Genomic DNA, 61,129 nt, shown 5'->3' with positions numbered 1-61,129 from the left:
TCGAGTGTTTTGACTACATTCACCAAAATTAGTTCAGATCCGTTTAATGATTCAGTGACCGTTTCTGGTGATGCCAGAAGGTGTCTTGGGTGAAATGAGTTAGTCACTGTATCAACAATCAAACAATCAAAAGAAAATTTTAATCTTTAAAATTTGTATGTCTACAGACCTACAAAGAGACTTTAGTAGAGGTTTTAAGCATTATACGAACAAAGAAAATCTATAATTTCCCTACAGTTTGTGAGCTGCTAAGCATGACTTTTATCAAAAGACAACAATAATAGTCTTATAATAATAATGAGTTTTAATAACATCCGTATGTTTTCATGTATAAAACAAGAGTGTCTACATATCTGTTCACTTCAGTAAAATGCCTAAGTGTTCTAAGAACACAGCAGATCTTTATTTTTTCTTACAGATTGTGGACTGTACACCGACATAGAGGTAAAAAACAGGAGCTGATATTAAAAATTGCTTTACATATTTAACACAGATCTAGTAATCTGCTTTAATTGGCAAAAACAACTGATCAAACTATTACCTCACAACACAAAGTAAAAAGCATAACTTAATAAGGAGTCATGCACTGATATAAACTCCACTCAATGCAGATAAAAAACATGGATAAGTGAGCATTGTTGAAAGCAACTTTGTAGAAATGAATGGAGCCACATTGATTAGACTGTCTGTCTGATGGCCTATTACATAAGGGTTGTTTCAGCTCATCAAACTCACCTGTGATTGGCTGGATGGTCGCTCAATCTGCCGAAAGTAACAAAATGCAAAGAATACTGTATTCAAATCCACCATTTGGACTCAGTATGGGTTTAGCTTGGAAAAGTGCGGGGGACAAAAATCACCTTTTAAAGAGTGTGTGTCCCTCCACGTCCCCTGCAGCTGCTACACCCCTGTATGAGTACCATAGTATGTTTGATGGTGTTCGAAGTACTATGGTTGTACTATGGTTCAGAGAAAGTATCAGACAGTAATACCACCTTTATATACAGTATATATACAGTATATATACTGATATATACACATACAATATACAGGTATACCGTATTTACATACACCACTGTACTTAAATTAATGTATTCACTTCCTAGAATACCATAGTACTACAATGTTACAAATAAAAAATAAATAAATAAAAACACATGTTAGTACTATGGTACATGTTGTGTCACATACCCTGACATGGAATTCTTAATTATCCAAGGGTTATTGATATGGTCCATGGCAATAATCTTATAGGTACAGTAATTCTGTGTTGCCAGTGATTAAGGTAGCATTACTTAATATACATAAATGTCAGAGAAATTACTCTGTGCATTTGAATATACTGACCATTTTAGGTTTCATTCTACAAGCTTTTCAGAGAGGTAAAAGTGTCAGAGGTCATGGGAGCAGGCTGCAGCAGCAGGCGGTTTCTGGGTGGGGGTCAGAAAGGGTGTCAGTCCTATGATCTCTGTTTAACTAAGCATATGCAGTGTGTTTATGTTTATCTACTTTTTTTTTTTTTTTTTACAGTTTTCATTTATGTGTGGCAGTGGGAAGAAAAACAAATGCAATAAAAATAAGAGAAAGCAAAAAATGATTGTGTCAATGGAAAGGAGTGGAATGTATAATTAGAAATGTAGTAAATGGGAAGAAACAAAAAAAAAAAAAAAAATGAGAATATTATGTTTGTCATATTTTTTTTTTTTAATTCTGATATGTTTCTAAATAGTTGTGTGCTCTTTTTAAGGAATATCTCTGTGACTAAATACAACATGCGTGAGTGTGACCGCTGGTGTTATTTAGCAGACGGTAATTGTGTTTGTGTCTGTCTCTGTCTGTCTTTGAGTTTGTGTCACGTGGCAAGATGTTTGTGCTCTGGTTGACCACTCACATTATATGCTTTATAAAGACTCTGTAGGGGATTTAATGTCCCACGCACACACTCTTCTATTATTCTGCTCACTCTGATTCTCTGCACAAGCCTTCAGGGTTTCTGATTCTCTCTACATGGAAAGAGGAAAGTGAAGAGACACTGAAGGGAGAGAGAGAGAGATCTAGTATTTGGGTGTCTGTTTAACTCTGTTGCCAGAGTTCAGGCTGCAAATACAGCACAAATTTAAAGGGATAGTTCACCCAGAAATGTAAATTCTGTCATCATTTGCTTCATGTGAACCTGCAAGACATTATTTCTTCATGCTAGGCAGAATGTTTGCTTCAGTCACAATGAATTTTCATTGTATATAAAAAGATGCAATGAAAGTGAATAGTGCAGACTAACATTCTGCCAATTCCACGGAGGTTAAAATGTCATACAGGTTTGGAATGACATTGAGTAAATCATGACAGAATTTTCATTTTTGGGTGAACTATCATTTTCAGTTTCACGTCACATCCTTTGCCTCTCTTCCACCTCCTCTCTCATTCTTTTGGGTCTGTGAATAAACATGTTTGTCTTTTATGCATGCCATGCCAACAGCAGTGATTTGGGAAAGTCTGTGGCCTAATTCATTAGTTCTCTTGTTAGAATCTCATTGTCTTTCCTAATTATGGGTTCTCTTTTTCAATCTGTCTGTCTCCTTCCCTCCCTTTCTCCTTCTCTCCCTCCCTCCCTCCCTCTTCACATCAGACAGAACTTTATTCTCTGCAAATTACTGTTATTCTCTATGAGTCTATGAGTGCTTAACAATGTCGTGTCTGCTGGTAATAATGGTTCATTCAGGGCATAACAATCAGGTAGGTACATTTCAACAACACATTGTAGTCCTATTTCAATCTATCTCCAAGGATACTGAGCAGTGAGGTTCTAATTCTGCATAGACTGTCTAAGTGACAGCATAACTGTCCTGCTCTATCTGGCTCTACAGTGAGAGTGAGTGTGGAATGGGGGGTCGCTGAGATTTTGGGAATGAGTGTCATTGCAATGCAGTGACAGCCCAGGCTAAAAATATCTATTGACACATATACTCCAACAAACATGGTGAGACGCAAACAGTCACACCACCCAAAACACATATGCAAGTGCGGCCACACACACACACACACACACACACACACACAATGTTGACATTATTAGATTAAAACATGATATGTCCAATTATTGAGCCTTTCAAAAAGTAAGGTGCACTACAAATGTTCTCAAAATTCAGTTTTCCATTTGTCACCATAATCATTTCACCATGTTTGTTCGAATCTATAGCCGCATCTACTAGATGAACACTTCAAAATCTCGGGGTATGTATAGGTCATTTTTCGCCTACTTTTTTATGAATACTCAGAATTCGGACATACTACTCAATTGACATACTGCTTTTGGAATACTATTTAGTTGGGAAGTAGGCATATTTAGACACAGAGTATGTGTCAACATTTCACCCTCACAAGTATAGCTTGTACTATAACATTTACACACACACACACACACACACACACACACACACACACACACACATGTTGGTATTTGTGGTTTATGAGGTCTCTCCATACACATAATGATTTTTATTCTGTACGAACTACAGATCCAATCCCCTAACCCTACCCCTAAACCTAACCCTCACAAAAAACTTTCTGCATTCTTACATTTTCAATAAAACATCGTTTAGTATGTTTTATAAGTTATTTAAATTATGGGGACACTAGAAATGTCCTCATAAAGCACATTTATAGCATAATACCCTTGTAATTACCAGTTTGTAATGTAAAAAAATGTCCTCGTAAACCACTTAAACCTGTTTGGGATCCCTGACTTGCTGTAGAGAAAACAGAGATTAGATTCGGGTGGAAAACAGGACACCTAAACACTCTATTGCCATATCCAGCACCCAACTAAAACAAAACAAAAAAATCTGAACATTTGCTGATACAGTTAAAAAAAAAAAATGGTCACCTGCAATTGTTAAGTCAAGGATCTAATTATTTCAATTTGATCTAACCTATAAAAATGACTTTTGTTGGTGTAACCTAATTTTGTCAGATCAATTTAGTCATTAAACAACATTAGTTGAATAAAATCAGATGTTACCACATAAAACATTTTAAGACCCCTGACTAAACATTTTTAAAGTGTAGTTTTCCATAATCATCTCAATTACAAATATCAATTAAAATAATTAAACATATTGTGAAAAATCTATGGAATCATAAATATTATGAAGCTAAAAGACCAGTGGCATTCCTCAGATCTTCAGTGCCCGTATTAACACCCAGCATTCCTCCAGACCAGACTTTCTTCTGCATACCTAAGCAAGGTGATTCAGAGCCTGTGAGGTCAAGACAAAATACCACCTCTGCACTTCCTCCAAATGCAGAAGCAAACTAGTCCATACTTCTACATTCACTTTTGTTGCATCTTTTAGCCATATCATGAAAGGTAATGGTGACTGAGACTGTCCCTAACATTCTACCAAACAGATGCTTTTGTGTTCCATGGAAAAATGAATGTCATATGGGTTTTGAACGACATAGTGGTAAGTAAATGATGACAGAACTATCCCTTTAAGTGGCATTTTAACCTCGTGGCATTTTACTGGGAGTGATATGTAATCAACTAGGCAAGTTATCCCTTCAAGTGACTGAGAGAAGATCAAGTGTTTGTCAGTATTATGAGAGTCACTTCATGTTGTCTTTAGGTGGTGTGAGTGGTAGGCTCCCAGAGTCTGCCAGTATCACCAGATGTCCACACATGCAAATGTGACTGGTTCTTACCAGCAGAAAAGAGATTTGTGTCTGGTTTCTGATTAAACTTTACATGATCTGTGGTGTGTTTACTGTCACAGTGACTCACACTGATAAGAACTCAGACTTTGTCTTATACACAGACAGTAGAAGATCTGTGATTCATGACTTTTTTCAAAGCCACACTGGTTCATTAGGACTAATTCATTTACTGTTTGTTGGTTAATGGCTTGAAGGGTGTTGCAGAATTGTTATGTACGTCATGTGAAAGGCAGGCTGCTCTACACTAATGCAACACATATGGGCAGCACAAGCATGACCAATGACTCCTGTTAGAGACCACAGAATTTCATTTTGATAATTTATGAGGTCACGGTTGAGTGAAATATGAGAGTAGCGTGGAGTTGACGGCAGTTTTAAACCGGCAAATAGTTTTACACAAACTCCACAAATTAATTAGTTATGTTTCTCTGTTTTGCAGAGGGGAGCAATCATTGTGTTGGTTATTATGAGCAGATTATGAATGCGAGACATTGTTGCTCTTAAAGTAACACCCGAAACCACATGACTGCTTCAATAGTTTTCCTAGTCTATTTAGAAATAGATTATAATGTAATCCACATGCAGGACCTTACACGCACTTGACTTGTTTTTGATTGTGGCAAAACAGTCAAATTAGATAGGATAATGGTGCTGTGTTTTCATCTGAGAAACAATGATTAACAATGTATTAGTTGATCTAATGAAGTGTGTTGAGACCTCATGATCATCTCAAAAGTCATTTCGCCTGTGATTGTCAAACGTTTTTCAGAAGCATGTTTTTTTTTTTTTTTTTTGCTTTTAGTATTTTTTGTTATGAACAGTTTTTATTGATTCCATGCGGCAAATCAAATAGACAGAAAATGCAGAATCAAACCACATGAAATCACAACATTTCCCCCCGAACATTAACCCCCCCACCACCACTCGACACAAACGAGCACCCCTGTGGTCAAAAGCCAACTGACAATGACACACATATAGACAATAAAACAGCAGAAAATGTTTAGAAACACAAAAACACTAGTCTCTCTCCACTACCCCTCCCCAAGAGCCTTCCAAAAAGGCTAAATAGCTGCCCCATTTCCTGATGTACAAATCCAGGTTGCCTAGCCTTCTACATGCCATCTCCTCAAATGTTGCTACCCTGCCCATCTCGGTAGACCACTCATGAAATGAGGGCGCATCAGTTGACTTCCATCCCCTGAGAATTACCTGGCTGCCAATCATCACGCTGGTTAGGACCCAGCTTTTTATATATTTATCATCTATATTCAGGACCGCCCCATCACCCAGAATACACTGTCTGAGGCAAAATGAAAATTGAGTGTCCACTACATCACACACAAAGCTCTGAACCCTCAACCAAAACTCCTGGATCCCAACACATGGGTTGTGTCCCCGTCTTCTGATTGGCATCGCCAGCAGGTGGGAGTGTCTTTAAGACCAAGCCTATACAATCTAGAGGGGGTCCAATAAAATCGATGCAAACTCTTAAATTGCATCAGACACACCCTTGCATCTCTAGATGCAGACTTGACATTTTTTAGGATCCTAGCCCACACCCCTCCCCCAATGTCAAGTTTAGATCTTTCTCCCATAATCTTTTGAGAGAATTCAAAGTTCCGTCCCCCAGACACTGAATTAGCAGGGAGTAATACACTGATGCCTCATGACCCTTCCCAAAAGCAGCAATCACCACTCCCAGAGTATCCGCCACTTTAGGGGTGTGCGTGCCACTCCCAAAAACAGTGCACAGTAGGTGGCAAAGCTGTAAATACTTATAAAACTGAGATCTTGGAATGCCAAAATGTTGAACCAAATTTTCAAAAGGTCTCAATACTCCACCCTCATATAGGTCACCGAGTGCATTAACCCCCCTCACAATCCAATCTGACCAACAGAAAGGGGACTTATTAATACATAGTTTAGGGTTCAGCCATATGCTCGAGGCTACATTTAAATAAATATCTGAATTAAACACTCTGGACACTTTTGTCCATATCGAGTGCAAATGCAAAATAACGGGGTGCGACTTAACTTCTCCGGCTAGATTGATCGAAAGGCTTTGCAGTGGCGAGATAGGGGCAAGAACTTCCTTTTCAATACAAAACCAGGGAGGGCTCTCTCAGGTGGAAGTGACCAATGAGCCAAATGTCTAAGACCAAATGCATAATAATAAAACAAAATCTTGGGTAGGCCTAACCCACCATTGTCAATCGGCCTATGTAACTTACTGAAATTTAACCTGGGACGCTTACAATTCTAAATAAAGGACTTCGCTATGCTATCAAATTGCTTGAAATAAGGGAGGGGGACATCTACAGGTAGAGACTGTAGCAAGTAGTTGAATTTTGGAATACAATTCATTTTAATAACATTAACCTTCCCAATCATCGATAAATGTAATAAAGCCCACCTGTCCACATCATTCGAAAACCTCTTTATTAAGGGATCAAAATTAACTCTGACTAAATCACACAAATTTGCTGGGAATAAAATTCCCAAATACTTAATTCCCTGTTTGGGCCAATGGAAGGCGTCCGGCTGAAAAGCCGTTACTGGACAGTATGCTGTCAAAGCCAAAGCTTCAGCTTTAGACCAATTGACTTTGTATCCTGAGAACTTGGAAAAAGAATTAATAATTCTGTGGAGGCAAGGCATAGATTTAGTAGGGTCGGAGACGAATAATAAAATATAATTTGCGTAAAGCAGAAGTTTATGCGCCACAGCTCCCGCAATCACCCCTGGAAAATCATCGTCCTTTCTTATCGTGGCTGCTAATGGTTCCAGGGCAAGACAGAACAATAATGGGGAAAGAGGGCAACCCTGCCGGGTGCCCCCATCCAGAGTAAAAAAATCTGAAATTAATCTGTTTGTTTGTACTGCCGCTACAGGGTGTCTATAAAGTAGCTTAATCCAACCAATAAAAGTATTCCCAAACCCATACATTTCCAAAATCTTAAAAAGATAACTTTACTTAATCGATTAGCCAGAATTTTTGACAAAATTTTTACGTCTAACTGGATCAGGGAAATTGGACGGTAACTTTTACACTCACTTGGATCTTTGTCCTTTTTAAGAATCAGACTGATCCATGCTTGTGTCATGGTTGGCGGAAGCTTTCCGTTCTTTAATGATTCTGGATAAACTTCTAACAAATGTGGAGCCAGTTCTGTAGCATAAGATTTGAAAAACTCAGTGGCAAAGCCGTCAGGCCCCGGAGCCTTGCCTGTAGGCAGGGCCTTAATTACCTCATCATGCTCCTCCAAGTTTATCTCAGAATCAAGAGAACTCCTTTGCTCAGTCGTCAGTTTAGGAATATCTAATGGTTCCACAAAGTTCCTAATATCCTCATCAGTAGATGAAGACATGGAACTATAGAGATCAAAGTAGAATTCTTTAAAAGCATTACTAATATCAATGGCCGAGGTAAATATTTCACCACCAGCAGATTTCAATGAGGGAATGGCAGAAAAAGACTCTGTCTGCTTTATATATCTAGCCAAAAGTTTTCCTGCTTTGTCACCCAACACAAAGTATGACTGTCTTGCCCTGAATAACCAAAACTCCACTTTCCGTGACAAAATAGTATTATATCTATATTTCAATCGGGTCAATTCTCTGAGGCCATCAGATGACATATGGCGCTTCAGCTCTGCCTCGGCACTTTTAATATTTCCTTCCAACTCTACAAGTTTTTGTGCTTTGGATTTTTTGGTGAATGAGGCATACTGTATGATCCGACCCCTAAGAACCGCCTTAAGTGCCTCCCAAGCCATGCCAACAGAGGATACTGAGGACCAGTTGGTCTCCATATAGACACTGATTTCAGCCTTTAGCATTTGTTGGAAATCAGAATTTTGCACAAGGGACACATTAAGGCGCCAACTGCATGATTTATTTTTCTCTATATGTGGCAACATCTCTAAACTCACCAGGGCATGATCTGAGACTAAGATATTTCCAATTGAGCAATCAACGACAGATGAAATGAGGGATTTGGATAACAAAAAAAACACAAACAAAAAACAAAAAAAAATTATATTCTAAAATAAATCTTATGGACTGATGAAAAAAATGTATAGTCCCTACCAGATGGGTTCAAAAGTCTCCAAATATCTGTAAGACCAAGATTTTTACACATCCTGTGAAGCGTCAATGTTGCTCTAGGGGGTTTACACACTTTTGCTTCACTATGATCAAGGACTGAGTCCATCAAAAGATTAAAGTCTCCTCCCAAAATTATATCATGAGGGGTGCCAGCGGCTTGCAACATCCCTTCAAGATCTATAAAAAAAGCCCTGAACATCAGCGTTAGGTGCGTAAATATTAGCCAAAATCAACACTTGCCCCTGAATTTCAGCTAAAACAATAATGACTCTCCCTAATTTATCTTTAGTCTGTCTGAGACATTTGAATTGTAGATGTTTACTTATCAGTGTAATGATTCCTTTGCTCTTACTTGAGCCAGCACTAAAGAAAACATGTCCACCCCATATCTTCCCACATTTTTCAGCTTCCTGCGGGGAAAGATGTGTTTCTTGAAGAAACAGTATATCATATTTCTTACGTTTAAGAAAAGTAATAACCTTCCTTCTTTTTATGGGGTGCCCCAACCCATTCACATTCCATGTGGAGAGAGATAGTACAATCATATTAACATTTGACAATTTGATATAGTAGAAAAAATAAATTGTGTGTCAAAAACAAAATTATACAGACCACATTCCCCATTACTGCAACAATCAAACCCCAAACAAAACAAACAGAAAAAAGAAAAACATGTACATTAACCCCGCGCATGACAGTGCCAACCGGCGACAATCCCTCTAAACTCAAAAGGTCTATGAACGCCCACGAGCCCCCACGACAACTTTGCCCATCGAATTGCTCAATTTTGCCTCACAAATTTGTGACTTGTGAGGCAAAATTACATAACAGAAAATACTTTGTAAAATAAACCCCAGCCAATAGGAAGAATGAACACAATGAACATGTAGATTCATTCACAGAACTGTCTCAAAGGCGTGATCTTCCACAAAACAAATTCCAGCTGATACAACCGTTCAGTTTCCTCGGACAGACAAACAAATGTTCAGTGAGTTGGCTGTTATGAGTTCAACGGATGACGTAATCATTCTAATGTCCCATAAAAATACTCAACAAAACAAACTCCAGCCAGCAGGAGGAATAAGCACGAAGAACAAACAGATTAATCCATAGCTGTTCCAAAGGAGTGTTATTCAATAGAACAAGCTCCAGCCGCTAGGCGGAACCAATACAAAAAGAAACAAAACCGGCATCCCGGTTCCCCGGATGGTCAAGAGTCAATTCACTCAGAGGCCGCATAAAAGTATATACCATGACTTACATAATCCGTCAACTTTATAATAGACATCCTTTATGTGAGCACATAGATATTTTGCGGTCATCCGTAGTGTCCACTCTCAAACTGGCTGGGAACTTCAATGCAAAAGTAATCTTCCATCAATGCAAAAGTTTCTTTAAGGAAAAGTGTTATTCACAAAACAAACTCCAGCCGCTCGGCGGAGCCAACGCAAAAAAGAAAAAAGAAACCAAAATGACACCCAGCTTCCTCAAAATCCAGAGTAAGTACAGCGAGTCGACCCACTCACATGAGAAACACCCAATGGTTTACTCACCCATGATTCTATAAAAGACATTGCCTGATTGGGACATGTAAATACTCTGCGACCATCCTTCGTTTCTATTCTCAGTTTGGCCGGAAACATCAGAGCAAAAGTGATCTTTCGCTGATGTAAGAGTTTCTTACATTCCTTGAACCGATCATGTTTCTCTTGTCGAACTCGCAAAGTCCGGGAACAAGAAAATATTATGGTTCTTCCAAGAAAGCTTCCCTTTGATCCTCGCCTGACGCAACACACAATCTTTATTGGATGATCTCAGAAATTTTGCCAGAATCGATCGGGGCCTGTCTCCCTCAGCAGATCTGCAAGATGGGACTCTGTGAGCTCGCTCGATTTCCAGCTTGTGGCCTGTTATGTCAAGCAGACTCGGGAAAAGCTTGTCTAGGAATTTCACCATATCTCTGCCCTCCTCATGCTCAGGAATTCCAACAATTCGAATGTTATTCCTGCGGCTTCTATTCTCAAGATCTTCAAGCTTTTCAAGGAGATGTTCCAAATCAACTTTGGTCACGGGCGGATTAGCGGTTAATTCCCTCTCCGAAGACTCCAGACAATCGATTCGTCTCTCAACATCAGTCACTGTTGTAACTAACTCAGAGAATTTTATTTCCATCTCCGTAATCGATCGACGTATTACAGCGAGATCCTCCAAGTCAGCAAGAATCTTCGTCAATATCACCGACATGTTGGACAACTGACACTGGATCTCCTCTTCCGCCACGCCATCCAAATCAAGTCCCCGGTCTGTAGGCCTGTTGGGGCTTTCATCCTGAACACGTCTTTTAATGTCTCCAGAGCCTGAGGATTTTTACTTCTTTGCCATGTTTTGCCTCAAAGAGCAAATGTGTAACTGGGTGTATCAAATTTCACCAGATTACAACATGAAAATAATAAAAAATTTAGCAAGGTGCGCAGAGCTCGTCGCTCACACGTCTGCTTCTTGCATGGCGTCATGTTACCTCCTCTTTCAGAAGCATGTTATTGTAAAGCTCATTCATAGCACCAGTTCAAAGTTTGGAAACACCAACTCTTTTTTAGAATTACCATTGTCCACATTTTAGATTAGAATTATCAAACTATGAGTTATCAAAACTATGAAATAACACAAATGGAAATGTGGGAATCATGCAGTCTCTCTAACATTTCACATTTTTCAGATTTGCCACGATAGCAGCTTTAACACTCCTGACATTCTTTCAATCACAACTTTATGAGGCATGCTTTTCAAATAGTCTTACAGTCTTGAAGGAGCTCCCATATGAGCTCCATTGAGATTTTCACACACAACAGTCTCTGTAATTTACTCCGAATGGTGCCAAATACAAAAAAAACATCCAGGGAGTGGCAATTCTGCAGACGGAAATTTCTTGTGGATGAGAGAGGTCAACGGAGAATGGCCAGATTGGTTCGAGCTGACAGAAAGGCTACGGTGACTCACATAACCACTCTGTACAAATGTAGTGAGAAGAATAGCATCTCAGAATGCACAACACATCAAACTTTGAGGTGGATGGGCTACAACAGCAAAAGACCATGTTGGGCACTTCATTAGGACCATAGTGTTCCTAATAAAGTGCTTATATATATATATATATATATTTATATATATATATATATATAGTATATATATTTACAAACATTATGTCTTCACACAGACTCATGAGTGTCTAAAGTGGTCTTCTCTGTTTTATGGTTTTCTTGTCACATGAAAACAGAATAGCCACAACCTCAATATTTGGACTTTGATTTGGTGGCCATAAGTTTTTCAAATATTAATATTTTAAAAACACATTTGATCTACTGCTAATTTTTAAGAAATACTATTTAAAGATAATTTTATGCCAACATTTGTTTGTTCAAGAATTTCAACTTTTAATTTTTTTATTTATTTTTTTACTGTCTCTGGATGGTTACTTCACTTAGACATGTTAGGCTTTTACTACAGAAAGAATATCAAAGTGACTTTGAAGTCAGAAAATAAAACCATGTTCATGTTTTCATCACTAGAGGTGTATTCAAGTAAGCAACTGTTTTTTGTAAATTGCATTTTAAATGTATTTCTTAAAAACTAAATAATTCTGGACCACAACATGAGCATCATAAGGCTTTAGCTCAAAGTGTCTAAGATCATGAGAAACATACAGTCAAGCCTTTCTTAATGTTAGATTAATACTCTGTGCTCTTAGAGGTTCATTTCTATTATGCAAACACTATCATCAGTTTACTTTGCCTACATTGTGCTATGTAAAGATGTTGGTAGCGGTGTACTCGTGTACATTTATAACAGCAACAAGTCAGGGGTATAGGGTCATCAGGGTTACATTTTATTGCAGAGGCTTCTGTCAAGTTTAATAACTTCTCAATAAAGAAAGAATGATGATTCACACACTATTACACCCACACAAACAAAAACACACCCACAAGAAATTCCCAAGCTGGGGCATGTAGGACAAGAGGCTAAAAAAACCAAAAGCCTGCAGCCTTGTATTGGTATGTCTGCACACATCATCACCTTTACCCGAGTCCACAAACTATGGTCAAACTCTGTCTTCAATACCGATCTTCCAGCTTCGGTTTCGCTCGATTGAGTAGCGTGTTAGTGTGTGTGTGTGTATATATATATAAAAATGTGTTCTACAATCTCATTTGTCTTATAAATAAAACAAACATATAAGGCTTTCTGATATCTCTTTAAACTATGCAGCCTAGAACATTTTGTGGCACAAAATCACTCCCACTGTAACCCTGAATGACAACCTCACTTCAATACCCACATAGTAAAAGTATACAGTGGCCCTAAAAAGGATTAGGACACTTCAGCCACACTTACTGTATGAATGTCATTATATAATAAAATCTAAATCAAACCAAGTAACATTTATTTTAAAGAAATAAAGCACAAGGATACTCTTCAAGCAAAACAATTAACAAAAACAAGTTTGTTAGGTTTCAAATTAATTTAAGTATTTGTACACTTTCTGGTTGTGAAACTTTGTGGAACATGTCCATAGTAAATGATGAACTACACCTGGCGTTACTCTGGAAGAACATCTGTGTAAACTTAAATGGAGCTGGCTTCACACATAAAAAAAGAACAAGTTAGATCTGAGAAAAGCTAGATCATCATTTGCTTGATAATGCCACTTGGTTTGATATTTTGTATCTAATGCATTGACCTTCAGACATTTTTAAGTGTGACTTAAGTGTCCAGATATGTTTGGGGGTCACTGCATCATCTCAGAAATTAAAGTTTTCAAAAGCAAAAGAGTGCTGGATATCTTTTGCTTAAAAAGTGCTATAAATGTCCATAACTTCTTTTTGATCTCAATAATTCTCTCTGTATTCAACAGTCTGTGTCTGGCTGCTTTACTGCCATTCAATGATCAGCCTCAGGAAGCTGGTTCTGCCCAGCATGCAGAGGTTTGAAATACTCAGATAAAATAGATTCACACATGGGCAACTATGGCAATGTCTTCTTCAACTCACAGTCAGAGGTCAAACTGGTCCTTTGCCCTTTGACCTCACCTGACCTTTGGCATCACTGCTTTGAGATGATAATAAATCAGATTAATAATAAATAAGTGATTGTAATGGATCAATGCCTGCTTAGTTACACTGATTGTACAATCACTGGTTGAACGGACAATCCCTCTGCCCTCTCAGAAAGAAAAATCGGCTGCATGCAGGAGAGAAAAAAAGCATTCTGATAATGCTCAGCTGAAAAACAGAGAGGCTAGAGGCACAGGGATGCTGGAAAAACAAAATATATACTGCAGCAAAAACAGGCATTGTTATGCAAAGATGGGGGACATGCAGTGTTTGTTCATAAGGGCTGTATAAGTGCAAGAGGAGTGTCAATCAAGAAATAAATGTGTAGTATTTAAAATCAAAACATTATACAGTCACTTGACTGACACGTCACAGATTGAAATAAGAGGGGTATAAAGAAATAACACTTCTAGTCAGTGATCAGTGGAGATTCTGAATGATAATGACAACAGGAATGTATGAGGAAGGAATGACAGAACTCATCCTCACAAACATTTGTTCTCTCCTAGCACACTGAACATGTTGAGAGTGAGGCTCTTCCTGTCAGCTTTCACAGTATCATCTTCATCATCTCCATCAGCGTCCTCATCATCATCTGCATCTCGATCATGCTCCTCCTCCAGCTCTGAGCTGGATTCACACTCCTCGTCTTCCCTCTCACCACACTCCTCCTCCTCTTCCGTTCTTCCTTGTAGAGCGATGATCTCAGACAGGTCTGGGTGTGACTCCCATTCATCTGGAGGCAAGTGTAAATACATCTCAAATCTTGGACATGTTTTCAAATACATTATCATTCAAGAGTCTCAGACCATTTTCTCCTCTTCTAATTTAATCCAGTTTTATTCATTAGAAATTATTTTATCAGCATAACAATCTTTCTTAGCATTTGATACGTTTCCCTTTAGTAACAGCATGCACTTAAAGGAATGTTCCGGGTTCAATATAAGTTAAGCTCAATTGACTGCTTTTGTGGCATAACACTGATTACCACAAAAATGCATTTTGACTTGCCCCTCATATATATATACAGGTGCATCTCAATAAATTAGAATGTTGTGGAAAAGTTCATTTATTTCAGTAATTCAACTCAAATTGTGAAACTCGTGTATTAAATAAATTCAATGCACACAGACTGAAGTAGTTTAAGTCTTTGGTTCTTTTAATTGTGATGATTTTGGCTCACATTTAACAAAAACCCACCAATTCACTATCTCAAAAAATTAGAATATGGTGACATGCCAGTCAGCTAATCAACTCAAAACACCTGCAAAGGTTTCCTGAGCCTTCAAAATGGTCTCTCAGTTTGGTTCACTAGGCTACACAATCATGGGGAAGACTGCTGATCTGACAGTTGTCCAGATGACAATCATTGACACCCTTCACAAGGAGGGTAAGCCACAAACATTCATTGCCAAAGAAGCTGGCTGTTCACAGAGTGCTGTATCCAAGCATGTTAACAGAAAGTTGAGTGGAAGGAAAAAGTGTGGAAGAAAAAGATGCACAACCAACCAAGAGAACCGCAGCCTTATGATTGTCAAGCAAAATCGATTCAAGAATTTGGGTGAACTTCACAAGGAATGGACTGATGCTGGGGTCAAGGCATCAAGAGCCACCACACACAGACATGTCAAGGAATTTGGCTACAGTTGTCGTATTCCTCTTGTCAAGCCACTCCTGAACCACAGACAACGTCAGAGGCGTCTTACCTGGGCTAAGGAGAAGAAGAACTAGACTGTTGCCCAGTGGTCCAAAGTCCTCTTTTCAGATGAGAGCAAGTTTTGTATTTCATTTGGAAACCAAGGTCCTAGAGTCTGGAGGAAGGGTGGAGAAGCTCATAGCCCAAGTTGCTTGAAGTCCAGTGTTAAGTTTCCACAGTCTGTGATGATTTGGGGTGCAATGTCATCTGCTGGTGTTGGTCCATTGTGTTTTTTGAAAACCAAAGTCACTGCACCTGTTTACCAAGAAATTTTGGAGCACTTCAGGCTTCCTTCTGCTGACCAGCTTTTTAAAGATGCTGATTTCATTTTCCAGCAGGATTTGGCACCTGCCCACATGGCCAAAAGCACCAAAAGTTGGTTAAATGACCATGGTGTTGGTGTGCTTGACTGGCCAGCAAACTCACCAGACCTGAACCCCATAGAGAATCTATGGGGTATTGTCAAGAGGAAAATGAGAAACAAGAGACCAAAAAATGCAGATGAGCTGAAGGCCACTGTCAAAGAAACCTGGGCTTCCATACCACCTCAGCAGTGCCACAAACTGATCACCTCCATGCCACGCCGAATTGAGGCAGTAATTAAAGCAAAAGGAGCCCCTACCAAGTATTGAGTACATATACAGTAAATGAACATACTTTCCAGAAGGCCAACAATTCACTAAAAATGTTTTTTTTTATTGGTCTTATGATGTATTCTAATTTTTTGAGATAGTGAATTGGTGGGTTTTTGTTAAATGTGAGCCAAAATCATCACAATTAAAAGAACCAAAGACTTAAACTACTTCAGTCTGTGTGCACTGAATTTATTTAATACACGAGTTTCACAATTTGAGTTGAATTACTGAAATAAATGAACTTTTCCACGACATTCTAATTTATTGAGATGCACCTGTATATATATAATGTGTTAACAGTTTTTGAATGTTAAAATACTCACTTTTTCAAAAGTATAGCCATTATATTTGTGTAAAGTTATAGCCAATTTTACAACTTCATTTCCATGACGATGCAAACCCTAAAATGACTGTAAAAATTACCATTAAAAAACTTTACATCTCAAATAATACACAAGTTTTAATAGAAGAACTAATGTAAGTTCTTTTATAAAAATTATAAGCTTCAAATTTCTGCCTTTAAACCCTCCAAAAATTGGCCACATTCACTTCAATTGTAAGTGCCTCACTATAACCTTAATTATTTTAGGTACGAGTCTAAATAATTTTTGGTGGTAATCAACATTATGCCACAAATGCTATCGATTGAGCTTAACTTGTATTGAACCCGGAATCTTCCTTTAAGCTGGCATGAACTCCACAAGTTTGTGCAAAACCTGATGATCCATGCTATCCCAGCATGATTTGAGAATGTTCCAAAGAGCACCTTGAGTGCTTCAAAGAGAGCAAGGACATCTGACTTTTCATTAACAAAAGCAATACCACAAATTTGCTCATTTGATTACTGCCCTAGAAACAGTGCTGAATCTTACAGTAAAATTTTCACTGTAAAATAAAGTTTCAAATAAATAATCAAAATAAAGTATAAATTAGATTTTTAATCCCATATGTTCAATGTGGACACAGACTTGTAAGATGACAAAAACATATCTGTGGTGATTTCACCACTGACCTCTGCTCTGAGTGTATCCCGGTGGCTGCAGACATAGACACAGTCGTCCATCAATGGCTAACTGCAGGAGACTGTTGGCTGCTCGATAGACATCGTTACGGGCTGCCTTAGCAGTCTTATACCCTCTCCTCTCAGCCCAGGCTGAATAAATGAAAAATGACACTTGAGCATGCACTTCACAGATGTGAACCATGAAAACACTAAAAACGATATAATTGAAATAGCCTTCCATCAGTCGAACATTAAATCTGAAAAGAATGGTTCAACATCAGAACAGCAAGACGAGAATGTATGCACATCCAACAACATTTAAACAGGTGTCTAATCGAAGCACGAAGCAGCACAATAAATTAAAAAAAAAAAATCTGCACACTGTTATAATAATCCCATGTATTTTACAATATTTCAATACAATGGATCTGTGCCACTTGCAAAACAAATGGGAATATTTTGACAGTCTACAGAATTATTTTTTTAATACACAATTTATAGTGACATCAAAACAGCACACACACCTTCACACACATCCCATGCGGTCCAGTCCTGTGTTTTGGGCTCATGCAGTGTTCCTGGGCTCTGGTCAGGATGTCTCAGCTTTAATACGGAGAGGAAGTTGGTCCGTTCACAAAAGTACCCTACTGAACTGTAAGGCTCCTGCAGCTGAGAGACTGGATATATACCAGCCAGGATCTGATTTGAGCAGACGTGCACACACACAAACACATGCATTAACACAAACCAGGTTTAATTACCTTTCGTAAATAAAGCAGTATCATACATCACTCCTTAGTGTAAATGTGATGTTTAACCTGTAGTTGCTTGTTCACTTGGGAAGGCAAGACAAGCCCAGGGCAGTCACACAGTTTAACAGTGGGAGTGAGGTAGTATGTTTGGAAATATTTTGTGTGGCCAGGTGTCCGAGACACACTCACAACCTTCCTGCCAACCAGACTATTCAGAACTGAAGATTTGCCTACATTAGGAAAACCTGTAAAAGTGCAAACATCAAAGAAGATATTCTTAAAGCCTGAACACATGCTGACACGGCATGTAACTGTCATTGATCTTGAACAACTAAACTTAATCTAGCAGACGTTACCTATACAGCCTATTGTTAGTATCCCGTCTTTATAAAGTTCTTGCGTGGAGCTGTTCATTTCCATGGCAACGTCACTATGATGCTCCACCAATACAGATTCCAATTCATCATCAGGCCGATCCTCTTCTGTTCCCACAGCAACAGCATCCCTCTGGATCTTCTTTTCCCAGCTACTCAAATCCACTGAAAACAACAATCCTCATCATCACTGACACTCCAGTATTCCAGTGCAGAATGCTCAGTTACTGTGATGTAATACTTTTGAGAAGTGTCTGGAAGAAGTTGTGTCTTACCTCTTCCTGTTGTGATCTCCTGACATGCCCTCATGATGTGAATTGGTCCTCCTGCCTGGTCATATCCTGTCTTTTTCCTCATTCTCCTCTTCTGTAGAACTGCAGAGAGAGCATAAACAGAGCAGGAATAAGGGGAACAATATATAATCCATTCCATTATCTTCAATCACGTCATACACAAAGCACTAAAAATGAAGAGACTATCTCACCGGTGCTGTAGGGTTGTCCTGGGTGCGAGGTGAAGCAGACACAGTGCAGGTGGGGGAACTGTTTGGTTAGGTAGTGTTTCCAGGCCAACACCAAAGGCGCCGGGCACAAGTCAATCTTATTGAGTACTAGGATGATGTGCTTCTTTAATTCAACAGTGACGTAGTGATACAGAGCAGGAGGGAACTGCAGCACCTACAGACAGATTTGTAGTGAATGGCAGAGATGCCTTATTGAACACCATTATTAATGCATCTAAAACACACCTCAACCATGTGCACTCTAAACTGTTGCTTCTCATACCATCCTTTTCCCCCCCAAAAAATATAATGTAATGCAGATGTGTTGTTGTCTGATATTGTTTTGAATACAATCTCTGGCCCCACCTAGTGGTAATTTAAGGAATTTTTAATTTAAGACTTCTCACATTTGGTGTAATCGTTATGCAAATGTGATGTTCCTTTGAAAACTACTAAAAGTTTCAAGAGATTTTAGTCACAGACTCACTGGGTGTCTGATATCCACTATGAGCAGAATGACATCAGACATCTCCATTACTCTCCACAGCTGCCTCCATGTCTGAAAGAGAGAGAGAGAGAGAGAGAGAGAGAGAAAAGTCAGAACCAAAGATAGAAAACCATTTCATTGTTCACCCAAAAATGAAAATTCTCTCATCACTCACCATCAAGCTATCCCAGATGTGTATGACTTTCTTTCTTCTGCAGAACACAAACCAAGATTTTTAGAAGAATATTTCAGATCTGTATGTCCATACAATGCAAGTGAATGGTGGCCAGAATCCAGAAGGTCCAAAACAGACATAAAGGCAATATAAAAGTAATCCATAAGACTCCATAAGTGGTTAAATCCATGTCTTCAGAAGCAATAAGATATGTGTGGGTGAGAAACAGATCAATATTTAAGTCATTTTATACTGTAAATCTCCACCTTTGACAAGCCCCAACCAATACGTGGCTGAATGTGAAAGTGTAGATTTACAGTAAAAAAAAAAAAAAAAAGGACTTAAATATTGACCTGTTTCTCACCTAAACCTATTTCTCCAGAAGACATGGATTAAACCACTGGAGTTGTACGGATTACTTTTATGCTGCCTTTGTTAGAGATTCAAAGTTCTGGACACAATTCACCATTATAAGGTCCTACAGAGCTGAGAAGAAACTTTCTTCTGCACAAATGAAGATTTAAGTCAAACACATCTGGGATGTTATGAAGGTGAATAAATGTTCAGAGAATTTTCAGTGAACTATCCCTTTAAGGCTTTCTGAATCAGAATTTAAGAAATGATCCATTAATCTGTTCTTTACATTCTTTCAGATAAGCCAACATATTTGAAATTCTTTGGCCCACTTTAGCAAAGGAATGACTTGAGATTGAGAAGGCTTTTTGTCCGAGGCATTTTATGGGGCTCTCTCTGCATTGTATTAATCAATATATATTAGTTGCGATCCAAAGGATGTTTGTCTCTGAAAATTATCTGTGCAATTTAGTCTCTTTCGTCTAAAAGCTGATAAAAAAAAATACAAAAAAACAGGAATCACAAAAGCATCATTTTAATTGGAAAAATTAACACTGTTTGCTCCTGGGGGTATCTGGCTAAATAGATGCTCACACTCGTTAAAAACTATTGCATTGCATATATTGAATCAGCAGCAATCTCATTTGGTTGCTGGTGAAGATGACTATTTCTCAGAGTGCTTCAGCTCTGTCTTTTATAATGCAATTTGTCTCACCTCCAAATTGTGCTCAAAGTGGCTGAGGGTACCAGGGGGGTTCTTAGAGTGAAGAGCCTCCAGATACTCCTGAAATGACTTCTCTTCTTTCCGCAGTAGCTCCTCTCTCCGCATACCATAATTCCATGAGGGTCGCCGAGGGAAATTCAGGCCTGTGATTAGACAAAATGCAAGTAAAATAAAGCAGAACAGAATGACATGGAGTAAAATACTTCAAGAAACAGTAATATGGTACATCCAAGTATTTGTACTGATGAACACAAGAACATCTGTCTTGGACTGACTTTAATCTGATGCATCTTTCAGGGTTCCCAACCTTTCTGACCAATTAATTTCCATGACCTTTCCAGGTGTTTGTGATTACTGAATGCAGATTTGAATAAATAATCTTGATTCAGACCGATTTGCGAATTCATCTTTTTGACCAATTTGTGAACCATTTCAACCAATTCATTAAAAAGAACTGACTACAAAAAGCGGCTCACTGACAAATCAGACATCACTATAGCTTGCAAGCATGTTATACTCTCCACAAGAGCAATATCTAGCACATGAAATTTTTTTTAGAGCAAATAAATCTATATATTCACTAAAGAAATGTCCGTGACTTTTGAGATTTGATTAATTTATTTGACTTATCAAGAACTGGAAAACAAAGTTTTTCAAATTCTCTAATATTTCCAAGTTTTCAATTGACTTTCATTGAACCCGAACAACATTTGAAGGGATAGTTCACCCAAAAATGAAAATTCTTTTATTATTTACTCACCCTCATGATATCCCAGATGTTTGACTTTTTCTTCACCAGAACACATTTGAAGAAAAATAGAAAATAAAAAAAAATAAAATACAATATCTTAGTTCAGTAGGTTTTAAAATTCAAGTGGATGGTGATCCAACTTTTGAAGCTCCAAAAATACAGCATTCATGGTGAAATATTACATTGCAAGAAAGACCAAGCAGCAAAGCCTACCATGTGTTGTTTATTTTGACCAACAGAGGGGGCTGCTCGCTATAGCAGCTTCAAATTATTCGTTTTCCTTCACTGATTATTTGGTAGGGCCAGTTTTGCCATTTAGAACTGGACCAGGCAATTGAAGAGAATTATCATCATTGTTATAAGCTTCAAAGTAAGGCACATACTAGCAATTTATGTCATAAAGGTATATTGTTATTCATTTAATAACAGGTTCTGAATTTGGTGCGGGATTGTATTGAAAGTTTGCCTTCATAATGTGGAAATTCCTGCACAGACCGCACAAACTATAACACGCTGGTGAAAAGTAGTCAAATTAATCCCCACAGATGAACAAATAAAATCAATAATTTTATCATTAATAAATGTTGTGTATATCAGCGTTATCGGCCCACCACACCCTCTCGCACAAGTAATATTCAGACACTGACTAAAGGAAGCACCTTCTCACATATTTACTCATTTGTTGTATTAACATGTACCCGAAATAAATTTTAAATAAGAATATGACATTAATAACATGGAAAAATAAAAATGTACAATACAATACCTGCAAAGAAATGTACAGTAAGTCAGTACATTACAGCATAGATATGCACCTTGCAGGGAAACATGCAACTGAAACGGAGCACCATAATGCATTAGACTTGATCAAAATAAAAAGGTAATAATTAAGAAAATCAGGTCCATATGAGATATGCAAACAGTTAGGTAAAATAGCATTATAAATATTATCATCATTATTATACAATATTGAAGATCTTTGTGTCGTATGATAAAATGTTTTAGATTCTAAATGTTTACATTCTTCACTGTATTCCATGAAATTAAGATTCTCAAAGGGCAGGACCCCTGTACTGTGGAGTCAGCTGCAATAGTTCCTCATTATTTATACATGTTTGTTTAGTTCACTTTTATGCCACAATGTCATCTGTACAGCACAGAAAAGAATGAACTCATTGAAGCTGAACCAGAAGAGCATTTGTTTTATCCACTGTGTTTTACACAGATTACTGCATCAGTCTCAAACATCAGCTGATTAGGAACCACATCGATCTCAAACCCTCACCGCTCAAGAACAACCATAAACAACAACAAATAATTGCAAGTCATGGCATCCACTCATGTTATTTCTTCCTGCATTGCATGCCACATGTTTACTATAGCCTCTTCCATCAGCAATGAGGAATTTACATGTGAAAAATGTAAGGAATTAGTCAGGCTGACGGAGTAGGTTAATGGGTTAGAGACACGTATCCGAACGCTAGTGGAGGTCAGTGAGAAAGAGAAGCCGGTAGATACTGTTTGGATGTGGGTAGAACAGTGAGCAACACACATACTTTGGTTCCGGCTGAAGAGCCCCCGCAGCAGGGCTTTTGGGTGATGACTCGGCAGCCTACTCGCTCAGCAAAGCAACACCACTCTCCCATTCCTGTAAGGGTTTCCAATCGATTCTCCCCACTCAGTGATGCACCCACTGAGAATCATGTTGAAAGAGCCTTAATAATTGGTGATTCTATTGTAAGGAACGTGGAAATAGAGACTCCAGCCACCATTGTTAAATGCATTTTCGGGGCTCGAACATCTGACATCAGAACAAATTTACAAGTGCTGGCTAATGCTAAACGTAGATTTTCTAAAATTGTTATTCATGTCGGCACTAACGACGTCTGGATTCGCCAGTCAGAGATCACTAAAGATAATGTTAAAGAGTTGTGTGAACTTGCAAAAACGATGTCAGACACTGCAATATGCTTTGGCCCCCTCCCTGCTCTTCATGGTGATGAGGTTTATAGTAAATTAGTGTCACTGAATGGCTGGATGTCCTAGTGGTGTCCGGATAATAGCATAGGATTTATAGACAGTTGGAAGAGTTTTTGGGGTTGACCTGACCTGCTAAAGAGAGACGGACTCCAGTCCCTCCAGGGAAGGTGCCGCTCTCCTCTCTAGTAATCGTAATTTGGCTCATAGTTTTAATAATGATGGTATCTGACTAACTGGGGGCCAGGTCAGGAAGCAGACAAACTGGCTAATCCGAACGTCTGCTAGCTGCCTTGAGACGTCACACAGGTCACAAACTACAACACATAGAGACTGTATCACCTAGATATAATATAGAGACTGTGTCTGTTCCCCGAACTACCAAACACAAAACTCACTAAATCATTTAGAAAAAATTGTATTAATGGTCAAACTTGAAAAAATAAAATAAAAATAAATTGAAGATAAACATCATATAAAAGGTAGGGCTACTAAATATTAGATCTCTTTCTACCAAAGCACTAATTGTAAATGAAATTATTACAGATCACACTTTGGATGCACTCTGTTTGACCCAAACCTGGCTTAAAATCAGATGAATATATTAGTTTAAATGAATCTTCTCCCCCAGGTAATTGTTATAAACATGAGCCTCGTCTGAAGGGGTCGAGGAGGTGGTGTTGCTACAATTTACAGTGACGTTTTTGGTGTTACTCAGAGGACAGGATAGAAGTTTAAGTCTTTTGAACTAATGTGACACCGTCAGATATAAATAAATAAAAAATCTGTCGTCTTTTGCCCTTGCTACAGTATATAGATCACCCGGGCTGTACTCTGGTTTCCTCTGTGAATTTACAAATTTTCTATCAGACCTAGTAGTTAATGTAGATAGAGCTTTAATTGTCGATGACTTCAACATCCACATAAATAATGAAAATGGCACATTGGGATTAGCATTTAGTCTATTTTTCGAGTCCAATTCAAGTGACTCGAGTCCACAACCCTGGTATTTGGTAGCATTGCCTTTAAATTGTTTAACTTGGGTCAAACATTTTGGGTAGCCTTCCACAAGTTTCTCACAATAAGCTGCTGGAATTTTGGCCCATTCCTCCAAACAGAACTGGTGTAGTCAGGTTTCTAGTCCTCCTTGATCGAACAAGCTTTTTCAGTTCTGCCCACAAATTTTCTATCGGATTGAGGTCAGGGCTTTGTGATGGCCACTCCAATTCCTTGACTTTGTTGTCCTTAAGCCATTTTGCCACAATTCTGGAGGTATGCTTGGGGTCACTGTCCATTTGGATGACCCATTTGTGACGAGCTTTAACTTCCTGGCTGATGTCTTGAGATATTGCTTCAATATCCACATAATTTTCCTTCCTCATGATGCCATCTATTTTGTGAAGTGCACCAGTCCCTCCTGCACCAAGGCACCCCCACAACATGATGCTGCCACCCCCATGCTTCACGGTTGGGATGGTGTCTTCGGCTAGCAAGCCTCACCCTTTTTCCTCCAAACATAACGATGGTCATTATGGCCAAACAGTTACATTGTTGTTTCATAAGACCAGAGGACATTTCTCCAAAAAGTAAGATCTTTGTCCCCATATGTACTGTACTTGCAAACTGTAGTCTAGCTTTATGGCGGTTTTGAAGCTGTGGCTTCTTCCTTGCTGAGCAGCCTTTCAGATTATGTCAATATAGGTCTCGTTTTTTCTGTGGCTATACATAGTTGTCTACCTGTTTCCTCCAGCATCTTCACAAGGTCCTTTGCTGTTGTTCTGGGACTGATTTGCATTTTTTGCCCTAAACTACGTTCATCTCTAGGAGACAGAATGCGTCTCCTTCCTGAGCGGTATGATGGCTGCATGGTCCCATGGTGTTTATACTTGCGTACTATTGTTTGTACAGATGTACGTGGTACCTTCAGCCATTTGGAAATTGCTCCCAAGGATGAACCAGACTTGTGGAGATCCACAATTTTTTTCTGAGGTCTTGGCTGATTTCTTTTGATTTTCCCATGATGTCAAGCAAAGAGGCACTGAGTTTGAAGGTAGACCTTCAAATACATCCACAGGTACACCTCCTATCAGAAGCTAATTGGCTAATTGTCTAAAGGCGTGACATCATTTTCTGGAATTTTCCGAGCTACTTAAAGGCACAGTTAACTTAGTGTATGAAAACTTCTGACCCACTGGAATTGTGATATAGTCAATTAAAAGTGAAACAATCTGTTTGTAAACAATTGTTGGAAATATTACTTGTGACATGCACAAAGTAGATGTCCTAAACAACTTGCCAAAACTATAGTTTGCTAATATTAAATCTGTGGAGTGGTTAAAAAATAAATTTTACTGACTTCAACCTAAGTGTATGTAAACGTCTGACTTCAACAGTATTTAAAAACTTTTTAACTATAATCCAACGCTTCTGAGGGGTGGAGTACAAGCAGTCTCTAGTGTGAAGTATTCCGTTACCATGATACCAACGTAATCTCACATTCTTCACTTGGTTGAGACATCCAGGATAAGCACACAAACGCACCATTGTGAGAAAAGAAACGGATAAATACAGATCTAAACCAAAACCAACCAAGCTACTGTACTGCGTTCCTCCTCCTCACTTGTAAACAGCACTGCTTTTCCGTCTGTGACGCATGTGCGTCATTTTTGCGTGTCTCAAGTGCCAATGCAATTACGTCACGCGCATGTACCGCTCCTGACCAGAAGCATGATTTAAAGTACTTAAATATTTATCTTTTTCGCACCAAAAGCAATTGTGTTGCTTTTGAAGACGTTAATTTAACAGCTGGTGTCGTATCGATGAAGTTTATGCTGACTGTCTGTGATTTTTGGAGCATCAAAAATTGGATCACCATCACCATCCACTTGCATTTAAGGACCTACTGAGCTAAGATATTTTTCTAATTTTCTTCAAATGTGTTCTGGTGAAGAAAAAGTCATACACACCTGGGATACCACAAAGGTGAGTAAATAATGAGAGATTATAAAAGTGGAAAGATGAAGGCAGATGCAGCATTTTTGACAAGTCTGTTCACTCATCTATTTGATTAAGTCACACAATGCACTGTATTTTGAAATTTGTTTGACACAGATGATGTAACATCCAATGGTGTAATATGAAGGTGCATTTTTGGTTAGTTGCTCAGACTTGTAAAAACAATTCCCTCAAAATAAAGGTTTATGTAATATAAGTTCTACACTGTACAGCTACAATACATGCCTCCCCCCAGTTTAAATTACTCTGGAATATAAATACCTTTGTCTTCTGGGTAGATCTGGTTTATATCCAACTCTAGCTCCTCTTCTGCCACTGGCTTGAGGATTTTCTCCATCGCTATTTTCTTCCTCCTCTCGACCTCCTCTTTGCTCTCCTTCTCATAGTGCAGACGGAATCTGAAGAAAAAAAAAAAAAAAAAAACGGTCTGTTAATAGATTAATGACCAAGACAAAATATCTCATGTTTAATTCACAAGACAACTCTGGACTAACTGTTTCACCTGTCCCGACTCACCTGTTGGGGTCATATCTACTGTCTCGGGTGCCAGGCTGATGGTTGATCCTCCTAATATCTGTCGTCTCGCTGTCTGATGTATCCGACTGTCTGTCTCGGCCAGGTCCTCTCTCCATGCTGGCATTACGGCTACTGTGACTTGAACCTGTTTCTCCTACACACACACACAAACTTTTCTGTGAACAAGATCCTATACTTCCTCCAAAGGCATAGATTTAGGTAGGGATGATAGGAACATGTCCCTATCAAATTTCAGAAAATCAAAAATGGGCAATTTTACAAATTACAACAAGAAAATACTTAATACTTTATAATGTGTTATTTTTATTTTAATGCTATTAAAAATGTTCAGCATCATTATCCTTGAGTAAATTATTGTACGACATCTTTAGAAGGGGCGCAAAAAAAGCGTTGTCTCGTGGCACCTGTTACTTTTCTCAGCGCTGTTCGGGATGCACCAGTAACATTCGTTTGTGTTTACTGTACAAGGGCTTTTAATCATTCTTTGAAGATTACACAGGAGGATTTCCAATTGTATCTTAGGCCCCCTTTAAGACTAAGTCAAAAAACATCCTGAGTTTTGTATGCAGCCCAATGGAAGATTCTGCTTTTACGCCCTCTTGAGGAAGACACCTTTGAATTTGAGCAACTGTGACAGGTAAGGGGGTAGATTAGAGGAGCAGGATTTTAAAATGCTAAATGCACAGACAACTGATTGCCATCCCAAATGTATGCGTGAGTTTCTAAGACGACATAGTGTGTGAGAGAGTTGAGAAAGCAGCTTGTCAAAATGAGTCGGTCTATGTCAGCACAAGGATGTTTGCCTTTTTAACTAATATTTCATATTTTCTGTATACAATGTATAGCAAACATTTAGCCAATACATGTTTTATTTTGCACATTGGAGAAGAACATCGGAGTAGAGAGGATCATAAAAGTGCTAGTTAAAAAACAGGCTAATATTTAATATGGTGGGCAGAGGAATGGAAAATGAGACTTGTTATGAGGAAATATTGTGTCTATAGGCAATATATTCTCGTATTCTTAATATCAATATTTTGAATAAAGCCCTCCTTGCAATTTGTCCCTACCAACTTTCAAACCAAACCTACGCCCTTGCTTCCATCCATGTTCTCCCAAAATTAACACACTGTTTTCATTACAACTCCTATGACAACAATTGAGGACTGTGAAAAAAATATTTTTCAATGCATATCCATAAAAACATTTGTCTAAGGGTGACTTGTATGGGTAGATTTACAAAGTCACATGTCTGCTGTCAATTTAAGCATGTCAGCATCTCTGTCAGTATAAGTAGAAATGAACTCTGATTCACATCAAAACACGAAGGCCTCTTGGAAGCTTTACTGCTTTTTCATTAGATAATTTACAACTTCACATTCAATCCCAATGTTTTTACTGTATACTAGGCTGGAGTCCTAAGAAATCTACAGTCGAATAGCAGTTAATTCAGCCTGCGTTAGTGTGTATTGATCGCTTTGTTTTTGTGTTACGCAAAATTACGCTGAGTCTGCGCACTTTTTACCGCATAATACAAGCGCAAACTAAAGCAAACCACGAGTTGCTAAAAACGTCATATTCTCTAACTCTCGGCATAGACTTACTGAGTGCATGTCACACCTCTAGATCAGAAAATAACTGTACGGGTGTTTGAATTCCAACCTGTCAGGAGCTGTTTGCACGACAGTCTGCTGCAGACGTATACAACCTCCACTAAGCTCAGCACGACGCATTTTTGCTGTTATTGGAGGAGAAATGCAGAGCCCATTCTTGTTTGCAACCCACAAAAATGACAGAACGCACTGCGTTTGTCTACATCCATCCACAGTAACTTAGCAAACAAAGTACTTAAACCAGCGTAACTGTATAATGTACTAACCATGCTGTACATGGAACTTAGCCACGTTTAGACGCATTACACATATAAATGATAAAATAATGAGTCGCGTGCCTAAAGTTGTACACGAGACGTGTCTAGAGACACGCTCGTTTCTATCAGTGCATTCAGCTCGTCGCGCGCTAACTCAGCTAAGCTAACACAAGTAGTTTACCCACCTCGCTTTTTCTCGCGTTTCACCTGGAGCTGCTTCTTTTTCTGCTTGTTACTAAAAGGCTTTTTGCGTGGCATGTTTGCATTAGTTAAAATAAGAAAAACAAAGAAAAGCAAGAGGACGTGTCTTCTGTTGTTCGCTCAATATTTACATTTGTGAAGTTTCTCTGTTACTCGCGTGGACTTTTCGATGATGCCGCCCACTGAAGGGGTGGACTCTACCATTATAAACTTAACATTTTGAGCACTGTGGGCGCCTTTACAAATATACACTGATCAGCCACAACATTAAAACCACTGACAGGTAAAGCGAATAACATTTATTATCTCGTTACAGTGGCATCTGTCAAGGGGTGGGATATATTAGGTAGCAGGGGCCGGTTGCACCAGCTGTGCGTAAGTTCAAACTTAGCCTAGTTGTGGCGTAAATGGGCACTAAGTCACAATTTACGTATCACTAAATATTTGAGCGTTGCACCATTAAACTTAGGTAGGACGTAACCCTACGAATAAACTAAATATTTACGGAAGACTCCGACCAGGAATAACGGATGTAATAAATAAGCAGACTGATATTTTATGACATCAATGAGCTCATGTTCTGCATGATAGGCATCAGTCATTTCGATATACATTATGATGTTGAATTTACACTCGTTTATGTTTACGAGAGAGAGAAAAAACGTACTTTTAAGCGGCTCTTCAGCATGAAACTGATCTAACGGTGCAGTTTTCAGGGTGTGTCGCCCGATGTCAAGTTTCAACACATTCAAAATTTATATAGGATATTAAAATGAATAAATGTCTATTTTTCCAGCCTGTTGTATTAGTAGGGGAGAGCGGGTATGGTTGCAACATGGCTTATTCCTCCAATCAGGAATGAGCTAGAGTGATGATACTCATACTGCACATACTCAGTTAGCCCCTCCTTCTTTCTGGAAGAAAGCAGCCACATGTGACACACCATTCCTTCTGCAAAAAATACTTTTTAAGGTAAAAAAGTAATTTTCTTTCATGCTCAGAGTTTTTGTCATACTTTTTAAACTGTTTGCTTGAAGCATTATAAAGTCATATAATTTTAATCAGTGTTTTCTTAGCTTCTAAAAGGCATAGCTACCATGTGTCAAGGCTATTGCGTCAAGCTAGCATAGCAAGTTTTATCATGGCTGTAGGGACAGTTGCAACATGCTGTTGCAACTGTCCCCTATGACAACATTGATTTAAAAGCTTGTCATAACCAGTATTGTATAAGTTACTCTAAAAAGTAATTAATTACTAACTACTAATTACATCTTTCAATAGCCAGATATCTCCCCCTTTTTTTTTCATTTTACTAGTCTTTGTCTTAATACAGCCCATTTAACTGTACACACACACACACACACACACACACACACACACACACACACAGTTCAGTTCAGCTAAGTACACAAAAGTATTTCAGTGAATTTCAGTGTCTTGATTTTGATTTAAAAAATATATATATATTTTGTAGTTCAAATTTATTGTAATAATTAACCAAAACATGGTTGTTACTTGAAAATATGTTTTTCCTTTTCTGGTCTTTGTCTTTAGACAGTTAATTTAACTTAGTGACGACACTGTCTGTGCACAAATAAAAATAAAGAAATTGCAAAATTATGTTAAAGAATTATTTTTATTACATTTTAATGAATGTTGCAACTGTCCCTGTGGACTGTTACTACCATCCCTTCTTATGGGGTCAGTTGCAACATTTGACTTTGTCTATTCAAGTATAAATTGTATATATATTATCATATGTGTTACAGCAGTGTGGGTGGGTAGCTGAGAGATGTGGGTTTAATGTATTAAAATTTTGGCTTTCCAATACAAACAGTCTCTGAGAAACTGAAGGAAATAAAAAAAGTGTTGCAACCATCCCCACTCTCCCCTATTTATTTATCACCCCTTATTTATTTTAGATACAGTTCCTATATATAGTTATTTACACAGAGCAAATATACTATTTATCAAATCTACTTTTATTATGTATCATATTTTAATGGTGATATAATTTATTACAGCTGACAGTTACGTGAGCAAACAAGGTTTGAACATCAACCGTAACAAGATCAAATTAAAGTTCAGGGCTTTTTAATACTTCTGTGTATAAATTTGAAGGCTGCTTATTGGATCAGTACAGGTAAACGTCATAATATGCAAATACGCATTACTTTACGGAAAGCTTACGACTTACTAGCTAAGTCTTGCCTTAAGGACAGGTGGTGCAACCAAATTAAGCACTGATTAGTTACAAACTAACTAGTAGTTACTAAGCCCTTAGTGTGAATTTTACGTCCTAAATTACATGAGAACTTACGCACAGCTGGTGCAACCCTACCCAGGTGAACAGTCAGTTCTTGAATTTCATGTGTTGGAAGCAGGAAATAAGGGCAAGCGTAAGGATCTGAGCAACTTTGATAAGGGCCAAATTGTGATAGCTAGATGACTGGGTTAGAGCATCTCCAAAATGGCAGGTCTTGTGGGGTGTTCCCGGCATGCAGTGGTTAGTACCCACCAAAAGTGGTCCAAGGAAGGACAACCGGTGAACCGGCGAGAGGGTCATGGGTGCCCAAGGCTCACTGATGCGCATGGGGAGCGAAGGCTAGCCCATCTGGGCTGATCCCACAGAAGAGCTTCTGTAGAACAAATTGCTGAAAAACTTAATGCTGGCCATGATAGAAAGGTGTCAGAACACACAGTGCATCACAGCTTGCTGCGTATGGGGCTGCGTAGCCACAGACCGGTCAGAGTGCCCATGCTGACACCTGTACACCACCAAAAGTGCCTACAACGGGCACGTGAGAGTCAGAACTGGACCATGGAGCAATAGAAGAAGGTGGCCTGGTCTGATGAATCATGTTTTCTTTTAGATCATGTGGATGGCCGGGTGTGTGTGTGTCATTTACCTGGGGAAGAGATGGCAGCAGGATGCACTATGGGAAGAAGGCAGGCCGGTGGAGGCATTGTGATGCTCTGGGCTATGTTCTGCTGGGAAACCTTGGGTCCTGGCATTCATGTGGATGTTAATTTGACACGTACCACTTACCTAAAGATTGTTGCAGACCACGTACACCCCTTCATGGCAACGGTAGTCCCTGATGGCAGTGACCTCTTTCAGCAGGATAATGCGCCCTGCCACACTGCAAAAATTGTTCCTCGCAACTTACAGGACTTAAAGGATCTGCTGCTAACGTCTTGTTGACAAATACCACAGGACACCTTCAGAGGTCTTGTGGAGTCCATGCCTCGATGGGTCAGAGCTGTTTTGGCAGCATGAGGGGGACTTAAATGATATTAAGCAGGTAGTTTTAAAGTTGTGGCTGATCAGTGCCTGTGTCCAATTGTTTTTTTTATTTTTTTATTGCCTCTGCTCAGTTTTTTATGCGACCCCTTCAAAAGTAAAACAATAAAGTATTAAATATACAGTATAAGTTTCCCAATTGTTTGACTAGTGGTGCAGTCTGTCATGGAAATAAAATTATGTGGGACACAAATATATCTATTTTTTTTTTCTCCCCAGTTTGGCATGCCCAATGCGCTATAAATCCTTGTAGTGGTGTAGTGACTCGCCTCAATCTGGGTGGCGGAGGATGAATCTCAGTTGCCTCCGCGTCTGGGACCTTCAATCCGTGCATTTTATCACATGGCTTGTTGAGCGTGTTACCGCGGAGACACAGAGTGTGTGGAGGCTTCACACTATTCTCCACAGCATCCAAGCACAACACAACACGTGCCCCACCAAGAGCGAGAACCACATTATAGTGACCACGTGGAGGTTACCAAATGTGACTCTATACCCTCTCTAGCAACCAGGCCAATTTGGTTGCTTAGGAGACCTGGCTGGAGTCACTCAGCACACCCTGGATTTGAACTTGCAACTCCAGGGGTGGTATGTTGGACACAAATATTAATCATGATGAGCATCAATCCAATGGATAACAGCCAACTGGACAACTTTGTTGCAATCACTTTTTCAAGTCTGGACACAAAGTTAACCACACATGATTCATTCTATCATTCATATTCTGTTACTTGGATGTCTGACCAAGCAGACAACTGTAGATGCATTGCGATATTTACAGACAGTGAGTGCGTTTACATGGACACCAGAAAACAGCGTATTGCGAGAATGCAGCTTATTGAGAGAAAGCTGCGTTCCTGTTTACATGTACTGTATAAGCGGCATACTCTTAACCAGTGCTATAAGTGGGGCAGTAAGCAGTACCTGCACTTCTATAATTTACTCTACAGAGTACCGGCAGTTTTTCTTACGTACCACCACTTCTCAGTGTCTCCCGGTACGATGTCTTTATTTAATGTAAGTCAGTGATTTAATGCGGCCCGCCAATCACTTTTATCTGACCATCCAAATGATTTTGATAAAATCGCGGTAAACATTCGAACACTCTCTGCGCAAAACTCAGCTGTGAGTTTAACAACCTCAACACCTGCAAGAGCATCAGTTGCCGTCAAGTGATCCGTGGTCCAGTTCCGGAGGAGCGCACTTGTTTGAGCTTGTCTGGACATAGTTCAGTTTCACTCTTCTCAAAAACATGAACCAGCAACTTTTGGGTGAGCACATTTGACCACATCTTATTCACTCAAATGTATTAATGCCAATTGCTTAGCTGCTGGGTGCAGTCAAATCTACAGAATTTAAAAAAACAAAAAAGCTGTTACAGAAGTGATGTCAGCTCATATGCACAACCTTTTTCACAAGAGGCAAAACGATGATGAAAACCGAACCTTCAAAGAAAATACATAGGAAAATTAGCTTTTATTCTCCATTCTTTTCGGAAGTGCTCGTAAAAAGATTGTGAATTGTCATTGAACTTGCCTATGCATATATCCTGACAGTGTTTGGTTCTACGTCGTTTTCAACCCTGAACATCATCAAATCAGTTTGTTCAGCGTTTCTAATGAATATTATCTGCACAAGTATCTGGCATCTGTGTGCAAATGAATGTGTGCAGGATAAGGAAGGCACATTTTACCCTCATTGAATGGGAGGATAAAAAATAAATTAAAAAGCAAAAGCAGACATAATGATCTTTTTCATTTTTAGGCTACATTTATTTTGTATAAAAAGACAGTTCTACATTAAATTGCCATTGTTCTCTTATATGTGTTGATATTGACAAAGATATAGACTTTAGCAAATCTAAATATTCTTTCTCAGTTTTCATAAACAATAACCCTACTTTGTATGTTTTTATTTTCAAAGTAAAGCTAATCAAAACCTATTTGTTAGTTGAGGATGTAAGGTCATATTGGTTCTTCACCCAGATCTTATGAAGGAATGTACGGCCAGACCTTGAAAATGTTATTTAAATACCTCTTTTAACGTAATTAAATACTATTTTAATGTAAATAAACATATTATTAACCATTTTGTTTTACATGTTAACATGTTAGTTACAATAAAAGTGTTAGGTTAGATAAATACGGATAAAAATGTTTGGCCCCAGTTCAGTTTATAAATCCCCAAGATTATATATTTATTTTAAAATAAACATATGTTGCAAACAAAAACTGTCTCAGAGTATATTTTATCACCCACCCTAATGGAGCAGCGTTCTCCATTACAATGTAATATCCCCGTGATGCTTGTGTAAATAACAAACACAGCATCAGAGAAAGACTTTGCTATTTTACTCTCTGTTGCTTTGCTTTATTTACATATATTCCACAACTGTTGCTGTGTCTGTTTCCTTAACCTTCTGTTACGACCTACAGCGGAATTGCGCTGCAAAAGTGGGGTTCCCTATCTATTCAGTTCACTCGGCATTGCCGTAAGCACTATGGGGAAGTGTCCTTGCACAACTATTCAAAACTCCTGTAGAACAGGTGGTTGCAGCTCACCTCTGCCAAAATACTGCCATGGGATGGAAATCCCGCCCCGCCCACCCTTCAGAGCCATGTCGACTGACGTCTGCACTGGCTGGAAGAGCTTATACAGCAGCAGGCCAAGCTGGTTCAGCACTCCACAGGTTATTCAAGCTTAGCTTCTTCAACAAATGAATGAGCAAGGCTCCGATCCAGAGAGCTCAAAAGATGTCAAAGAGCTCCGCACCGCTACAGATTTGGCGCTGTGAGCCATGAAAGCATATATATATATATATATATAAAATGAGATTGTTGTGGGCTAGATAAATACATTCACTAACAAAATCATGCATTACGCCATATTCTGATGTAATATTATTAAAAAATGATCACCAGAACACAGCCATCCACAGGTAGCGTGTATGCTGATCGCGCCAATCTGCATAGCCCATAACTATATTATTTAATATAAAAACGAGATCGTAGTGGCATGTTTTTGTGTGATGAAATTAACAATTGCATATTGGTAAGCCCGCTGCTTTCAACGAGAAACCTTTAGCATCAAATTACTGCAGTCATCTATATTTTATGATCATAATGTTTCTTTGTCTAAAACATATCTATCTTTTTTTTTCTAAAGAAATACTTATCCTATTATATATTGATTATGCATTTAATTATATGAATTTAAACTGCTGATCCTGTATCTGGAGGAAAAAGTAGGAGAGGTTACATTTTTATATTGCTAATTTTGTAAGTGTATGAGTCCTATGCCACCACGGTCTCAGATTTTGGAGAATATTTGAAATAATGTAGTTATGGGCTATGCAGATAGGCACAGTCAGCACATACCGCACCTGTGTATCGCTGTGTTCAGAGAACCATATTGAAATAATGACATATCAGAATATGATGAAATTGCTATTTTCATTAGTGTATGAGTCCTATGCCACCACAATCTCAGATTTTGGAGAATATTTGAAATAATGTAGTTATGGGCTGTGCAGATAGGCACAGTCAGCACATACCGCACCTGTGTATCGCTGTGTTCAGAGAACCATATTGAAATAATGACATCAGAATATGATCAAATTACTAATTTCCTTAGTTTATGAGTCCCACTATGCCACCACGATCTCAGATTTTGGTGAATATTCTAAAAAAAAAAAAAAACGAGATCGTTGTGGCATGTTTTTGTGTGATTAAATTATCAATTGCATATTGGTAAGCCCACTGCTTTCAACGAAAAACCTTTAGCTTCAAATTACTGCAGTCATCTATATTTTATGATCATAATGTTTCTTTGTCTAAAACATATCTATGTTTTTTTTTCTAAAGAAATACTTATCCTATTATATATTGATTATGCATTTAATTCTAAGAATTTAATCAGCTGATCCTGTATCTGGAGGAACAAGTAGGAGAGGTTACATTTTTATATTGGGTTTTTACATAACCCCAGCACTATCCCTAACCACTTCTCACTAAACACATTAAATGTGTACTGGATAAAGACGATGCACATAATGTTTCCTTTGTCATTGAAGTGCTAACACCAGAGGTAAGGTCATTTTACAACACATATTCAATTAATTGGTATTGTATGTTTCGATTATTATATTTACAGTAAATACTGCAAATTTATTCTGTGTAAAATATATTTATTGTTTTAAAGCTTACTGTTGTTACCTTGAAGGATTTAACCGATATCAAGCAGAAAGTTGTTTTGGCACTGGATTATCAAAATATGTGTAGGTAAGTAGACAATTATACAGTATATTTTGGGAAACAATGAATGTCCAACAGTCTCATGACAACTCATTATCATTTATATAATAGATCCATTGTCTGGACCTCTCTCCCGCCAAAAGACATATCTTCTCAAAATATCAGATAACTTCTGAAGACTTGGAGGGAATTGGCAGGAGACGTTTGGAATACAAACGTTATTGTCTTTTTTTAATTATTTTATGTTTTTGTAAATAAATATTTGTGATTGTAAAGTATTGTCTGCCTGATTTTCTATACTGGTGAGAATTGGTTAGGTTTAGGGATAGTGCTGGGGTTATGTGCTTAAAAATACCCATTATAAAATTCACCTCTCCTACTTGTTCCTCCAGATTCAGGATCAGCTGATTAAATTAGTAGAATTAAACGTATTATCAATATATAATAAATATTTATTTAGAAAAAAATACATTTTAGACAAAGATATTTTTGAAAACTAACGTTATGATCATAAAATATAGATGTACTTAGCTGCAGTAATTTGATGCTAAAGGTATCTCATTGAAAGCAGTGGGCTTACTGGTGGGCCAGTGTTATTCTGAAATTCCACACATAACACACCTGTTTATCACTGTGTTCAGAGGATCATATTGAAATAATGGCATAACAGAATATGATGAAATTGATTATTTCGTTAATCAATATAGTTATGGGCTATACAGATAGGCACAATCAGCGTATACTATACTGTGGATGGCGGTGTTCCAAGGATAATATTTCAAACATAACACATCAGAATATGAAGAAATTGCTAATTTTGTAAGTGCCACCACGGTCTCAGATTTTGGAGAATATTTGAAATAATGTAGTTATGGTCTATGCAGATAGGTGCAGTCAGCACATACCGCACCTGTGTATCGCTGTTCAGAGAACCATATTGAAATAATGACATCAGAATATGATAAAATTGCTAATTTCCTTAGTTTATGAGTCCCACTATGCCACCACGATCTCAGATTTTGGTGAATTTTTGAAATAATGTAGTTATGGGCTCTGCAGGTAGGCGTAGTTGGCATAAACTGTACCTGTGGATGGCGGTATTATGAGGATCATATTTCAAATATAACATATCAGAATATGATGGAATTGCTAATTTCGTTAGTGTGCGAGTCTCTCTATGGCACAATGTTCTCAGATTTGTGAAATTATTTGAAATAAAATAGCCATGCAAATAGGCACTGGCATACACTGTACCTGTGTATTGCTATGTAATGAGGTTCTTATCTCAATGATGAAGCATGATGTAATGTTTAATTTCGTTAGTCCATTTACTCAAACCCACCACCATCTTCTGTTGAGAATATTATACATTTTATTTTACAGATATGGGCTTTGGATATAGGCAATATACTTTATTTTATATTATGTTCTTGGATTCATATATCTAGAAAATTATGTAATAATTGATAATTATTTGATGTAATGTTTAATTTCGGAAGTGAGTTATTTTCTCTATCCCACTGCGCTCTCAGATTGTCAAGAACATTATTATTTTTTACTTTAGAGAATATGTATTTTGGCACTAGGCGTATACTATAATTAAATTGCATTGCTTAGTTGATATCTTATGATAAAAGAAAGCCTACAATATTATAGGCACTGTAGACATATACTGCACTAATATGTCTATGATGCTATTGGGTTCATAACTAAAGACATCTACAAGCAAGTGTAATGTTAATATTATCTACTTTTATCAACTTTTCTATGTCACAGCATGGCATCATATTTAATAAAGCCTTTAAAAATAGCATGGAAAAGTCAGAGTTAGTTACTGTATGCAAGTATTGTTATACATGACATGTTAGATAATTCATAACAAAAGTGATAAAGAAAATCAAATCTCAATAGCAAACTTTGTCTAATGTCATCTTTACACAGACTTTCACATGAACATGGAATATGGGATGGGGCTTACAGTGCATCCGGAAAGTATTCACAGCGCTTCACTTTTTCCACATTTTGTTATGTTACAGCCTTATTCCAAAATGGATTAAATTAATTATTTTCCTCAAAATTCTACAAACAATACCCCATAATGACAACGTGAAAGACGTTTGTTTGAAATCTTTGCAAATTTATTAAAAATAAAAAACGAAAAAAATCACATGTACATAAGTATTCACAGCCTTTGCATGACACTCAAAATTGAGCTCAGGTGCATCCTGTTTCAACAGATCATCCTTGAGATGTTTCTACAACTTGATTGGAGTCCACGTGTGGTAAATTCAGTTTATTGGACATGATTTGGAAAGGCACACACCTGTCTATATAAGGTCCCACAGTTAACAGTGCATGTCAGAGCACAAACCAAGCCATGAAGTCCAAGGAATTGTCTGTAGTCCTCCGAGACAGGATTGTATCGAGGCACAGATCTGGGGAAGGGTACAGAAAAATTTCTGCAGCATTGAAGGTCCCAATGAGCACAGTGGCCTCCATCATCCATAAATGGAAGAAGTTTGGAACCACCAGGACTCTTCCTAAGAGCTGGCCGCCCGGCCAAACTGAGCGATCGGGGGAGAAGGGCCTTAGTCAGGGAGGTGACCAAGAACCCGATGGTCACTCTGACAGAGCTCCAGCATTTCTCTGTGGAGAAAGGAGAACCTTCCAGAAGAACAACCATCTCTGCAGCACTCCACCAATCAGGCCTGTATGGTAGAGTGGCCAGACGGAAGCCACTCCTCAGTAAAAGGCACATGACAGCCCACCTGGAGTTTGCCAAAAGGCGCCTGATTGAACTCTTTGGCCTGAATGGCAAGCGTCATGTCTGGAGGAAACCAGGCACCGCTCATCACCTGGCCAATACCATCCCTACATTGAAGCATGGTGGTGGCAGCATCATTCTGTGGGGATGTTTTTCAGTGGCAGGAACTGGGAGACTAGTCAGGATCATGGGAAAAATGAATGCAGCAATGTACAGAGACATCCTTGAAGAAAACCTGCTCCAGAGCTCTCTGGACCTCAGACTGGGGCGAAGGTTCATCTTCCAACAGGACAATGACCCTAAGCACACAGCCAAGATAACAAAGGAGTGGCTCTGGGACAACTCTGTGAATGTCCTTGAGTGGCCCAGCCAGAGACCAGACTTGAACCCGATTGAACATCTCTGGAGAGATCTGAAAATGGCTGTGCACCGACGCTCCCCATCCAACCTGATGGAGCTTGAGAGGTCCTGCAAGAAGAATGGGAGAAACTGCCCAAAAACAGGTGTGCCAAGCTTGTAGCATCATACTCAAAAAGACTTGAGGCTGTAATTGGTGTCAACGGTGCTTCAGCAAAGTATTGAGCAAAGGCTGTGAATACTTATGTACATGTGATTTTTTTCGTTTTCAAACAAACTTCTTTCACGTTGTCATTATGGGGTATTGTTTGTAGAATTTTGAGGAAAATAATGAATTTAATCCATTTTGGAATAAGGCTGTAACATAACAAAATGTGGAAAAAGTGAAGCGCTGTGAATACTTTCCGGATGCACTGTATATAAGATGCAGGCTTCCTTAGCTTAAACACTGGCACATGTACCTTTTATAGAAACGTTCAATTAAAAATGAAGCCAAATAAAACAAGTCGGAGGCATCATATGGCACCCACCATTTTTAAGGTGGAACGGTTATTTCAGCGAATCGGGAGCTGGCCAATAAGGAGCTGGATTCAGCCTCTTCTGCTTTGTTTACTTCTTGTTCAGCTCCATCCGATGACGTGTGTTACCCCGGTCTGTTCACGCACATGCGCACTCTTCAAAAACCTGTGAGAACACCGCTTATGTGTTTACATGGCCAGATAAACCGTGTTCTCCAGGTGAAACCTAGGTGTATTAAACCGCTTTCTCTTAATCCCTTAAGTGGCGTAAGTGTTATTATAGTTAACGAAAACTAACTAAAATCATTTTCATTAACTAAAATAAAAATAAAAACTGAAATTATTGGAAAAAAAGTAAACTAAAATACTTTTTCATAACTCCAAAACTAACCAAATCAAATTAATAAAAATGATCTTGAATTCATTTTAGTTTTAGTTTTTTTTATGTACTAGGGTGAATATGGGCAAAGTGGGACACTATTGGAAATATTAAATTTCTTGACACTTTGAATTATGATACAAACGCCACATAACATAACATTATACCTTTGAAGAAAGCTTAGGATGTCTTGTACCTTAGTCAAAAACAAAATACATTTTCAATACTGGAAAGTAGAACTTTTGAATACCCTCTTTTGACCAAATCCCAGATTATTTTAAGCAGTACTGGTAAAGTGGGATAGAGGAAAAATTATTCTCTAGGAAATATCTACAAAGTATTTGGAATACACTTATGCACTTTCACATCATAACATTAACCTCTTAACGACAGGTGGGTCAAAAGTGACCCACTTGTGTATTTATTTACATTTTATTTATGTATAACGCATGTAAAAAAAATATTGACATCTAGTATATCATTTGAAAGAGCTGGGTCTCAAGATTTGATATTTTAAAGAGATTTTGATGATCGCAAAGTTACAACAATAAGATTTTTAAACGTGTCAAGAGTGAAAATCAAAACATGGAAAATGAAACCAGAAGTTCTGACCTTTTTTGTCTTCCAGCCAAACACAGAGGAGCACAGTCCTCCAAACTTCAAGATGCTTTTCATTTTAAGAGTCCAATAAATAAAATCCATTAGAGATTTTAGACTAAAAATGTACAAAGATGAAGAAATATTGATTAGTCTGTCTTTGTTCAGGTTTTACATATTCAACACAAGTTATCATTCATGTCCATTCTTGCACTCTGTGTAGTTTTTCAGTCGCAAAACACCCGAACATGAGTGTTTGGAGAACACACGCTCCCGACTGCATTTTTTCATCAAACCCCCTGTTCAACTGCACATCCAGGGGTCTCAGACATGTCATTCAAGTCGAGGTGAGCTACCCTCCCCGGTTTCGCTCACCGTGAGTTACCCACGCTCCCAATGCACTGACTTTTTCACTCATTTTTTCACTGCTTTTGCTTTGCCGTTCACCCAGGGCCTTTAGCCTCTGCTTCAAGCCAAGAGACGCCACCATCCAGGGGTCTCAGGCATGCCATTCAACCCGAGATGAGCCACCCTCCTCGGCTTCAGTCACCATCACCGAGGGCCTGGAGGAACCGTTCCTCCTGACTGCATTTTTTAATCAAACCCCTGTTCAACTGCACATCCAGGGGGCTCTTGCATGCCATTCAAGCCGAGATGAGCCACCCTCCCCAGCCGTGAGTTAGACCCCGGAGCACACGCGCTCCCATTGCATTGACTTTTTTCCACTGCTTTTCTTTCAGTTTGCATTGGGAACAGGTGTGCTCCAGGCTTCACTGACAGTGATCGAAGCTGGGGAGAGTGAGGCTCCCCGGCTTGAGGCAGTGACTAAAGACCCTGGATGAACGGCAGAGCAAAAGCTCTGAAAAATGACTACGTCAATTTGCATTTGTATGGGGAAAAAATTAACAGAAGCATCTTTATTGTAAGTAAAAGTTTATTTCCATTGCAACAATTCAAATTGCAATGTTCTTTTCACATGTTTATAAAATGCATAAATATATATGGAATGCATTATAATATATTCCCAAATAATAATAATAATAATAAAAAATGATATCTTCATGTATATTTTGGTTTGTGTGGTATTTTTTACATTGAAATATAAACATATCGTGTGTTTTGAACCACTTTGATAATTGGTTTATGGATTTACTACAAGTGGCCTTCTTTTTTACACTTACATAAATCATTATGGAACAAAGAGTTTTGGTCATGTTGACTTAGGGGTCGTTTACACGACAACGTTTTCAACTAAAAACGGAAATTTTTTTATGCGTTTTGGCTGTTCGTTTACACGACAACGGCGTTTTGGGGCCTGAAAATGCAAACTTTTGAAAACAGGTTTCAAAGTGCAAGTTTTTGAAAACGATGCCGTTATCGTCTCCGTGTAAACATACAAAAATATGAATTTGTGAAAACGATTACATCATGCGCACGCGTATTACGTGTTCAGTCTATAGGCATGTGCGCGAGTACTTCAAAACTACAATGGCGGACTACAGGACTGTGTTTGTGCTGCTCAAGATTTTGAGTTTATTGACGCTTCTCCAGCAAAGTAATTGTAGTAATAAAGCAACCTCATCGTCTGTCCAGACCCAATTGCTTGATGCTTTTGCCATCTTCATTGTTTGTATTCACCGCTCTGTAGAAGAATGTTTATGTGCACAGGCGCGTAGTGTTTCTTTACAAAGTGACATCGCCAACTACTGGCCTGGCATGCATAATACAGCGTTTTTAGTCGTTTTCATGGATCCGTGTGAACGGGGAGCATTTTGACAACATTAATGTCTGTACGTGAAACTTTTCAAAAACGCAAAGGAAAAACGTTTCCGTTTTTAGTACATCATTGTCGTGTAAACGTACCCTTAAAAACTGTGTCAGACCTTCATCAGACATGTGGCTTTGTATTAGATGTGTTTTTGGGGCACTGCACATTGTCTTGCATATATAAAAAAAAGTATTTTATAAATAATATTTGCGGTCACTATTCAAAATATTTGAATAATTTGAATTTTTTCATACTACAATCAGGGCTGTACGTTAACTTTTTTTGCACATAGCACAGGTGCTACAGAGGTTGAGTGTTTTGTAGCACAGGCCACACAATTGTAGCACAAGTAAAAAATATTTGTTACCATCTCTGAAAACAACCACAAGTAGTGCAGTTCATCACTTAAACAGGCATGTGACTGGCAAAGGACATTACTGTTGCATACAGGGCACACAAAATCCAAACCTTGACAAGAAATGTTTTCAGACAAGCATTTTCTTTATTTGCCCAAAATGGCAGACTGCAGGAGCATAACACCTCTTGCTTAACATCAAGTCAATTTTGTTTATATAGCCCAATATCACTAATCACAATCCAAACAACATCCATATATTACACTTCAAATTAGCAGGACAAATCTGTGGGTCTGTGGGCAGACATCACTTAATAAAAGAACTCTTGTTTGCAAACCAGCAAACTCACCCAAACTGTGACACTCCTCTACTGGACTCACACTGTCAACATTTGCATCATTGCTTTAGTGCATTGTGTGTGTGTGGACTCTACACAGCTGGAACATGATTTTTTTTTTTTCGCACAATAGACTACAACTACCAAGTAAAATAGCGATGCGCCATCGATTAACCTCACACACAAACAAGCACACAACAAACTCTCACTTCACACAAACAAGCGGCTCTGACTCACACACGTGCAAAACTGTGTCGCACGGGTGCTACTGTGGTAAATTCATCGCACAGACCGATTTTTGGCACGTGCGACATATATGTTGCTACAATGGTACATTTTTACTCTTGAATAACAAATGTCTAAGTGTCTACTTTTAAATGAGCCAAAGTTTGTGTTTGTAGACCAACGGGTTCAAGAACTGGAAGAGTTTTACTTTGGGTATGTCGTTTTCAAGCTCATGCACAAAAAGATGCTGGATGTTACGAGGTTCAGTTAATTCTGACTTTTTATAACCTTAACAAGATTCACCTCAAATTTATGTCATTTTCTTTATCATTGCTTTTCCCATGAGCTCTGCCACACATCCCAAAATAAAATCATCAATTTAAAACCTCAAAAAGATAAAGTAATAGTTCATCCAAAAATGAAAATGCTCTCATCATATACTCACCCTCATCCCATTCCAGATGTGTATGACTTTCTTCTGCTGAACACAAACTAAATTTTAGAGGAATATCTCAGCTCTGTAGGTCCAATGCAAATCAACAGGGTCCAAAACATTGAAGCTCCAAAAAGCACATAAAGGCAGCATAAAATTAATCCATAAATGGTTTAATCCATGTCTTCTGAAGTGATCTAATCTGTTTTCTACAGGAATGATCATGATTTCAAGATCGATTACACTCACAGAGTGCTAGATGGTGCTGGGAAATATAATCGAGTTTGAAATCATGATTGCCAAGGAGACTGCTGATGTCAAGGTTTACAGTAAAATAAAATGACTTAAATACTGTTCTGTTTCTCACCAACACCTATCATATCACTTCTAAAGACATAGATTAAACCACTGGAGTCGTATGAATTACTTCCATGCTGCCTTTATGTGCTGTTTGGAGCTTCAAAGTTTTGGCCCCATTGACTCACATTATATGGACCAACAGAGCTGAAATATTCTTCTAAACATCTTTGTTTGTGTTCAGCAGATGAAAGAAAGTCATACACATCTGGGATGACATGAGGGTAAGTACATGATTAGAGAACTTTTATTTTTAGATGAACTATCCCTTTAATTGTTTACTCCCTAAAGATTAGTTTAGTAATGATTTATAATCATTTAAGGAAATACATATGGATACAATGTGAATCAGGCTTAAATGTCCTTTGTCACTTTACCCATATTCACCCTATATTATAAAATTTGCAACACTAACAATCCATATTAAACATGAAAATACCTCTAAAACAAGACTGCCCTGAGAAATGTAATGATGTTAAACATTTTTAAATGACACCAGTAAACGCTCAGCTTTGGCAGCCATAAAAAAAAATACAAAAACTAAAATAAAAACTAACTAATCTGAAACTACAAAACACTGAGAAAACAAAAACTAAACTAAAATGAACAAACTGAAAACTAATGAAAACTAAACTGTAATGAAAAATGTAATATAAAATAGAAATTAAAACTAAATAAAAAATCCAAAACTATAATAACCCACATGCTCGTTTACATGGCGTTTCAGAACGCCGCTTTCTGCAAAAAACCTGAAATAAACCATTTTCTTAAGTGCATGTAAACAGGGTCAGTCTGAGTGAATTTAGACGGAGAAATCCAAAATCTTCAAACCACAAATTATAAACATAATTCTCTAAAATGAAGAGATTTTCACAAGGAGGCACAGCAGAAGCAATCATTTTTAATTTTTCTTTAATATTTTGTTCTAAAAGGCTTACGCCACACTAATCTGATTTCATTAATGTCAAGAGGTTTGGGGTGCATTTTAACAGTTATTATTTTTATAATAGTAATAACATAGTAATAATAAATTACATGTTATTTGCAGATGGGAATTTTAAACAGGATAATTCATCATGAACACACCATCTGAGTCATAGGATATTTGCCACAGCATTGGTTGACAAATTCTTTTTGTCCTATTAACAGATATAATTTACTCGTTCACACATGATGCACTTGATAATCATATATATGTGCTTTTTTGTTTTACATATATGTCTGCAAACAAACTTCCCTTTTAAAATGGAAAAGGACCAACAATTCCATACATGCTGTGCAAAACACAGAATATGTCCATTCATGTTGACAGTAACAATAATGATGTTGATGGTGCAGTGACCAAACAAACTCCTACAGATGCAGATGATCATACAAATGGGATAAACCACAAATTTTATGGAAAGCCTTGTCACAGATTTGAGATATGGCCCGTGCATCCAATGAAACAGCCAGTTTTAAAGGAAGCTTTTGTGAGGAAGATCAGGATTACAGATATAAATGTTTAAAATAATGGAATAAAAAAAAAAAACCTGTCACCTTAGCAATTCCTTCACTTTTGTCAATTAAAGTCCACAGTCACTTGCTCCTTCATACAAACAGGAAGGCATCGAGTAAGAAAATTATTTCCATACTGTATCCACAGCTCTGTGTAGATCTCGTCAATTTAAACAGTTTTTCTTTTCTCTCTATTCAAAGATTTGTCCCTTGCTCTATGGGATTTCTCATGAGTTCAGGTGTTCCACTTGTATGGCAGATGCCTCCACAGTGATGCAGAGGTCTTTGTGAGGGGAGATGTCAGATACATTGACAGTTTTATACTGTACATCTGCAGAAGTTACTGGTTTGTACTGGTTCAGGTCAAATACACACGGCACAACAGCCTGCTGGGTGAAGGTGTCTCTCCTCTCAGCTCGGTCGCCTTCTGAGCCTCCTCCTCCGGCATGGCCGGGCCTGTTTGACCCGGCTGGAGCTACAACCAGTTCGGGGGCATGTTTACGCATGTGTTTCATCAAATACGTCTCCTACAGGCAGCATCAGGGCAGACAAAAAGAGAGATACACAAAGTTTATCTTGAGATAAAAAAGATAGTATATTGTGAATGCTGCCGTATAAGATTAGGTGCTAAAGGCTATACCGAGGTATAAGTACGGTTGCATAGACCACAGGAGTACAGCTTAGCATGTTTGACTGTGTGTGTAGACAGATGTACTTCCAGGCTGGCCGCGTCTACATAACCACGGTTACAGTGGTGACACTTATACGGCTTGTCCTTGTTATGCTGACGCCGATGAGACTGCAAATGATTAAGAAAGAGCGAGGGAGAGAGAGATGTTACACAAACTGTGAATTCATTTGCAATTGCACAATAAAGCCTAGTAAAAGTAACACCTTTAATTTAAGACCCAAATTAACAGCAAACTTACCACCTAAAGATTTAAATAGAGACCTTATTTACAACTGATATTAAGAGTTGTCTCGGGTGATCTGATCACAAGTGGTCAGGTGAGACAGATCGCTCAGATTTTGAGGGGAGGGTCTCTGATTTCATGACTACAAACACCACTTACAATGTCAGTGTGTTACTGCATATTGATTTAATGGAGACAAAAATACTAAAGAAATGTAAGGACTTGCGATGAGATGCATGTAATGTATGCTTTTCCCCTCAAATGTCCTGATTGAACAGTTAATTTATTTTAAGGCTGTACATAACTGGAAAAGTTAAAACTCCCTTCTTTTAGCACAGCGGATGATTGGCCGATGTTTAGGTGGTCCTTCACTGTTGTGCGGAATACACCAGGACATTTACTCTAAAAATGTAATGTGTTCAAATGTTTCATTAACTACCTCCAAATGTAGTTTGAGTGATCAAATCATAAAACTTTTTTAGACCCAGTTTACACATACATATAATGTTGTCCACTGAGGACAGATTTTCATACCAGGTGTAAATGGGGTCTGAGACGAATTTCCTTTCCTCACCTGAAGGTTAGAGAGCTGAGTGAAAGACTTCTCGCAGCCTGGGTGTGTACATTTGTATGGCCTGTCTCCCGTGTGGACCCTAAACAGGGACAAGATTTATAAGTCAGGAAGCAAAAGGTGAAAAAAAAACTAAAAGGAGTATGACTAAAATGGTACATCTATACCTGTTGTGTTGCTGTAAGTGGCTTAGTTGTCGGAAGGTCTTCTGGCAGTAGTTGCAGGTGTAAGGCTTCACACCTGTGTGAATTCGTACATGTTGAGCCAGATAACTTGTGTTGGCAAACGATTTTGTACAATGAGGACACTTATGAGGTTTGGATTCTGTGTGGTTTCTGCAAAAAGGGAAAGAAGATATGAAACAAGGGAGGAAAGAAAGCAAGCAAGGAAGAAAGGATAAAAAGGAAGGAAAACAGGTAGGAGAAAAAGGTATGGAATGAGGGAAGGAAAAAAGGAAGGAAACAGACAAGAAGCATGGGAGGGAAGGAAGAAGGAAAGAAAGAAAAGGAAGTGAGGGAAGAAAAGGAAGGGAAGGAAGAAGTAAAGGAAAGAAGAAAGCAAATTAATAAAAGGGAGGAGGAAAAGAAAGATGGCATGAAATGAGGAAAGGAATAAGTTAGGAAAGAAGGAAGGAAAGAGGAAAGACATGAGTGGAAGGAAAGAAGAAAAGGGAAGGAGTAAGGAAAGGAAAAAAGAATGAAAGAAGTGTGGGAGGGGAGGGAAGGAAGTAGTAAGGGAAGGAAAGAAAAAGGGAGGGAAGGAAAGGAGGACAGTTAAGAAAAAACAGAAAGGGAAGGAAGGAAAGAACAAGAAAAACATGGTTACACAGGGGACAATTCAATAATAAAGAGAACTCATAATTAATTTAAATCAGCTATACAAATATCTGACATGACAATATTTTAGATTTTTTCTCTACGCCATCTCTCTGTGCTGAACTTTTTTAGGTCTGATCAGCATTGCCTACAAATGTCCAAAATTATGCCTTGAATTTATAGACACACTTGCACAGTGTGGCAAGTGTTTGAGGTTTCAGATATTTGAGTGAAGTCACAGACAGGGCAGATCCATCTCTCAACAATATTTGCACTAAATTCTCACAGGAACTCTGTAGGCTGCACTGCCCAATCCCATGTCCAATTGAGTTCAGGAGTGGGTGAAACCTTTATGTGACCTCTATTTCAGAGAGAGGCAGAACCACATAAAACTTCGGCATGGTTATGGGAGTCAAAGAGAGTGAATTCCCAATGACAGAAGCAATTTCAGTTCAATACTTAGAGTGTGTGTGTGTGTGTGTGTGTGTGTGTTTAAAACCCCACAAAGTGGTGTAAAAGTTTTAGTCTACAGTATTAAAAATATGCTAGAAGAGAAATGAATTATACAAAGAGAGAGAGAAGAAAGGGAGGAGAGATACAGAGCGGATTAAAAAAAAATTATATTGCATTCATTCTTTTGAAAACCCTGCAAAGTTTTCCTGACAAACTTTAGAATTTTCTAGCAATTATTCCTCCTACAGAGAGACTATATTGGATGTGCAATCTACCTACTTCACATAGTAACATCAGCTATAACCACCTTTGCCATTATAAATACTGTGGCATATAATTACACAGTCCATTAAACAAAGTTTTACATATAAGCAAATCGTTAGCGGAGTATGTTGCTATAGCAACATGCAGGAGAGGAAACTCTGTCCAACATGAACATCAGAACCACTCGGGATGTACACACAGGACAGTTTTATAGCTCAAAAACTGCTAAATGCACCTCAATGAATTGGAACAGAAAGCAGGACGTTTAGGTCTCAAGAAATACTGCCCAGGCTTTTTGTTGGTTATCAGTAAAGTAGTAAAATAATCGCCCTGACTCTAGCATTAGGCCTCGGTGAAAAGGGTGCTGCAGATCCACAGAGGAACTTGTCCCACCCCCAGCCTTTTCTGATTGGTCCATTGTTTTAAAACCGACCTTGATGCATTGTACTGAGTAACAAAGCTGAGCTATTTTTAACTTGACATGCAGTCTTCTGACACTAACAAAATAGTGAGATGTGATGCAACGGATAAAAACACAAGTCTGTCACATAAGTATGTAGATAAACAAATAATGTTGATTAACACAAAAAATACTTTTCTTGAAAAAAAAAAAAAAATGCAAAAATCAAGGTTACAGTGAGACACTTGCAATGGAAGTGAATAGAGCCAATTTTTGGGAAGATTTAAAAGCAGAAATGTGAAGCTTACAAATTTATAGAAGCACTTATGGTACATAAATTCTGTTAAAACTTGTGTATCATTTGAGATGTAGGGCCCTATAATAAGAGCATTAGCACTAAGCGCAGCACTGTGCTTTAAGTCATAAGCGCAAAGTCAGAAGTTTTGGTATTTTCGTGCAAGCATGCCCTAAGTCTAGGCGCAAGTAGGTTTGGTGAAATTTTGTGCGCAAAGCGCTAATGGGCTGGATCAAAATTCAATTTTGAGATTCTTCTCCGGTTATTGCACTGTCTGCATCCTATTATAGTCCATTCCCTGTCAAACACCAGCGATATAAACAAAGACAGCACATTCATAGACTGTATGCAATGAATTAGAACATTTCAATGACAGTGACACGCTCCTTTTATAAGCATAGAAAATGTGATTCTTACATACTGTACAAAAATAGTTTTTAAAAAATGTTCATGGGGCTACTAAAAATCTTAACTACTAGACCGACTTGGCCAGCAGAAAAAAAAAAAATAATAATAATAATTTTGGAACGCTGATACACTCTCCATCACCCGCCTGCTTTGCCACCAACACCCACACACAAACACACACACTAGAGGTGCGGTGCCGAGTACCGTGTGTGCTGCTGTAAGTGACTGAGCTGTCTGAAAGCCTTCTGGCAGTAGGAGCAGCTGTAGGGCTTGGCACCGCTGTGGATGCGGATGTGCTGGGCCAGGTAGCTGGTGTTAGCGAAGGATTTGGAGCAATGCGGACACTGGTGAGCTTTCACCTCCGTGTGTGACTTGGAGTGCAGCTGCATGTCTGACTTACTGCAGAACGTCAAACCACACATCCGGCACCTACAGACAGAAAAACACACACATACACCAAAGGAGAGGACAGAGGGATGAGAGAGAAGGAAAACATGGGTGAAAAACAGAAGAGACAAAGAACAGATAAGGAAATGGGACAAATAGAAGAGGAAAGTTACAAGCAGGGATGTCAAAAGTACCCGTACTTAGGTACCAAGTCGGTTAGTACCAACGGAGTACGAACTCTATTTGCTACCGGCACTCTGTTTGACTGCTTTTGAATGTTCACACGTGTATTTGCACGTATGCTCTGTGAAGAGTGTTTCCACATGCCGCTGCGGCTCACACACAGTGTGCATGACATCAATTTCATCACCAGCACAGTCTGTACGCAGGCTAATTTTTCTAGATATGCAGGCTGTCCATGTTGTCGGCAGATGTGCCTGGAGTTGCCTGTATTAAAGAGTATCACAAACCAGTCGACGAAATCATCCCAACAGTCTCGCAGTTAAGAGTATACTTGAAAAAGTTAGAGAGCTCGATTGTGCATTAAACGTAAATGGCATATAGAAGAAAAATTAAGTAAACACTAGCATTAAATGTGATTATGCACATAAACAATCAAAAGGCATTTAGGTCTTGATGAGGTATTACTGTAAATGGAGTGGGCTTTGTCTCATGTATAAAAAAAGAATAAAATAATGTGTCGAAATGTTGGATCTGTGCATTAGGCCTTGCAGTGTTAAATTCAGTCATTGTTTACTCAACCCTGTGTTGCTATAACTCCATTTGTCTTTCTGTCTTTTTCTTAACACAAAGGGAGAAATTGTGACAAAATGTTGTGCTCAGTGATGTCATACAATGGCAGTTTATGGTGACCACCTCTTCAAGATTCAAAAAGACGTAAAAGTATTATTCAGAAGTCTAATAAATTATTCCATGAGACTCATGTTTGTTATGAAAGCATATGATGAGGTTTGGTGAGAAACAAACCAAAATCTAATGTTTTATTTAGTGAAACTGCTGCTTTCCTCTGCGCGTTCATGAGACTGCAAGAGACCAACAGTTCACGCAGCACCCCCCGCTCGTGACATGGGGCGTTCAAGCGAAAACTCGTTTTGTTTTATCTAAAAACAGGTCCGCTATAGCGATACTAACAACAGAACAGAACACAGCTGCACACAAACCAGAGAACCGAACTTACTAAATATGTCTGATGAGTATGTAGTCAGAGAATAGATGCATTTCTATGCCCAGCATCATTTGTTTGAAACAGTGTACTCAATCAAAAAGAGAGATAGACAGAGGAGGCTGAAGGCAGCCATAGTCACACCTTGCCCTAACCTGACTGCAAACGACATACGATAAAAGGTATATTTTCAATGTTAATCAGAGTTTTTGTCCTAACCAGCCATGATGAGTGACAGTACATTCTGTCAATTGCTTGGTTTCTATTTTCAGCATTGCGCCAGGAAACCCCGTCTGCTATGAGCTGGCACCGGTCAAAAAACTTTCTCATAACAGTATATTGAAACCAGCATCTCACTAGCCGGTTAAAAACGACTTGATTTTGGCCAAGAATGATTTCGCTGTGGTACCGCTCTCTTCAGTTGGAGGTCTGTAACAAATACTCAGATGGACATTCCCGCCTCCTCTATCTCTCAGTTTGATTGAGTACTCCGACTACAAAATCAGACATGTTTAGTAAGTTCTGTTCTCTAGTTTGTGTGCAGCTGTGTTGTGTTCTGTTGTTTCTATCGCTGTGGCAGACTTGTTTTTATATAAACATAACGAGTTGTTGCTTGAACGCCCTATTTCGCGAGTGGGGGCTGCTTGAACTCTTGTGCAGTCTCATGAATGTGCAGAGGAGAGCAACGGTCAGTCAACAGTTTCACTAAATAATACATTTGATTTCGGTTTGTTTCTCACCAGAACTCGTCATATGCTTTTATAACAATCATGAGTCTCATGGAATAATTTATTAGACTTCTGAATAATACTTTTATGTCTTTTTGAATCTTGAAGAGGTGGTCACCATAAACTGCCATTGTATGACATCACTGAGCACAAAATTTTGTCACAATTTCTCCCTTTTTGTTAAGAAAAGGAAAGTTAAACAGGGTTATAACAACACATGGGTGAGTGAATTTTCATTTTTGGGTGAACTATCCCTTTAATGCACCCTTTCAAATGTATTAAGTCATTAATATTAATCAAAATATTCACAAGAATATGACAAAACCACTAATTGTTCTTCAAGTATTTCTTTGTTCGTCATTACACACTTAATGCAATGTTTACTTCATTGCAAAATTCTTGAAGGACATTTTCATTGAATTTGTTAACATATTTAAGTTTTTTTAATAAATAACGGTGACATTTTACTGGCATTGTTATTGACTACTAAAATGTTGGCACTGTGACAATCCTAGTTACAAGCATGGTCCATCAATAGTGAAAGGAGAAACAAGAGACAAGAAGGAGACACCAGCAGGAGGGTGAGACAGGAGGAGGTCAATAGAGAACAATCCAGAGGGAAATTGTAGACTCTGGCTCAAGAACAGAAAGACGAGAGGGAAAGGCCAGACACACAAGTGCAAATGGGCAATGAGGGACATAAGAGCATGTGAAGGGGAGAGAGCGACAGGGGTGTGTTTTCACTGCGTGTGTAGCGCTGAGGTTGCACATGCTGCTAGGCAGAAAACACAGGTTCTACTTAAGCACAGCAAACAAACACACTCGTTACAAAGCCTTGGAAGCTGGCGAGTGTGTGTGTGTCGACCCGGAGGGCCATGCACTGCTGCAGTATGAAAATGAAGTGGCTTAAGAATCCCTGCCTCTGTCTTAGCCTTTTCTATTAGATTTTAAGAATCACACACAGTATGCATGCGGAGCCAGGGTCCCTTTGAGAAGCCCTACCTGTATGTTTTTCCACCCTCTTTCCCAGCATGTACTTCTTCTGGGGAGAAACTATAAGGGTTGGCAGAATGATGCTGGGGAGGAACAAAAAGAGTTTAGGTCTACTTCGTTATTCTAATATATTTATATATGGAAGTGTTAAATCTTATCAAAGTACTATTCATTATTCCTACCTTGCTTTATCTGGGCTAATCAGTTTTCATTGTAATGCAAGGGTCTTAAATTCAAATTACCTGGGGACCATAAGCCAGGTGGCCTGAGGGCCAGTTGAACAGTTACAACAAACCCAAGTGTTTTCACAACCATGAACTATATACACTTATTGGCACAGGTATAAAGTTATTCATGCATGGACATTCCCCTGCTTTAAAGGAATAGTTCACCCAAAAATGAAAATTCTCTCATTATTTACTCACCCTCATGATATCCCAAGTGTGTATGACTTTCTTTCTTTAGCAGAACACATTTGAAAAAAAGAAAGAAAAACAAAATAGAAAAATATCTCAGCTTAGTAGGTCCTTAAAATGCAAGTGGATGGTGATCAGACTTTTGAAGCTCCAAAAAGAACAGACAGTCAGCATAAATGAAAAGATAAAACACCTAAACCAAAACCAACTAAGCTTCTGTACAGCATTCCTCCAACTCAGTTGTAAACAGTGCTGCTTTCCGGGTGTGTTGCATGTACGATTGTACGGTTTCACTATTAACTGCGATTAAAAATGTCACGGTTCATTTAACCGCAAGAATTTCGAATCTACATTTAGTGAAATATTTTATTTACACATGGCAAAAATATTATGTATATAATATATAAATATATAATATAAAATAGTTTTTCGGTGTAAGACTCTCTTTTGCTTGTGCCTGGATGGTTAGAGCAGCTGTTACTATGGTTACGGACAGTGTCCACGTGGTGCTTGGCCAGTTGTCACGGACTGAACGTGAACTTTCAATTCACGTGAAACTGAGGCTTACACACAAACTCCAAAACAAAGAGGAATTCTATCTACCAGACTCGTGTCCACCAAAAAGCAACTTAAAATCGGCTGTGTGGGAGCATTTGAATGACTGACTGAAGATGAAAAATGGAAAACATGCTGACAGAAGTCAAAAGTTACACAATGGGACAGGATGTTCTACTTAGTCATCAAACAACCAACTAGTGAGTATAATATTTTTAGCTGTGGTGCTTTTAAAAAGAGGAATTGAAAGATGCAACTTTTTGTAATGTTTAAGAGAGATGACAGTGCACAATACTTTTACATGTACTATTGGGTCTTAAATCATCCTCATTATTTAAAGCATTGCTGAGTACAAATTCACCGCATTCAACAATAAATGTTAATTTGAGTCATTATTGGACTAAATAGCCAGCATTAATCAATGTTCCTGTTATTATGCATAGTCCAGAGGTTTATTTGCAATATTTTGTGGACAGATTTAAGGACAGTATTTTTATGTCTGTTGTTGATTCTTTATAGTGGGGTGTCTGACAGACAACGGATCACTTTAATAAACTGTTGCATAAGACAAAACTGTTGTATGCCATCAACTACAAGTTACTGTGCCATAAACTACATGTTAAATAACATGTTACATATTATACATCTTACAGTAATGTAGCTCTGAAGCAACTCCAAGCACTCCAGTTACACTGAAGTGTATTTTGTGCCCGGGATGCATAGAAGCGGTGAGTCTCTTATTATACAGTTGCAATCGAAATTACTCAACCCACCCCCAAGACAGTAAGGATTTACAAAGGTAAGCTTTTCTGATGACCCAGAATTTTTAAACTTTACATCTATATCAGTTGAGTGACACATTCAAAGTCATAGTGTGAATATATAACCTAATATTTCTAAATTTTTTTAAAATACAGCCATGTTATAATTATTCAACCCCTATTGCATGTAGCTGTTTCTTAAATATGTAAGGCTACACAAGTAATTGTTTTAAAACAAAATTAAGACATCAATCTGCAATGGCACTTATTTAAGTTTTAAATTTTTTTTAAGTTTAGCGTTGTAAGCAAAAATGTATTTCTATGCAAAAAATGCAATTAAAAATAAGCTGTCTCAAAAGCTAATAGAGGAGATTATTTCATTGCACAAGAAAGGTCATGGCTAAAAGTACATTTCCAAGGCACTTCAATTTCCAATAGACAAAGTTGGCAGCACCATTCATACATTTTTTTAAATATGGTACAACAGCAACCTTCTTGGGGTGTGGAAGAAAGCAAAACTTCACCAAGGGAAATGTTGACTTGAATATTCAAGAAGTAATTAGGAAAGACCTGTGGAGTCCTGGAAGAAGGTTTTATAGACCTATGACACTAAACTGAAAATGAGTTTTAGACCCATGGGTCAGCAGTACGTCTGGAGTAAGATGACAAGGTGATGACAAGAACGACACCATCTTCACAGTCAAGCATGGAGGTGGGTCAGTCCTGTTATGGGGGTGTTTTGCAGCTGCAGGAAATGGCTATCCTGACTATGTGACTGACACCATGGATTCTTTCAGGTATCAGGCTATTTTGACATGAAAAATGTGATGCCTTCAGTGTGTAAATTGAAGCTCATGATCACTGGACTTTCCAGCAAGACAATAACACCAAGGATACATCCAAGTTGTCCAAAATCTGGTTCAGGGATAGGTCGTGGAATGTCCTTAAATGGCCCTTTCAGTTCATCATTAAAATCCCATTGCAAACCTTTGCTGGGATTTCAAGGAAGCAGTGGCAGCACAGAAATCAAAGAATGTCAATGAGCTGGAAGCTTTTGCTCATGAGAAATGTGTAAAAATTCTAATAGAGAGGTGTCCGAAGCCTGAGAACACTTACCTGAAACATTTATTTGCTGTTATTAAGGATAAAGGATGCTCCACATATGATTGACTTTGGGGGTTGAATATTTTTGACATGACATGTGAAGAGAATTCTTTATTTTTTATTTTAAAATTTGGGTAAACTGAACTCTTTGTTCTCAAAATCACTCAAATGTGTATTAAAAACTTACTTTGACTGTTTACTGAGGTTTTAGTTGATGTGTTTTAATTCCCATCACCAGAATGTATTGCTGGTCAGTGGGGGTTGAATAATTTTTATTGCAACTGTATATCTTCTATTTATTTATTGTCTATTTAGCAGTTTTCCTTTTGTATGGCTGCGCTTAGAGTCCATATATTCCTAAGAAACATGTCCAATTACACATTCAATTGTGATATGATACAGTATGTGGTTTTTTTTTTTTGCCTCAGTTTTGTTGCTTAAAAATACAATTTCAAATAATCATAAAACCTGTTAACTGTAATTTTTTTTTCTCCAAAGGTAATCTAACAGTCAAAATCTCAAAACGTGGCATTCCTAGTCGCACATGCGTCAGTTCTCGCATGTCTCACACGCCAACGCAATTACATCACAAGCGCATACTGCTGCTGACCAGAAGCAATGCTTTATATTTAAAAAGTACTTAAATATAGATTTTTTTATAGAAAGCAATCATGTCTCTTTAGAAGGCATTCATTTAACCGCTGGAGTCGTACGGATGACGTATATGCTGACTGTCTGTTCTTTTTGGAGCTTCAAAAGTCTGATCACCATCCACTTGCATTTTAAGGACCTACTGAGCTGAGATATTTTTTTCAAATGTGTTCTGCTGATGAAAGAAAGTCATACACACCTGGGATGGCATGAGGGTGAGTTAATGATGAGAGAATTTTTGGGTGAACTAACCCTTTAATGCATAATTTCATAAAGCTCTCTCTTCATACACAATTGTTATACCTGTCCTGCAAGACCCAAAATCAAGGGATGTGTCCCAGTAGGCGAGCCAACCAATGGGAGTGTCGATTTCCTCTTTCTTCCCCTTTTCGATGGTAATGGTATGATAACTGGTGAGCAGGGCAACGATTCATTTTTCTTGTCTGGTGGAGTCATGCAAGACAGAGTAAAACGCTTTGATTATGTGAACCAAGACTGATGAGACAATAAAAAAGTATGTCAGACCTATAATACTACATTCTATAGTAAAACAACACATATAAACATAAAGTAGATATTTAAAAAATGGTTGTGTAATAATGGTAAGCAGTATAGGCAGATGTGGGCATAATTCTCATAGGGACATCTGAGGTTCACGTGCAAGGGTGTATCTGTATGTAAAATAATGTGCATTACCTGTCTGGACTGTTATCATGGTGGTGGACGGATGTCCAGAAATAAAGGACTGGGCAGAGGACACTGGAGACACCAGGGTGACCAAACCCGCTAGACAGAGTAAGAAAGTGAAAAAGGAATGTGAGTGAGATTGAAAAAAAGTGTAACAGAGTCCACACAGAAAAATTTAGAAATTAAGAACCTGAGAGTTCCTTGTAACCACTCAACATAGACCACACAAACAGTACCTGCTGTCATGATGCCAGTAGGCGGCACCGGTACCACTGTGATACTGTGTGAGGACTGGGACGCTTGTGCCTGGTCCTGTTTTAGTGTCCGTCCCCCTGCTGTCGTATCCATGGCACCCCCAGCAACAGCCACCACTGCTGTGGCTGGGTAATGGGTGGGGCCATGTGAGTAGGTGGGGCTTTTATCCTGACCCAGCTGCTCCTTTGCCTTATTTAGAAATAGGGCATTCTCAATCTAAATGGAAAACACAGAGTTGGGATGGTATCTGTAATAGAGCGCAACAGTCTGGTTCCAGAAGTAAAAAATCCGAAGACGAATATATTTTTACAGATACATAACCAACCATTAAGGAGACTCCTACCGTGAGCTCTGAGGTTGTTCATTGATGATACATGGTTCTGTGTAATCCATCAGTTTGCTTTATTTCAACTTCATTGTTTAAAAATCATGTTTAACAGCAAAGTTCCTTGTGAACAACTACAATACCCATGGTTCAGCAGAGAAAGATCCACCAATCAGAGGACTGGGGCCAAAAATGCCCACAAGTAACCTCCCACTCCCATGACGCACTGTGAATGATGCAATCGAGTCGGTCTCCCTTCACCCTCAAACTACTTATGTATTTGTTCATATTGGAATATTTTGCAGTAAACGGAAACTTTATCTTTTCTATAATTAACAACCTAAAATCAATAGCTTTCCATTATTTTATATTCAATTAAGTCATTCGCAATGCTTCATGGGATTGTAGTCTGTGCCCTCAAAGGCGATAAGTACACAGTCTTGTACCTTTATCTTTTTGTCTGATTTCCAAATAATTTTTTCCTTCAAATCAAAGTTTGTAATGTTGTGATTCACCTCGGAGCTGATTGGTTTGGTTCATGCCTTAGAACTCTTTTATGAAGGATTTTATGAAAAGTCTATGGAAGAAATGAATACTTTCAGAACCAAGGCAGCTGAAAAAGTGGATGGGTACTGTTGCACTCTATAGGAGGCATAGTTAGGCAAACTTATGCAGTGTCTGATTCTGCTCCCTGGTTCCATATGTTGTGAATCAATATATCATGAACACAAATTCGGGCACTAGCAAGGGCCTTGATACATTAAACTTTGTGACACCAAACTCAATTAACACAAAATGTCTGCTAATCCTGCATTTTTTTTTATTATTTTTTTGTAAGTGAAACAAATAATGTTCATACATAATGACATTCAGATATTTAAAATATATATATAATATACAAGTGCAGAACATACACAAAAGAACAAATAAATAGAAATGAAAAATCTTCTAACAACTACAAAGTCCTCTAAAAACGCTTCCAGGATTGTTTCCCTTTATTACACGTTAGGGATGAAAGACAATTACCAACAGATGTTCTTTTAAAGACAGAAAATAAGGCTGTCATAAATTCACATTTGCGCTCATCCTCTAATGACTACATAATGACTTTTCCAGTAAGTGAATATATTAAGCAGCTGATGAGCTCACTGGCCATTTCTGTGCATTTTGAGAATTTCTAGGGAGTTGCTCTGAAATGATTTTGACAAAGGGACATCGCAAGAAACTCCCTGGGCAGTGCACATACTACTGAACTAGGGGGAGATTGAGAGACGCACCTTAAGACAGTTTAAGTGTGTATCTCTGTGTGCTTACCTGTCCCTGCATAGGAGACCAGAAGTATGAGGAGTTGAAATGGGAATCCTCCATCACCCCTGACACAAGAAAGTAAACATTTGGATAAGAAGAAAAAAAAGAAGAAGCCCTGAATACTCTGTAACCTGTGACCTTTTGATGTGATGGGGCAAGAGGTTAAAGAAACGGACAGAACTAGACAGACTATTTGTTTTTAATTTTAAACACATGGAATCCTGTGGTGCATTTCGCCAACAGATTCAGAATTGACAAAGTACATTTTAGTAATAAACAATATCAAACTTAACTGTAAATGGAATATATATGGAATAGGGCTAATTCCTAAAACAGGACAGCATTATCTTCTTTCATGAAGGAAACTGAATATAATTGAATGCATGAACAGCATGTCTATCACTGGTCAATTTATGGTTAAGACTATCAAAAACTGCAACATAAATGCATTTAGTTGATGTTAATCGTCCATATGTGACTGCAGTGCACTCCATATCACAGAAACAACATCCACAATGAGTCTCTTTTATCAAGTTATGTTTTTACAAGTGGCGAGTTAATACAATAGCTACTTTTTGCCGTCTACTGGATGCAATTTACCAATTTGTTGTAGGCAAATGTCTGTTTCGCTTTATTCTTTGTTAAAAGCGTTGCATTGTAGGATGTCGTTTTTTAAAAAAAATAATATTATAACACATTCACATATGTATTTGCAAATATCCCATTATGTCTTAAATAAATAACTTAATATTAATGAGAGACAGGGACGAATCTATGTTAACGAATGCGGACCTGCAGCCCACAGCATGACGTGACCCGCGCATTCCCTCTACTGATCACGTCTGCTCAAATACAAGGAAAGGCGAAAAAAAAAAAAAAAAGACAGAAAAAACAGAACAAGTGGGAAAAAATCGTCGACGCTGGGACCGAGGCGGTTTTACGCAGACTTCCGGCACATGAATGTCTGCGATCGGGCGGCAGCAGCGCCAGCGGCTCACATCAACAGCCACAAAACAAGCTTCAAAGTGACAAATAAAGCGCGATTACCAGCTCTGAAGACTTTTGCTACTCCTGCCGGGGATTTCCTCCAAGCGGGATGTTTGTAAAGTCTTTCCAAAAGCACCCGATTGAAGAAATTCAATGAGGGTTTTTTTCTCCCTTGTGTTTTTTTCTATTTTTTTCCCCCTTTTCTTACGGAGTTGGCCGAACTGTCTAAACAGCACTTCCGCTCGAAAGAAGCAAGCACTGCCTCTGCGTCCTGACGTCATTTCCGTCCAATGAGGTCAAACATGTCCAAAAACCCATAGAGATGAATGGGGATGCTAACGGATAGCTCTCTCCAGGTATTTTATAGCTCCATGCCAAGAACACCAGCCTTAAAAATAATAAAAGTTCAAAAAAAAAAAAAAAAAATTAAATAAAAAAAAAAAAAAAAATTAAACCAATTTTGTGTGTGTGTGTGTGTGTGTGTGTGTGTGTTATTATGTAAAAGAGTTCTGGACTGAAGTGTCTATGCTTTTTTCTCAG

The 61,129-nt window shown here is 38.3% G+C and overlaps 2 protein-coding genes and 1 long non-coding RNA gene across 7 annotated transcripts; 1 reads left to right on the top strand and 2 right to left on the bottom strand.

Moving 5' to 3' along the window:
- Positions 1–12,685: 12,685 nt before the first annotated feature.
- gnl1 (guanine nucleotide binding protein-like 1) lies at positions 12,686–29,791 on the bottom strand. 3 transcript variants are annotated; one of them, XM_051719009.1, is made up of 12 exons: positions 29,652–29,791; positions 26,893–27,046; positions 26,638–26,774; positions 20,625–20,776; positions 19,381–19,452; positions 18,876–19,068; positions 18,667–18,765; positions 18,374–18,556; positions 18,084–18,262; positions 17,790–17,964; positions 17,275–17,415; positions 12,686–14,667 (listed from the first exon to the last, which is right to left on the bottom strand). In XM_051719009.1, exons 2-12 carry the CDS (start codon positions 27,006–27,008, stop codon positions 14,417–14,419), a joined length of 1,698 nt encoding a protein of 565 aa, XP_051574969.1. In that variant the 5' UTR covers positions 27,009–27,046; positions 29,652–29,791; the 3' UTR covers positions 12,686–14,416. The 3 variants fall into 3 exon arrangements, with proteins under 3 accessions (XP_051574969.1, XP_051574968.1, XP_051574970.1); XM_051719008.1 differs by lacking the exon at positions 29,652–29,791 and adding an exon at positions 28,969–29,155; XM_051719010.1 differs by lacking the exons at positions 26,893–27,046; positions 29,652–29,791 and adding an exon at positions 19,556–19,592.
- Positions 29,239–36,729, top strand: LOC127453023 (uncharacterized). The gene is made up of 3 exons (XR_007899356.1): positions 29,239–29,267; positions 29,781–36,568; positions 36,653–36,729. It is a non-coding gene; the product is annotated as an uncharacterized LOC127453023 (long non-coding RNA).
- An 8,798-nt stretch (positions 36,730–45,527) lies between these two features.
- On the bottom strand, positions 45,528–60,916 carry znf384b (zinc finger protein 384 b). 3 transcript variants are annotated; one of them, XM_051718501.1, is made up of 11 exons: positions 60,650–60,909; positions 59,609–59,667; positions 57,951–58,185; positions 57,724–57,813; positions 57,331–57,470; positions 53,550–53,623; positions 50,454–50,678; positions 47,782–47,949; positions 47,618–47,696; positions 46,770–46,928; positions 45,528–46,656 (listed from the first exon to the last, which is right to left on the bottom strand). In XM_051718501.1, the coding sequence occupies exons 2-11, from the start codon at positions 59,660–59,662 to the stop codon at positions 46,357–46,359; spliced, it is 1,524 nt and encodes a 507-aa protein (XP_051574461.1). In that variant the 5' UTR covers positions 59,663–59,667; positions 60,650–60,909; the 3' UTR covers positions 45,528–46,356. The 3 variants fall into 3 exon arrangements, with proteins under 3 accessions (XP_051574461.1, XP_051574462.1, XP_051574463.1); XM_051718502.1 differs by lacking the exon at positions 46,770–46,928 and having other exon boundaries at positions 60,650–60,916; XM_051718503.1 differs by lacking the exon at positions 50,454–50,678 and having other exon boundaries at positions 60,650–60,904.
- Positions 60,917–61,129: the final 213 nt, after the last annotated feature.

Source organism: Myxocyprinus asiaticus, chromosome 15 (assembly GCF_019703515.2).
Source record: "Myxocyprinus asiaticus isolate MX2 ecotype Aquarium Trade chromosome 15, UBuf_Myxa_2, whole genome shotgun sequence".
Taxonomy (NCBI): Eukaryota; Metazoa; Chordata; class Actinopteri; order Cypriniformes; family Catostomidae; genus Myxocyprinus; species Myxocyprinus asiaticus.
Note: the sequence above shows the minus strand (reverse complement) of the source record. Positions and strands in the feature narration are given on the sequence as shown.

Coding starts and splice junctions, on each gene's coding strand:
- znf384b (XM_051718501.1), bottom strand. CDS start 59,662: ATGGAGGATTCCCATTTCAACTCCTCATACTTCTGGTCTCCTATGCAG. Junction 57,471..57,723: donor CATGATAACAGTCCAGACAG/GTAATGCACATT, acceptor TGACTCCACCAG/ACAAGAAAAATGAATCGTTG. Junction 47,950..50,453: donor CACTTACAGCAGCACACACG/GTACTCGGCACC, acceptor CCCTTTTTGCAG/AAACCACACAGAATCCAAAC.
- gnl1 (XM_051719008.1), bottom strand. CDS start 29,041: ATGCCACGCAAAAAGCCTTTTAGTAACAAGCAGAAAAAGAAGCAGCTC. Junction 18,766..18,875: donor AGGACAACCCTACAGCACCG/GTGAGATAGTCT, acceptor CTCTCTCTGCAG/TTCTACAGAAGAGGAGAATG. Junction 14,668..17,274: donor GGGATACACTCAGAGCAGAG/GTCAGTGGTGAA, acceptor ACTTGCCTCCAG/ATGAATGGGAGTCACACCCA.